The 72,089-nt window shown below is 31.6% G+C and overlaps 5 protein-coding genes, 1 non-coding gene and 2 pseudogenes across 8 annotated transcripts; 2 read left to right on the forward strand and 6 right to left on the reverse strand.

Moving 5' to 3' along the window:
• Positions 1 to 4,859: 4,859 nt before the first annotated feature.
• Positions 4,860 to 7,371, reverse strand: LOC146901243 (putative hexokinase-like 2 protein; annotated as a pseudogene). Its single transcript, XR_015023287.1, has 8 exons — positions 7,233 to 7,371; positions 6,883 to 7,033; positions 6,669 to 6,785; positions 6,373 to 6,447; positions 6,136 to 6,285; positions 5,817 to 5,915; positions 5,603 to 5,733; positions 4,860 to 5,213 (listed from the first exon to the last, which is right to left on the reverse strand). The product of XR_015023287.1 is annotated as a putative hexokinase-like 2 protein (transcript).
• A 10,307-nt stretch (positions 7,372 to 17,678) lies between these two features.
• LOC146901244 (transcription factor bHLH19-like) lies at positions 17,679 to 20,198 on the reverse strand. Its single transcript, XM_085737360.1, has 5 exons — positions 20,109 to 20,198; positions 19,960 to 20,028; positions 19,244 to 19,771; positions 18,575 to 18,937; positions 17,679 to 18,200 (listed from the first exon to the last, which is right to left on the reverse strand). Exons 2-5 carry the CDS (start codon positions 19,996 to 19,998, stop codon positions 18,126 to 18,128), a joined length of 1,005 nt encoding a protein of 334 aa, XP_085593486.1. The 5' UTR covers positions 19,999 to 20,028; positions 20,109 to 20,198; the 3' UTR covers positions 17,679 to 18,125.
• Positions 20,199 to 25,592: 5,394 nt separating this feature from the next.
• On the forward strand, positions 25,593 to 27,395 carry LOC146901245 (uncharacterized; annotated as a pseudogene).
• Positions 27,396 to 34,030: 6,635 nt separating this feature from the next.
• LOC146901246 (uncharacterized) lies at positions 34,031 to 39,284 on the forward strand. 2 transcript variants are annotated; one of them, XM_085737358.1, is made up of 7 exons: positions 34,031 to 34,789; positions 34,881 to 34,934; positions 36,899 to 37,263; positions 37,346 to 37,496; positions 37,615 to 37,890; positions 37,978 to 38,085; positions 38,669 to 39,284. In XM_085737358.1, the coding sequence occupies exons 3-7, from the start codon at positions 36,899 to 36,901 to the stop codon at positions 39,044 to 39,046; spliced, it is 1,278 nt and encodes a 425-aa protein (XP_085593484.1). In that variant the 5' UTR covers positions 34,031 to 34,789; positions 34,881 to 34,934; the 3' UTR covers positions 39,047 to 39,284. The 2 variants fall into 2 exon arrangements, with proteins under 2 accessions (XP_085593484.1, XP_085593483.1); XM_085737357.1 differs by having other exon boundaries at positions 34,881 to 34,929.
• Positions 39,285 to 39,889: 605 nt separating this feature from the next.
• On the reverse strand, positions 39,890 to 42,065 carry LOC146901247 (transcription factor bHLH19-like). The gene is made up of 5 exons (XM_085737359.1): positions 41,815 to 42,065; positions 41,609 to 41,679; positions 40,953 to 41,483; positions 40,413 to 40,775; positions 39,890 to 40,308 (listed from the first exon to the last, which is right to left on the reverse strand). Exons 2-5 carry the CDS (start codon positions 41,645 to 41,647, stop codon positions 40,234 to 40,236), a joined length of 1,008 nt encoding a protein of 335 aa, XP_085593485.1. The 5' UTR covers positions 41,648 to 41,679; positions 41,815 to 42,065; the 3' UTR covers positions 39,890 to 40,233.
• A 9,962-nt stretch (positions 42,066 to 52,027) lies between these two features.
• LOC146901248 (transcription factor bHLH18-like) lies at positions 52,028 to 54,919 on the reverse strand. Its single transcript, XM_085731796.1, has 5 exons — positions 54,752 to 54,919; positions 54,580 to 54,662; positions 53,988 to 54,404; positions 53,199 to 53,594; positions 52,028 to 52,359 (listed from the first exon to the last, which is right to left on the reverse strand). Exons 2-5 carry the CDS (start codon positions 54,622 to 54,624, stop codon positions 52,285 to 52,287), a joined length of 933 nt encoding a protein of 310 aa, XP_085587922.1. The 5' UTR covers positions 54,625 to 54,662; positions 54,752 to 54,919; the 3' UTR covers positions 52,028 to 52,284.
• A 6,929-nt stretch (positions 54,920 to 61,848) lies between these two features.
• Positions 61,849 to 64,715, reverse strand: LOC146901249 (transcription factor bHLH25-like). Its single transcript, XM_085731797.1, has 4 exons — positions 64,565 to 64,715; positions 63,863 to 64,474; positions 63,202 to 63,582; positions 61,849 to 62,253 (listed from the first exon to the last, which is right to left on the reverse strand). The coding sequence occupies exons 1-4, from the start codon at positions 64,628 to 64,630 to the stop codon at positions 62,164 to 62,166; spliced, it is 1,149 nt and encodes a 382-aa protein (XP_085587923.1). The 5' UTR covers positions 64,631 to 64,715; the 3' UTR covers positions 61,849 to 62,163.
• Positions 64,716 to 68,905: 4,190 nt separating this feature from the next.
• LOC146901250 (small nucleolar RNA R71) lies at positions 68,906 to 69,012 on the reverse strand. Its single transcript, XR_015024416.1, has one exon. It is a non-coding gene; the product is annotated as a small nucleolar RNA R71 (small nucleolar RNA).
• Between the last annotated feature and the right edge of the window lie 3,077 nt (positions 69,013 to 72,089).

The raw sequence follows: 72,089 nt of genomic DNA on the forward strand, positions 1-72,089 counted from the left end.
AATGTAATCGAGCAGGTGAACTGCGCTGTTTTATCCTGCAGGTGACACGGTTGTTAATCTACCTTACATAAACTCAGGTAGTGCTGCAAAACGTCTCAAAAAGAATAGTCTGGTCGGGACTCAACCCGATAATATATTCGGTGGTGATTTCTTTTTTTAAAAAAGTACTTTTCTAATTGTGAAAACAATAGTTACTTTGCTCTCTAAAGTGAGTTTGTTCACGAGGACATATTTTGGGAGGAAAAAAAACGTTTGGTATTATAATCCACTTAAGATGAGGTACGATAAACTCCCTCCCCTCTCTTGCCATATACAATGCGCCTAAAAAATGTGATGTTCATACACTATTGCTTCACGATCCTCAATACTAGTAATGTTAAACACATGCCCTCCTTTGATTATGATTCCTAATGACTAGGTTAAAAGCCAATAATGCAGGAACAACGTGTTCTTGTGACATCAAAACATTCTGAACATCCACAGAAAATAGAAAACAAATATATACATAAACTTATTTTAATTAATTGATTTCAATTTTAAGTAGTAGGGTACCAAATTTGTGCGCACTATGAACTTGTCCAACTCAAGAATCAAACAAGGATCTTAATTGACGAGGACGGTACTTAACCATGTAGGTTGATCCCCACATTGATTAACTAGGAATAGTGATTTAGCATAAAGCCTCGTAATCATTCACAAAGTCATGTGCAATAGTTTCTATCAAGGGGAAGCTTTTTGATTTTTTCCATTAAAGTTAAATTTTGTCATTAGAGGAGTGGTGGCCTAAACTCATGAATCCAAAATATATGCATCAATTCAATGGTGGTCACTTCAGGTTCCTACTAGTAAATTACTAGTGCTACTTTATCGTAAGAGGTTAAGTTTTCCCTTATGATCCCTTTTCATTAACCACTCAAAGCCTCATAATCATGATCTTGTATATTAACCTTGTTGTGATGTTAGAAACTGCTAATTAATCACATTTCACGTGGTCCGTGATCGTATGACTTAAAACAAACAATATTTGTGGGGTATATATAGTCTATCTAGTAGCTAGGGAGCAAATTTTAGGGGTAGCAAGTAGATATAAAGGAGTGAAAATATAAATTTGAAAATATAGCGGTGTTAGATTTTTTGACGGAGAATTTTTACTTTCAATACAGTTCTCTCTAGGTTGAGTGGCTAGTCTTTGCAGTTATACGTATAGGTTATCCAAATCACAACAAAAAAGATAAAATGGTTTAGCTCTTAGTGAAATGAGTAGTATCTTAGTTACCACATCTTTACATACACACACACACACACTCTCAAGAATGAGTTTAATTTATACGTAATAGAGTAGAATGTGATATGACATTATTCAAACTCGTTTTATCTAAATCCGCTTAAGAATAAACCCTCTTGACGCTTGTTAGTTGTTACAAAATTATTTAAGACCAAAGACAATTTCGTGAAAATTAATTTTGTTATAGAGTATGTGTGACTATTAGTTTTTTTTTTTTTTGGACCAAATTGTGTTAAGTGATTGTGAATTGGAAGAATCTACTCAACATCTTTAATTTCATTGCTCTAATTTCGATGGTTGGTGAGGAAACATTTTCTCTTGGTTGGTTGTTAGTATTGTTTAACGTTCCTTTAGGTCATGCTATAATTTTTGTGGATTAAGTTTTCATCCAAGGGACGAACAGGAAAACTAAATAATATAATTTGGTTGCCTTGAATTTGAGTCATATACAAAATACTCACTTTTTTGTCGAGAAGAGTTCAATGCTCATCATATATTGGAAAATGTTAAAATATCATCTTAAGACCTAGCTTAAGGCAAAGGGAAAATGTTTTAACTATGATTTGAATGAGTGGTGCAAGCAACCCCGTGTGTGTATGTTTAGGGATGTAGCGTGATGTCTTTTTTATTGTGGTGGTGTTGTTTTTGTTCCGTTGGTGTGTATTGCTCGGACGATTTGTTTTGTTTGTGTTTTCTCTTTGTATTCTTGGATTGTTGGCAAGCCTTTGCGTTTTGAAATATTTTATTAATATATGAATTTTTTTTTCTTTCTAAAAATTTAACTTGTTCCATGAAAATAAAAGGTTTACTAAAAAATAAATCTAAATTTAGTTCAAGGATAGTGAGAATAATCACGTTCAATATATAATGAAAGTAGTCTATATTTGTTTAAATTTTATATCACCAAAGACAACTTTTTTGTTACTTCCAAGAATACATATTGTATGAGTCATGTTAACTTATGTCCTTAAAATACATGTTAAAGATTCCATACATGCTAAATATTTATTATAAAATATTAATGTTCAATCTCCGAAAGAATAAATTAGAACGATTTACAATTTTTCTATTGGATTGGTTCAGTTTTGAACACCTCTAGATAAGATACAATTATATTTTGATATTTAATATAGTATTTAGAGAGTGTGAGTTTTTATGACACACAAAACAGACACGTTAATTACACTGACAATTTTTTTTTTAAGAAATATGAAAAATGCAAAGGGGACTTACATAGAGGGACAAGGGGGAGTAATTGCCGTAAAAAAAATACTCCATCCATTTCAAAATGAGTGTCGTTTTAGGTGTTTACGCACATATTAAGAAATGCAATGATTAAAAGAAAGAGAATGATTATTTTACCAAATTATCCTTATTAACTATTGATTAGTTTTAAAAGTAATACTTTGAAAGTAGTGTGCAGAGTATTAATTGGAGGGAACAATTGGAAAGAAAAAGTTATTATTGCATTGGAAACTGAAAGTGACATTCATTTTGAAACAATTTTTTTTGGCTAAAGCGACACTCATTTTGAAACGGAGGGAGTATGAAATTATTTAACACAAGACAAAATTAATGTTTTTATGACTTTAATGATGATTAAATTCTTTTTTATTCGCTAGCCGTAAAACATCTCCAATGGGGGGTCCTTACTTAACAAGGACCACTCTCCGTTAAGGATCCTCCATTGGAGGAAAAAAAATGAGTCCCCGTTAATGAACAAACAATTATATAAGGATCCTCTCTCTCCTGGGTAACTAACGGGTCTCACGTTTAAAAAAGTAATAAAATGTGTACTACTTGGTCTCATTTGCATAAAGGAGTAATAAAATGTGTACTATTTGGTCCCACTTGTAAAAAGGAGTAATAGATAAATCGTTTTTGTTTAATGATATAAAAATAGTGGGACATATTTAAGTACTTTTCATTGGAGTCCTTATTAGTGTATTACCATTGGAGTCATTGAGTCCTTAATAGGTACTTTTATTAAAAAATTATAAATAAATGATGTGTCACGTGAGATCTATTTAAGGAGTCCTTGTTAGGAAACTGTCATTGTGGATGATCTAATAGCATTGAGATTTCACTAAGAACAAGAAAAACTATGAAACAAAATTCATGAGCCCGAAGCTCTTTTCCCCGAAAACACGTTGTCCCATTTATAGGAAAATTTAAAATGTCTCGAATGGTGTTCTTTTTGTCTGCTTTCACCTCTTGGAACCTCAAACTGTCCCTAATTCTTTCATAAAAAAACTTCATTGATCTCTCCTCCCGCAATGCCTTCCTTTTTGTAAGCATTCCCTCCATTCTTGCTAGTACGAGTAAATGATCCATTTGTAAACAAGATGAGTTATCCATTTTCTCTCAATTTAGAATATATTTTTTTTATTTTTTATGTTAAGACAATCAATAAATTGTGTTTTGATAATTATTTCTCTTTTTCCTCCATAACACCCTTAATCATACATTTACAAAAAATCCTTAATCATGTCCACAAAAAATCGATTCAATTGATAAAGAATTAAAATCAATCAAATAAGTGATAAGTGGTTCGACCTCTAACTCTTGCATATGAAGACAATTTAGTTTGAATGGAAGAACTCATCTTCTATGTCAAACAAATCTACCGCTAAATAATGTGTCCAACGAGTTTTCAGATAGAGATTAGTTAGTATTAAACAGCTATGAAAACTTCATATCTATAACATTATAACGAAAAAAAATCCTTAGGTAATTCAAAAAATACCAATGGTAATATTGACAAAGTAATAACTAAGTTTCATCGAATATTCAAGACAAGTAAATATAAACAATTACGAGTTGTTTTCAATATCGTATTCATTACATTTTCCCTATTTCCCCGTAATTTGTCAGATTTTCTTATATTTAACTCCACAAAACATTTGCCAGTATTTTTTGCTTAGATAGGAGGGAGTCCAATATATTCTTGGAGTTGTGTGACCAAATCATGAAAAAACACTTACCAGTTAGTAGTATTACTCTATTTTAGGGGTGTAAGAAAAAAACTAGTATCCCATGAATCCGAAGTTTTAATCCAAATAGGATAAATGTCAACTAAACAAATGTGAACCCCTATATACTGGTTTGTGTATCGTTATAATCTCTTCCGTTACTATTATAGGCAAAAAATTATTCTTTAGATTTAATGGAAAACAAACATACTGATGTGGTGGTAGTTCGTCCAGGGGATTTGGTTCCTCTAACTTTCATTTCTCTACCTTTGTCTCTATCATCTCTTGATTTGATTTCTCTCACTTCTTTTCCCTCCATTAAAAAACTAATACTTCATCCGTTTTAAAATGAGTGTCGTTTTAGGTGTTTACACACATATTAAGAAATGCAATGATTACAAGAAAGAGAATGGTTATTTTACCAAATTATCCTTATTAACTATTGGTTAGTTTTGAAAGTAATACTTTGGAAGTAATGTGCAGAGTATTAATTGGAAGGTATAATTGAAAAGAAAATGTTATTATTGCATTGAAAACTGAAAACGACATTCATTTTGAAACAAATTTTTTTGGCTAAAACGACACTCATTTTGAATGTTTATTAAATAAAATACGTATGAAGATACATTATCACTTCTTATATAGCCAAAGGATGGTTGGAACGTTGCAAGGAATGATTTGAACGTTGTAGAGTATATTCCTTGAAATAAGAGTCATTGCATTGACTGTACTATTTTTGTGAGCAATTCTTCAATTGCTTGTCTTGTTGTTGCAGAAATTGGCTCCATGAACTTGTACTATAGGTGAAATTATGGTGCATAACTCGTTCTATTGTATCTTGTGTACTACTTCCTCCGGTCTCATATATTCTTACCCCGAAGACCTCGTTGAGTTTCTCAGCTACTACTTCACGATCTTCTGATGTATCTTGATGCATAGCAGCCATATTTGGAGATCTAAATTAATTAAGTGACAAAGCTATTAGATTATTTGAATTATGCATTTCCTATGTGAAATATAATTAATTAATTTGTTTGTTTGTCCAAAGTATCTCCGAAAGTTAGAGATTAATCCTTGGAAGATCCATTTACGGTGTTGATCTCCTCAAATAGGTGCTCTTCCATTTGCATTGGTTGTTAGACATCGATCCAATGACTTTATCCAAAGTCACGATGAAACATTTTAAAAAAAATTATTTTGACTGGCACATAAGCACCACTAATAACTTAAGAAAATGATTGTAATTGATCTTAACCACGTGTGTGTCGTGTCAGTGTTGGACATTGATCACAAACTTAACCTAAAATCTCCATGCTACTTAGGTAAAAACTGTTGCTTCATGTACCTTAGTGAGTATGGAGTCATCAATTTTGGAGGCACGGTGCCTCAAAATAGGGCTGTTTCTTGTGGCATCTTCAGCAAAACGCGTCTCACAATTTCTCCTAAATACATCCCTGAAATCAACTTTACAAAAAACTAAGAGAAAAAGGAAAAAAGTTTCAGGATCAATTCAAGATATCAAGGAAAATTATCAATTGTGATTATAGTATGTAATATACTCCACTTCCAGGATTTGAGTTTTCAGCATCAAAACTAGTGTCAAATGATGTTAGAGGAAGATGAGGGGAATTGAAATTTCCCCACTCCATGCTAATTACCTGTAACATTATATCAGGAAATTTAAGATTTTATATAAATAGTGAGAGCATCAAAGATAGTCAAGGACAAATTATTCCGAAGAAATTAAGTTCGAATTCTGATTGAAACAATTATAATTAAACTTTACTCACCTCCCGAATTCCATACGAGTCTCGTTTTTTTATATATGTTTTCTTTTGCCGGTAAAAAAACAACGTAAAAGCTATGGCAGTCACTAACCAGTTCATTTGAATTGGGAGATTGCGCAAGATCACTTTCTTGTGCTGGTTCTACATAAGCAGCATTTGTGCTCATACCAAGAGTTATTGTAGCCACGTTGTCCCTGTTGTAGTATCTTCCTCCAGCCAAACCTCCAATGGTGTCATCAACCTATTGAGTATTAATGTTTTGAGTCCTCTGTAGTTTGAGACATGGAATGAGCACAAAACTAATCAGTCAAGCATGAGAGCCTTTAACTAGTGCAAAAACACGCATTTTCGTTCCATGATTCTTCAATGCTTGATTTAGGTTTTTCACCAATCCTTTTCGAACCTGGTTACAAAAACTAATATAATGTAAAAGTCGTGCATTCAATCCCTTTCAATTCAAAAGTTTGTTTTTTCTTTCACTAAATACATGTTGATATTGTGTGAATCTTTTAAATAAACACGTATGTGTGTGCATTAAAATTAAAGACAAAAAATTACAAGCCACTAACTCAACTGGGTCGTTGGTGTTTTTTTTGTTGAAATGTAGTGCTTGTAAAAGGCTACTGGATATGATGATAGGGTGAAGCCCAATTTCTCCTTGGTGGGTGCAGCTCCCTCATCATTATCAGGATGAGTTAAAACATACTTTGCTATCTCTGTAGCGACAAAATCGATTACCTCCTTACAAACAAAAAAAATGTTTCCGTTAAGCAAAACTATTTCGGAAATGTGACAGTTATTAAGGGCGTGTTTGGATTTCGGAAATGGACAGTTATACCTGAGACGTACCAGCCAAGACGACATCAGGGATAGAAATCTCTTCCCTTTGTAAACCAGATATAGGCTTGCTCTTTCCTCCTAACCTTGCACGCAACATCAACAAGTTCGTTCCATGCAAATTCACTCCATAAAAAAGACCATCCTCTTCTCTAAAACAAGTGCCAATACACATTACTTCATTATCTATAATTAATTAACTAGGCCAAACAAATTTAAAGCTTAAAAAAATATGAATTGAAGAATTTGTATAGACAGATGTTATAAAATAATTTTACATATGCATCTAATGACATGTCGGCATCTTATTTTTGTTACCCATATATGCAAATTAAACTCAATTTCAATTACCCGTTTGGAAGGGATGTAACACCGAAAATGATCATATTAAAATAATGAACTTAACCAAAAAGATGGAAAACCTAAATTCGATTTCTGAAACAACTTTTTGTTAGACTTGTGAACCTGAGATGGTTTGTACAAAAAGAAAATAAAATAATACATCACAATAGTTTTAGGACAAAACTTATATGTAGTTCTTTAGGTATTTTTTTTGTTGTTTCACTTACTAAAAGATCTTTTTTTTTTTTTATCCATTCTTCAGTTAGCTTGGCCTGATTGGTTTGGTTGCATACAGATGCGCACGCGCGCGCACACACATACACACTATATTTGTAATTTGAAAAAAAAGCAAACTGTCTCAACCAACTACACATCTAACGACTAAGTGCATAGAAACACCACAATTAATGCAAAGACAAACAATATAAAGAGAGTACATAGTAGAGGAACAACCCATCAAGAATTTATTTACCTAATCTGGTTCGTCACCGACCTACATTTGAGGGAGAGAACATCACTCCAATACACTACCAAAGAATCTTTACAAAGAGATACACAAAATTAACTTCAACAAGCTCTTTAATACCTTTTTCTCACTCTTTTCCCTTGGTTCGAAGAGTTACAAGGAGACCAAAAAATTTAGCTCACAATGTTCTCTAAGAGCATCCTCTAAATTTCTCTCATTTACCCTTTTACAGTCACTCAATGATTTTCACTCTCAAGATATTTCCCATGTGTTTTCCACCATAAACTCTGATATTAATTGTTGAGAAAAACGGCATAGAGAAAATAAAGAAACACAATTATATAAATTTCATTATATGATTTGATAATTCAGTTGATTTGCCACCTCTAAAATTTCTCAAAGAGCTTCATTATCATTTATCACGATAAATTCATAATTATAGTAAAATAGTCTTCCTCAAATCCAATAACATAAAAACCTTTTATCATTTGTCAATAGAATATGATATGTTACTTATAAAAAATCACACAAGACCAAATTTGATGTCCCAAACATGAAACTTTCGTGATGAAAACCATATTATATTATGAAAGTTAAATACAAATTTAAGCTAGCTTCAATATGAAACACAAAAAAGTATCCACAAATGCTAGACTCTGGGAAGGAGTAGAAATTATGTGTTTTACTTTTCCTTCTACGTTCTATGTTTTATTTCTCAATTTTACGCTTTGGCTGACGAAATGATGGAGGTGTGAAAATTAAAGCGCTGGGGCTGGGGATGTAAAAATGAAATGATGCTGAATTGTAAAGAAAAGGCTGAAGTTATTTAATATGTTTGGGCCATAATCTTTCTGAATTTTGCTATAAATACCCTCTATAAAACAATGCTTGCCATATACACCCCCTGCCTATAAATTTTTTTGGCCCTAGGCTCCCACACTCTCGGTCTATGGCTAGGGCTGACCCTACATTTAAAATATAAAATGGTGTGCTCCACATAAATTTCGAAAAATAAAAAAAGTAAGTATTAAAAAGAGTGTTAAAAGAGAATGTTGATACCACTATTCAAATTGTGATGTTTGTTTCCTTTATAGTAGTCAATTTGGCTACACTGCCAAAAAAAAAAGTCAATTTGGCTAAGCTATCTATCCTCATTTTTCCTTCTTTATGTACGTTTGATTGAAGCTGCTTTTTAGCTAACGGCAAGAGTCAATATTATTCATGTGCGCATTTGATAAAGACATTAGCAGAATTAACATAGTTTACTACTTCACAAAACAAAAAAAGAATTAACATGGTTTACAGAAAGTTGACGGGCGTTAGACATGAACTCACATGTCAAATTTGTGGTGCTAAAAAGTGACACCTTTTATAAAAAAAAAATCTGCAGTGGTTGATATAATTAAGCATTTTCTTAATTGATTCCCTAATACTAGTAAATTAGTAATACAAAATTTGTTTTTCTTCCGGTTTGTTCTCCAAGAACACCTTAAAGTCTTAAACCTCTGAAGTCAACACGTCCATAATCCTACAGTTCACTATATACTATCAAGTAAGCATCATACTGTTTACTGTATTGCGTAGGAAAAAAGTAAAAGAATGGCAAACACAATAGATATAAAAGAGAAAATAATTTTGAAGTTGATGCAAATAATTGCCTTCATTCTAGAAACAAATTGATATAAAATAAATAAATATTTGCCTCAATTCTTGTTTCTAGAAACAAATTTTATCACACATGATCATTGGAATATACTTTTCACATCGCGCTTTTACACACGTTAATTTGCCAATACTTATATACTCACAGTCACAATCATACTCACATCACATATGTATATCATACATTAAAAAGTCAAATATTATAGGGGAATTAGTCACTTTAGTCCCTGAATGGGGAACGATTCGTCAATTTAGTCCCTGAATGCAGATAATATGCAAAACAGTCCCTGCATGGTCAATTTCAGGGACTAAAGTGACTAACGAAGTCTACATTTAGGGACTAAATTGACTAACGGAGTCTGCATTCAGGGACTAAATTGACTAACAAAGTCTACATTCAGGGACTATTTTGCAATTTATCTGCATTCAGGGACTAAATTGACGAATCGTTCCCCATTCAGGGACTAAAGTGACTAATTCCCCAATATTATACTTACATCTATGTGAAGCAAAAACTATAATTTTCATAAAGACTTTGTAAGATAAAACAAAAATATATGAAGACAGATGCCTAGAATACGTTTGTGTTCGAATGGTATACAAGTTTTGCCTTTTTGCGTTTTTGCATGAAGTCTAAGTAGGTTTAGACATCGATGTCAATCAAAAAAAGGTTTAGACATTGATGCGCAAATCATTCTAGCATTTTGACATATAACTTTGTATTTTCTGCATGTTCATTGAATCATTTCATACAGGGCAATCTTATTGGAAGCACACAGTCCAACAAAAGTATACACATCTTAATCAAATTGCAACATTAATTAATCATGTTGTTGATGATTAGTTCTTTAACTCATGTTCATAGCATTTTGAAAACTTTAGATAACGAAACATACTCTCTCCGTCTCACAATATTAGTCGTTTAAGGTTTGTGCACGATTATTAAGAAAATGATTAATTGTGTTGATTTCAATGGTAAAATTAGTTACATTTACTAAAACACCCTTATTAATTATAGTTAGTGGAGTAGTTAAGTTAGATGAAATTCAATAAATAAAGGTATAATAGTGGAAAAAAATAATAAATGCTGCATTGGTATTGTAAAGTGACAATTATTTTGAGAAAACGAAAAAATGCTAAAGCGACAATAATTGTGAGACGGAGGGCGTATTATTTTATAGTTTTTTTTTAAGGTTTTAATTTACTGCACTTTTTTTTTTGGTTACCAATTTACTGCACTTTTGATTCTTTCTTTAAAATCAAAAGTTTTTTTTTTTTTTTTTTATGTTTAAATTCAAAAGTTTCTTTAAAATCAAAAGTTTTATTTTTTATCCTTTATGTTTAAATTTGTTGCAATTTTGATCTCAACTGATGTCTTTGCCATGAAAAGTACGAGTTTTGACAACAAAAGAGGCGAATTTTAGTATCAAAAGTGATATTTAGTCTTTAGATTCAAATTGAGGTATTAAAATTCCATTTTTGACGTCACAATGCACAATTTTTGGGTCCAAAAACACAGGTCGTGGCCAAAATTGTATCAAATGTGAAAGTAGAGGGATAAAAAAAATTGATTTTAAAAAAGGGACTAATTTTGTGAGATTTAATAAAATAACCGACCAAAAGTGCAATTAAATCTAATTTATAAAATACAACAACAACTCCTTCAAAAAAAAAAATACAACAACAACAATAACAACCAATCCTTATCCCCACTAAATAGGATCGACAACATGTATCAAATTATGTCATGATGTTCTATCATAAATTATATTTGGATCCACCTCATTAATTAATCTCTAATTTTTTTTAATAGCTTCTCTTAGGGCTGGACAAATAACCGAGAACCGCTGCCATCCGCCCGAACCAGTACAAAGAAAACCGAAAAAACGGATTGATGCGGTTAGATCGGGTGAACGGGTCAGTGAAACGGTCTTCTGTGGTTATAGCTGGTCGAGTCCGATTGACCAAATCGAATCCACGGCAACCCGAAACCCGACCGAGCAAAGTGTAGGAGCTAAGGTGCAGCACTGTGATGGTGAAAAGGTATACGTAGTAACACCATCAGAGAAGAAGATGCTTGCTTATCTATTTTTTCTCAAGGATTGATGACATGAAAGCATAGGAGCCATTTGATTTGATGCACGCGGATTCATTATTTGAATGGCTTGGATTTAATGTTTTGTGTTTCTTTAATAATCATGTGACTTGCACATGATATGATATTTAATTAAACCTTTTTATATTTATTTTTTCACTTGCGTTTAAACTAAATCTAATAAAACATAAAACAATAAAAAAAAATTGTTTCATTTTTCTAACATGAACTTCTTTTATCCTTTAAAAAGAATTGTTTCTTTTAGGTGTGTTTGAGAAAATCAAGTAAAGTCCCAGTGAGAGGGTTAAAGAACCAAGGCCGCCGCTCCACTCAAGGAAACTAGTAGGAGGATCTTCCTCCATGCTCCACAAAATGGAATATCTTTCATTTTTCTAACATGAACTTCTTCTACATCTTTTTTTTCTTCTTCTTATTTCTCTGAGTTATCGCAACCTTTGAACATCTTGACAATGGTGGCCATGTCTCCCCATCTTAACTGTGACAATTTTTTGTGTTTTACTGAGTTTCTGCAAAAATAAAAACTGTGCCAACCGCCCGATCCAACCCACAAACCGACTCACCCGCCGTCCGACCAAACCGTTCAAGCTAACGGACGAGAGTGGGTGTTGGATTATCACCCGCGGTTTCTATCGGATCGAGCTTTTCCGGCCGATTCCGACCGAACCCGTCCGATTGTCCACCCCTGGGCTTCTCTTATAGCTTTTTTAAGTCTTTCTTTAATCTCTCTTGATCTTACATCTACAAATCTTATATCCACATGCCAAAATTACCTATGCCTAATTTCAACCATCTTTTTTTACTATATATAGATACTACCATAACTCTCTCTGATGCTATTATTCTTAATCATATTCCGTCCGGTCTTATTACACATCTAATCTAACATAACAATTTATGAAATACAATAATAAAATAAAAAAAACTTATTCTAATATATATACTGAAGGGTTAAATATATTTTTGGTCCCTATAAATATACAAACTTTTCGTTTTAGTCCCTCTAAAATTTTCCTTCAACTTTTAGTTCCTATAAAATTTTCCATCTTCACTTTTGGTCCCTCTTTTAAAGTAAACTCATATGTAGAATTCATATTTTTGAATAAAATTTTGCAGAAAAATTCATAATATTATAAGAATCTCTCCTAAAAAAAATTAGAATTTTTTAACAAAACATGAATTTAATATGAATTTTTATATTTTTGAAGGTTAAAAATTCATATTTAATTTATGTTTTGTTAAAAAATTCTAATTTTTTTGAGGAATTTTTTTTACAATATTCTACACATTTATGCACAATTTCATTAAAAAATACAAAAATTAACTTAAAAATAGGGACAAAAAGTAGTGATTGAAAATTTTATAGGGACTAAAAGTTGAAGGAAAATTATAAAGGGACTAAAACGAAAAGTTGATATATTTATAGGGACTAAAAACATATTTAACCCTATACTGAATAATAGCCACGTTGTTGTTGGAAACTTGGGGTATAAATTCATGTAATTATAAAAATAAAAATATACCAATGCACTTAAAATATGTAAAAAAAAAAAAAAAAGTTTAAAAAAGTCAAGCATTGTTGTCTGTTTTCTTCAATTTGCAATTACTCAAAAAGAGCATCGAGGAAAGTTCTTAAGAAAACAGTATTAACAAGTGCTAATGAAAAAAAATATTCATATTGATTTGGAGAGATGTATAACTCAAATATACATATTGACAATACAACCCCTCAAAAAATATATTGACAATACAAACGAAAGTTAGTTGAGTATGAATACTCTTCATTTTTCAAATGTTTAAAAATAATTTTTTTTATTGATGTAGGTTTCAAATTCCATTGTATCAATACGTGGACCATGTGGTAGTTAGTACTGGTGAAATTTTCACACTCGCAGTGTTTCTGTTTCAGTTTCAAAATTGATGGGCAAGTCTTTAGGATAATGCTAGTGGGAAAAGGAGAATGGGTCTTTTTGATCAAGCGGAAAAAGAAAAAAGAGAGAAAGGGACCAATAAATCAAAATCAATATGATGCTGATGCTTTTGTCTTTCCTGTAAGTCTGGAATAACATAAAAATTATGCTTTTTACCCAACAATTATTGCTCGCTCCCAACTGAACTTCCAAAAATATCTCTGTGTGAGTTAACTCACGCAAGTGTTAATTCCAGTGTAAGTTAATTTACGCAGCGCATGTTAAGATACACATATTTTAACACTTACGTTACTTAACTAGCGCAGGGTATTTTCGGTATTTTAGTTGGACGCGGGCAAAATATGTTGGGTAAAGAGCAGTATTCTAACATAAGATCACCAACCATATATGGGCCCCTTATGTCAAAGGTATGATCAAGTCCACAAGGGGCTTTGCCCTCTGTTCGAAGACTATTACTTTTCCCACCCTATTTATTTCCTCGCGCGCCCTATTTTTTTCTTTCAAAAATGCCTTGAAATTTTTGGATTTCATAATTCGAACTGGTGTTTTCCTTTGTTATAGGGTGAAAAAATGAGTTACAGATATTTTCGGATAATGTAATCCTAAAATCTCAAAAAATAGGGCGCGTTACATGATTTTTTTTCGGATTACATAATCCGAACACCCCATAAAAACCCTTTTTTATTGGAAAAACAGTTCAGATTATAAAATCCGAACTGTATCAGCACAAATTCTAAACATGTTTGTAACATGGATAGTCATTTTATGGACAATATTAATCTTCCTAACTCTCATCCTTCTGTTTTGGGTCATTGTTACCTGTTCTTAGTCAAAAATCGGGTTTTCAGGCTACTTGATCGGATTGCTCCGAAACTTCCCCAGAAAATCAAAAAAAAAAAAAATTCAAGGATCATGACTCCCTTAAAAGAAACTTCTTACGGGACTCCGCCCCTCAAAATCTAAAATTCCATCGTTTAGACCCATTTTTAATTTTTCATATTATCAGAAAAAATCCGAAAAAAATTGCATTAGTTTTATTTGATTTTTAGCATTTTTTTGGTGGTATTTTTATGATTTTATTTGACAGGTTTTTAACATTTTTTTACTTAGTTTTTTGTTATTTTTAAAAGCAGAACTCAAAACTACTGAAATGTGAGAGTCTGATGGCTGATTATACATAAGCATTGTCCGGATTTTAGAATCCGAATTAGTGAAACATGAAATCAGATTATGAAATCCGAATTGCACAGGGCATTTTTGAAAAATTTACGGGGTGCGTGAGAATGCAATAAGGTAGGAAAAGTAATAGTCCTGTTTCAAATGAATATTGATCAAAAACAGTGATCTTATTGGACCGAGATGGTAGACCGAACTGAAGCAAATTCTGTTGAGTTTGAATGTTGAGAGGTGTACTTGGAAGCACTCTAAAACTTAAATCATTAAGAGAGCAAAGTGTGGGAGGTTTAGATAGAAAGAATATGTACCTTGTGTTGCTATCACATGATGTTTTCATAGGCGTCGAGGATGAGCTGTTGGAGGATAATGGAGGAACCTTTATGGATGGCGCCCTTCAATGTCATGATCCGGTAGTTGTTGGTAGGCGTTTCAGCTCGTTGAGATGTTACAGATTGCAGGCTTCTTGGATCAAGTGGATCGCTTCAGAGAGTTAGTACATTTCAGAAGTGGGCCTAAAGGTCGCGAAGGATCGAACCTTGTGCTAGCTCGGAACAAGTATGGTGCTACCAACACCTACTATTGAGCAAAATTTATATTTTTCTGACCATTTTAAAAATGAATTTCTCATAAAGTTGTTGTACCTATATGTATTTTATGCAACAAAAGAACGAATATTAAAAATATGTTAAAGTGAATTTAGTTAGTACTTTTCTAAGGATGGGAGTCAATTTGAGAACTTGAACAATTTGAGACTCAAATATAGTGCCACCAAAAGAACACTTAGGTTTTGTTAGGGAGATTGGAGAGGAGGGCTTTAGAGGGTGTGAAAGATATAAAAAAGTAGAGAAATTTTTCACATTTTATAAAAGAGCAATTTTTTAGAGAATGATAAACTAATGCTTGTGATTAATTTTTTTTTTAAATTTTAAAAATATTATAACAACAAAGATTTAATTTGAAAATTTCATATAAACCCGCAGAATCCCCAAAACCCTCCCCCAATACAATTTTTGAGTTCCCTCAAATGATGACTATTTTGTATAAGGATAAGATTTGGTTGTTGTTGATAGAACATTATGATGTAATTTAATCCATGTAGTCAATCCTACTTATAAGGATAAGACTTAATTGGTTGCAATTGTTGGCAATATAAGTATATGATATAATTTGTTTTTGGTCGAGTAGTCAAGTGACCAGAAATTCACCTCTTAAAGATGAGTAAGTGGAGTATCTGGTGTTCGAACCCCGACTCTTGCATATTACAATGTACTGTTTCTATCAATTGAGCTAAACTCACGGGGACGATATTTGATATAAAGTTATTAAGCGTTGACACACTATCCAATTATTATACTTCCTCCGTCCCAAATTATAAATTGCTTTGAGAAAAAAATTGTCATAAATTATATGTCGTTTCACAATATCAATGAAACGTGAATGCTACTTTTCCTATTATACTCTTAACTTTTTTTTTGAACAAATCAAAATGATATTAATAACAACCTTCGATGTTTCCCCCCGCACAAGGTGTGCTAAAAAGAGGAACACCGACAATATTTACAGAGTCTAAAGGTATTCACGAAGAGCAACAACCAAAAACAAAAAATTACAGACGTAATCCCATACAAAGAAAGGGACTTTTCCACCAGTCATGGTAGCTATAAATGAACATCTGTTTGGCTTTCAACCATAAAAAAGAATTTAACTTTACTTTTTCTAACAAAAGAAGAGATGAAGAGACTATCTGTTGGAATACCCTGTTGTTTCTTTCCTTCCAGATAACCCAAACAGTTGCAAACCAAATAATGTTTAAGTATAAATGAATAAAACGAGGCATGCCCGCCATCTTAGTAAACTGAGTAAAATGATGTCGAAGCTCACCTGCAGGCACCGAATAAATACCTAACCAGTTCCAAACCTGATACCAAAGATCTTTCGAAATATTGCACTGAAGGAAAAGGTGTTGAGCTGTTTCGATTTCACCACACCCTCCCATACAAGACGTGTCATTTGAGGCCAAAACTCTACGATGCAACAAGTTATCTTTCGTAGGAATTTTGTTTTGAAGCAAACGTCAAACCAACACGGACACCTTTGTAGGAATTGTCTTATGCCAAACGTCTTCAACAAGAGTCCTATCTAACATGATACCATTATTAGTTATAAATCGATAAGACTCCCGCACCGTATAGCCATGAACAGGATCCAAAAGCCACCGCCATGAGTCTTGAACACCATCCTGCAACACAAAGTTATTTAATAAAAGAGAACACTCCCTCACACTCTCTTCTTCCCATGCAAACAACCGACGCCGCCACACCTACGCCTCTCCATCAATCCCCCAACCGCGCCTCCCCATAAGCTCCACCGTAACATCCTTCTCCATGGCTATACTCTTAACTATTTATAATTCTTCCTTCTTTCAATTCATTAATTTATTTTTCCATACCATTTATTAAGAACAATTTTGTAAATCAACTCATAATATATATCTTTTTCTCATATAAAATTAATAAAATTTCTTAATACATGTGAACCGCTCGAAACGTCATTTAATTTGAGACGGAGGGAGTACCATTGTATTTTTGTAGACACCGATGTTAGAGAGTGAGAGAGAAATAAAAGAAGTTAATAAATAATTAGAATAATATAAAAATGATTTTAAGCATGTGTGTTTAGCAGTATAATATTAACTTTGCTCTGAATGGAAAAAATATATACGTGTATACTAGTAATACTAAAAATAGTCGTATGATCCAATGACAATATCCAGAGTTAGGATTAGGATTAGGGGGTTTACTATATTAAATTGCAATAGGTATATAATAATCTCATGATCCAATGGCAATTAATCACCAATTCTAGTCAACTACTCCAATACAAAATGGATTTATTGTTAAATACAGCATTTCAGATCGTTTATGATTATGTAGAAGCTATTTAGTCATTTATATATTTATTCAAAAATATTAGATTAGAAGCACAGCGTTGATCTCATTCATTGTGAATTAAATAAACGTGAATCATAAGTAGTTGAAGATATGCATCCACACGAGTATCCCATACTATATTTGGTAGAACATGTTGTCATTTATTCACAACTCACAAACAATAATCATAAGAATTTTTATATATAGAATGGATCCACCACAAAACGACAAAAGAAACAATATAAAAATAAATACATAACATATTGTCATTCAATCTCCACAACGTGAAAGAGGGATGAAACAGATCTATCTGAATAGTCAAATCCTCTAAAAAAATCCCTCTTGTGTGAAGAAAAAGAAAAGAGATATGCCTAGTTCTAAAAAAATGCCATTGTGCAAAAATTAAGGAAAACACGTTGGCATTATCATATGTTGAACTCTGCACTCAGATATATACCTCAGTAATCCAAATGATGGAAAAAAAAAAAAGGAAAAAGAAATGACTGTGATATTAAAACTAAAAAGCCATAATAAACTAAGGTCATTACTATAGACTATAGTCATGACTCATTAGCATGCACATGCATCAACAAATTTTGATGACTTGAAATGGTTGCTTTAAGATCAAATGAGCTGCCTCAAAACCTGACTTATGCTCCTTACGAGATCCTTTATTGTCAAGCAATATTCTTTATTCATCTGCAAGAAAAAATTAAATTAACCATGAAAATTAAATAAAATCTGTCACTAATTTTTCCGAGATAAAATATAGAGGCTTAATTGCATGTTTGATTTCTTATGTTTTTTTTAACGAGCCAAATAGAATATATCAACATGAACAAAGAATTCTACTCGGCACAAGAAAAACTAGGCTAGAACATAAAATGGTCTCTTATGATCATTTTAATTAGGTTTTAAGTTGGTCTTTAAGTTTTAAAAATTTTAAGTTGGTCCAAAACATTACTCACTTTGAAACAAGTTGGACCAACTAGAAACTTAAAATAAACATCAAGAACGAACCAAACATGCAATTAAGACAAGTATAAACTCATGTCTATTTGAATAAATTTTACCTGAGTAACAATGGTTATATCAAGATAGTTATTTCCAAATGGCAAAATAGAAGTGCTCTGAACAGTGAGGCGAAGCTTTTCTAATTCGTTGAGTATTGCGGTCGCAGATCGGCCACAATATCTGTCGCAATGGATTCTGATGAGCATGTCTTTTCCAGAAACCCTTGCTTCAATTTTTGGGAGTGATTGGTCTGAATTTTTGTCGCAAGAGGAGCTTTCATCTTCGTCGAAGAGAATAGATCTCTTCACAAAAACTGCTGATTCGACTTTTTTATCGGCTACTTGTTCCTCCAATGTCTTCACTCTTTCCTGTAGTTGCTTCATATGTTTTATAGCATCTTCCAAAACAGTTGCCTTGTCCATCTGCAGGCAAAGTAAACATTGATTAATATTAAATAATATTTGTATACTTGATAGACCTCAATTGCAACTATACTAACTTAATTTGCATGTAATTTCTCTCAATATTAAAGAACACATGTTTATATCCCCGTGAGCTTAGGTCAGTTGGGAGGCATATTGCATGTTATATGCAGGGGCGGGGATTGAACCCCTAACACTCCACTTCTCCACAATCAAATTGTGTGAGATTTAGCCACTAGGCTACTTGACAAAAAAAAAAAAGATCGCATATTTATGTGCATGAGATTTCATTATAATATATAGTACCTTTTTGAGTCCAGGAAGAAGAGATGAAAGAGCAATGAATCTCTGGTTAAGCTTTTCCCTTCGTTTTCTTTCGGCAATAACATGATCTTGAGCCTGAATAGGGTTTCTATTTATTGCAGCAACCTTGTTCTCTCGTTTATAATAATCACCTTGAGATATCACACTTCCAAAATTCAAGTTTTCTCCATACCCAATCTCGGTTTTAGGCTTCTTCACCCTTGTATCCATGTTGGGTTCAAAAGAAATGATCTTGGAAGATGAAGATGAAGATGAAGAAGACTTGAGTCTTAGTTTTGTTGGTGTAGGTGAAGCAACAGATTGATCAGGACTACTTTCAATGGGGAAAGAATTGTTCTGTGTGCTTTCGGAATGGATTCGCTTGCTGCTGTTGTTGTTATGAGAAGAATAAGTACTCTCTTGTGGGGATGCTGAGAAAGACTTGAAGTATGCCATATCATCAAACTCGAATGCATATGAGTCCATTGGGTATTCATGATCATTAAACAAAGTAGTGTCCTCCATTAATCCCTGTTAATTCAAAGAAATATAGTAAAGGTAGAAAAATTTAGAATATTTCTATGGATATTTTTATGACATGCGAGTTTTGCAAAATCAGAGTGACACTACGATTTTGTTGAAGCGTTTATATCAAAATTACGATAGTGATTCTGTTTATCTCACTGCAAATCCAAACATACATTATGTTGTGTACTTACAAATTCAGGCATGTAGTTGGTGGACGAAATTTGAATCATCTTTCAGCTTGAATTCTTTGTATGCACAAACTGAAAATTAAGTCAAAATATTAGGCCAAATAATGAATGAAATGCAAAGTCTAAACTATTGGATATATGAGAAGGGTTACCTTAGTTGAAAAAAAGTAGATAGATGAAGAACGAGAAGAGATGAAGTGTCGTTGTTTGTTTGTGAAGAAATATTTCCAACCTGTTTTTATAGAGAGAGCAAGTAGAATACACGTTTAATACCCGGTTCTGTATTATGCACGTGTGAATATGATTTCCCATTTTCTAGGGTATGTTTTGAATGTAACGGCTTCCGTCTTTACTAACCCCGTTTGGTCAAATTGTGGCTACATTCTATCAACTACTACTCGTTTCACTTATTACACCGTTTTGAAATGTGTACACCTCTTAGAATATTTTTTAGGGAAATGTTAACTTATGCCCTCAAGGCACAAGTTAATGATTCAAATATAGAAATAATATATTGGAATATGTGCATTGCATTTAATTTTTAACTTTTTAATCCATTAAATGCAAAAAAATTTAGAGAATATTTCTTCTTTTGACTTTCTTAACATGTGCACTAAGGGCACAAGTTAACACTACCCTATATTTTAAAGGCCAAAGTACTTAAGAGAAATTCTTATTTTTACACCCAGCCAATTAAAATCAAACATCTCATTAAAATAATAAAAATAATTAATATCATAATTTTTTCTCATTATTTTTAATATTTCTCTCTCCTTTTTCCACTTTCTTTAACTAACAAAAACCACCCACCACCATTTATTGTTTCCATTTCCTTAATTAAAATCACATTTTTTTTAAAGTTAATAACATGTGTCATATTTTTATTGGTTGGGTGTAAGAATAATCTCTTAGATAAAAGTAAGAATATCTCATAAATTTATTAGATTATCGTAAGACATGCCAGAAATAGATTTACACAGTAACAACTAACAAGAATGTTAACCAAAATTAAACCACCTCCTCTTACACCTTGATTCACCATGTTTGTAGAAGACTAACTTATTCTGCTTGACCCAACTTCCATCGATAGTCCATGATAATTAATATTTGGTATTTTGGTATTCCTTATTGTTAGATTTTTTATTTATGTCTATTGTTAAAGTTTATTTTTTTAATATTTTTTTATATAAAATTGTTTTGGGGTTTGTCCAAAATTGCCTAGTTCACTTGCCCTTGCATGGACCCATCCCATAAACGACAAGCCTGTGGAACACCATTGTCACGTCCTTCGTGTCATTATGTTAGAAGTCTGGATCACGATAGAGTCATAAACTATTGGAATATGCATATATCATCTTTTGGTGATTTTGACGTAACACAATTCAAATACACATTTCATGTGTTTTTTATTTTATTATTTATAGTTTATTAAAAAAAGGTGTTTTTTTTTTTTATAGTCAAAAGAATTTTATTTAAGGGAGTGCAAGCGATATTCCAAAACCATTTCAATAACGCTACTGTTACAATAACACATTTCAGGAGCAATTCTTGTGCAACTACAAATATATATTTGGTTTAAACCCACATACAGTAAATAAGTAAAATGGAAAAAAAAAATCAATTTATTATTATTATTAAAAATATTGGTTAATGTGTATTGTTGTGTGCGCGCCTAAATGATTTGGATTTATGTTTATGACTATCTAAGAATTTCCCCACAATCCAGGTGTGATTGTCTATCAAGACCGAATATAAATTAATTCTACTTTTTATTTTATTTTTAATTATTTCAAACAAAATCAAAAAGTTAATTCTACAATTTACTTTTTGTGAGCCTTCTGACAAAGGAAGCCTTGTTCCTCTATCATTAAACATACTTTAGTAGTAGTATTAGAATGAGCGACTTTCTTTGAACATTTTAATTTATAAAAAAAATAAAAAAATCATGTAAAATTTATTAAATAGATCATACATGTAGTAACAGTGGTATTGGATCGAGTATTTCTATTAGAAATCTGCTATTTCCCCAGCACAAAACACTCGCGCCCTGCAGCCATGCCCAAAATGCCCTTGCGCTAGTTAACTAGCACAAATGTAAAATAATGCGCAAGTTAAGTTAAGTGGCGTGAGTTAAGTGGCGCACAGTGACTAATTTTTTTTTTTACTATTTTCACTTAAATTATTTACTATATTCTAAATTATTTGTTCACTTTATTCTAAATTATTTATTTGCTATATTCTAATTTATTTATGCACTTAAAATAAATTCGAAATTAGAAAATAAATTCGATTTTATTTATTCAATATTTATTTATTCAATACATAATCATAAACATAAAATAAATGCAAATATAAATACAAATAAAAAACAAAATTAATAAATATAACTCTCGTTTTATTAACATCATTCAAACATTACAATAATCAATACATATATTTTATTTGAATTCACTAATCTACTTATTATTCCTTTTACCCTATTGGGGTAAAAAATTATTTTTACCCTCTTCGGTATATAGCAATAACTAGTGCTCAGTCCTGTTGGGGAAAAAGACATCAAGATCCCTTGAGGTAAATTTAAATTTGGTTCCTTTTATACCCCCATGATGATTCTTTTTACCCACGGTAAAAAGATTTTGGGAGTTAAAGGAAGCAAACCTAATTTTACCTCAAGGGATGATGTCTTTTCCCCAACTCGACTGACCACTATTTCCCCCAAGAGCCACTACTATATACCTAAAGGGGTATAAAGAGCCTAGAGACTATAGAAGCAAAAAAGAAGAAGAGAAAGAGGGTGAGAGAGTGGGAGGAGATAATGTGAGGAAAAGATGAAGTTTGTAAGGGTATTTATAGGTAAAAATGATAACCTAGTTTGTATCTACCATAAATATGGTAAAAAAAATGTGTAAAAGTGGTTAAAAACGTGTTAATTGAATGTTGAAAATCTGACCAAAGTGAAAAAACATTTGTTCTTCAGTTTTGACCATCGGCAAACATGCGTGAGTTAACTCGCGCAAAGGCTCAGTGGTGCGTGACTTAAGTCACACAAAGATTATAAGGTGCGTGAGTTAAGTCACGCAGCGTGACTTAACTCACACAATGGTATATTTGAAAAACATTCTGGGCGCGAGCAAAATGTGTTGGGGGAAGAACATAATTCTTTCTATTAAATAGATGATCCATGTAAAATTTTGCACAAATCTATAACGATTTGATATGTTTTTTAGATTTTTTTTTGTTGCTATTAAACTAATGGTCAACACATTCTCAAATAAACACATACATGGGGAGGGGGAATATGAGGGATTGGGTTTGAACCCATAATTCTATATAAAATGACCTCACAATCAAACCACTAGGCTGTAACAATGAGTACTTTATTAAGATTCATTAAAATTAACAAATTTCGATAAAAGTACAATTGACCTAATCCTGATAACATATCAAATAATTTAAATTTTAGTAAAACTTTACATTGATGATCTATATGATATAAACTTTTAATCAAAAGGTGGAATATATATATATATATATATATATATATATATATATATATATATATATATGGGATTTGCTAGAACACACCCACTAGTTTTTATGTGGGAGTGTTTTAGCAAGTTACACCTTAAGGTGTATTTAACTACTTTTTAGTTATAACTTGCTAAAACACACCTTCTGAAAAATAAGTGGGTGTATCCTACCAAATGCCTATAGGAGTTGCTAACATACACCCACTTATTTTTTAGAAGGTGTGTTTTAGCAACATTCACCTTAAGGTGTATTTAACAACTTTTTAGTTATATTTTTGCTAAAACACACCTTAATAAAATCTAGTGGGTGTATCCTAGCAAATTCCTATATGTATATGTATATATATATATATAAGGAATGATCAAATTACATTGATCTAATGTTACATCACTCAATATCATTTTATTCGGCTCGATACATATTTTTTAAATTTGACAGTTAGATTGTAAGTTTATATCACATAGGTCATCTATGTAAAATTTGACATAAATCTAAAATTATTTGATGTGTTATTAAGACCCATCAGGATCGAAGATTTATGTTTTTTATTGAACACCGCTCTCATCTTGATATGTATCAATAACTTATCAAATGATTTTATATTTTTGTATAATTTTACATGGTTGATCGATATGATATAAGCTTACAACTCGATGGTAAAATTTGAAAAACATGTATATAGTAAAATGATATTGAACAGTGTAACACTACGTTAGTGTAATGTTTTTTTGCTCAAAGAGGCTTGCGACAAGGAGGCCGTTAGCTCCTTTTCTCTTCTTAATTGTTCAGTGGAAGGCTTAGCACGTTTAATAAGGAATTTTGCAAATTTGGGGATGTTTTCTAGTTTCTAAGTGCATGATATTTTGAGTTACCATATGCTTCAATTCGCGGATAATATAATTTTATCATGCAAAACTTGGAAGCTAGTGCTGGATTTGTTGGAGAAGAGGCTTGCTACTTGGAAGGGAAAATACGTATCGATTGAAGGGAGGGTAGTGCTCATCGATTATATTTTGACGAGTCTGCCTCTGTATTTTGACGAAGCTGGGAGGGCTTGGTTGAAGCATATGGAGCTTAACTAATACTAGGGCAACCTGGTATCCTTTACTATTATACATACATGTATGGTGATATTTCTGGAAGCATAGCTTTGATTTCTAATTCTAGTGGTCGGTAGTGGCTCTATTATAAAGGACATTTGCTTATGAAAAAATGTCCTTTAAAATCTCAATAATTATTAGAGGACTAAAAAGTCATATGGTCGTCAATTTTGCTAAGCTATATCTATCCCCATTTTTCTTTCTTTATTTGAAGCTGTTTTTTGACTCACAGCAAGAACCAATATTATTCATGTCCATATTTGACAAAGACATTTACAGAATTAATGGTTTACAGAAAGTTTTTAGACATATAAGCCCACATGTCAAATTTGTGGTGCTGAAAAGTAACACTTTTTATACAAAAAAGTCTAAGCAGTGATTGATATAGTTTGGCTGCTCATGAACAAATTCAGGAGACATAATTAAACATTTTCTTAATTGATTCCCTAATAGTATAAATTAGTAATGCAAAGTATACATTTGACCTTGTTGATTGTCAAGAGCACCTAAAGTCTTAAACCTCTCAAGTCAACACGTCATAATCCCTACACTTCTACAGTTCACTGTATATCAAGTAAGCATCATACTGTTTATTGTTTTGAGTAGGAAAAATGTAAAAGAATGGCGAACACAATATATACGAGAGAAATTTGAGATTGATATATCGCCTCACTCTAGAAACAAATTGATATAAATAATTGTCTTAATTCTTTTTTCTAGAAACAAATTTTTTATCACACCATCATTGGAGTACTCTTCACATCGCTTTTACCGCACATTAATTTGCCAATACATTATACTGACAGTCACACTCATACTCACATCACATATATTAAAAAGTCAAATATTATACTTACAAATGTGAAACGAAAACTAATTTTGATAAAGACTTTCTAAGACAAAACAAAATTATGTGAAGCAAAATTATATGAAAACTAATTTTTCAGGCCCTAGTTACCAAAAAAAATATCCAATGTGCCCTAGTTTGAAAAAAAAATGTCCAATATGCCCTACTTTGCCATTTTCCCTTACATAGTTCCTTCTGAGATGGCACCATGTATCCTTTAGGATAGCTCCATCTCAGATGGAGCCATCCTACCTCCTTTTTTTTTTTTTTTCGATTTTAAATTTTTTTTGGCTTATTATTTAATATTTCCTTTAGGGTAGCTCCATCTCAGTTGGCACCATCCTACTAGCTTCTTTTAATTCTTTTTGTTTAACTTTTTTGCTGAAAATTTATTAAATTAATTTATTAAATAGAAATAATATAAAATAACTTAATAATATAGATTGATACATTAAAAAAAATTAAAACAACATAATTATATAAAATGATAAATATTACAATGAAAAGTACTACTGACGTGCAAGATTAAAATTAGGGCAATTTGTGCGATAATGACCCTCGCCTCAAAGATATCTATGGGAATTGGGAACAATCTTATACCGATCTTCCACAGTGGTTGCAGGTAATGCAAGACACTCTTCCAGGAACTATCGTACAATTAGAGACACTTCCTGTATATACAGAAGGTACTCAAACTGTGGTAGATGGAAAGAGGATGTTCCATCGTCTCTTTTGGGCTTTTCATCCATCCATCGAAGGTTTTAAATTTTGCAAACCAATTGTCCAAGTTGATGGAACTTGGTTATACGGCAAGTACAAAGGGACGTTTTTATTGGCTGTTGCGCAAGATGGGAACAACCATATCTTTCCCATTGCTTATGCACTCGTTGAAGGCGAGACAAAGGAGGCTTGGAGTTTCTTTTTAAGAAATCTCAGAACGCATATTACTCCATAAGATGGACTTTGTTTGATTTCGGATAGACACGAATCAATAAAAAGCGCTGTTAACGATCCGTAAAATGGTTGGCAAGGGACATTCCACGTGTACTGTCTTCGACACATTGCACAAAACTTTACGAGAGCGATCAAGGATAGGGAGCTTACGAAAAAGCTTTTTAATATGGGTAACAATTTCATTTCTCATTCATATTACTATAATTGCCGCATAATATTTTCCAAATATATCTGACATGAATTTTCCTTATGCAGGATATGCAATAAACATTCCATCATTCAACTATTACCGCAGAGTAATTCGAGAGGAAAGCCAGCAAGCTGCAAATTGGTTTGACGATCTACCAAAAGAGAAGTGGGCTCAAGCGTATGATGCAGGTCGAAGATGGGGCCACATGACATCAAACCTTATTGAGTCAATGAACAATATATATAAGGGTATTCGCAACATGCCAATTTCAGCTATGGTCAAAGCAACCTACTATAGGACAGCGGCGCTGTTTGCATTAAGAGGACATGAAGCAGGAGCAACAATAGGTTCTGGTGCGCAATTTGCAGAAAAGTGCATGGATTTGATTAAGGAAGAGGTGAGTAAGTCAACCACTCACGAAGTCACCCATTTTGATCGAATGGGATACACCTTCTCTGTTCGTGAAACTATCGATCATAAGGAAGGAATGACAAAGGGAGAATACAAGGTCGACCTACAAGCAAGGTGGTGTGACTGTGGAAAATTCCAAGCTCTACATATGCCATGTTCACATGTCATAGGTGCATGTTCGAGCTTCAGTCATGACTATTCTTCCTATATAGATCCAGTTTTCCGAAATGAGAGAGTATACGCTGTTTACAACAGAAGTTTCCACCCTGTTCACCACCAGAGTTATTGGCCCCCGTATGTGGAATTTGTACTTTGCCCGAATTTATCTACGCGAAGACCGAAAAAGGGTCGTCCAAATACCACTCGCATTAGGACCGAAATGGATGAAGTTTCCAAGAAAATGTAAATTGTGTCGAGGCGAGGGTCATTATCGCACAAATTGCCCTAATTTTAATCTTGCACGTCAGTAGTACTTTTCATTGTAATATTTATCATTTTATATAATTATGTTGTTTTAATTTTTTTTAATGTATCAATCTATATTATTAAGTTATTTTATATTATTTCTATTTAATAAATTAATTTAATAAATAGAAAAGCAAAAAAATTAAACAAAAAGAATTAAAAGAAGCTAGTAGGATGGTGCCAACTGAGATGGAGCTACCCTAAAGGAGATATTAAATAATAAGGCAAAAAAAAATTTAAAATCGAAAAAAAAAGGAGGTAGGATGGCTCCATCTGAGATGGAGCTATCCTAAAGGATACATGGTGTCATCTCAGATGGAGCTATGTAAGGGAAAATGGCAAAGTAGGGCATATTGGACATTTTTTTTCAAACTAGGGCACATTGGATATTTTTTTTGGTAACTAGGGCCTGCAAAAAAAAAATTCACAAGTTGAACCTTTTGAGTTTTTGCATAAAGTCTAATTTATGTGCCAAATAGTCAATTAGGTTTAGACATCCATGTCAACCAAAAAAAGCTTTAGACATTTGATGTGCGAATCATTCTAGCATTTTGACATATGATTTTTTTTTTTGAAAGATGACATATAACTTCTTTTTTTCTACATTTCATTTCATCGAGGGCAATTTATTGAAAGCATGGTCAATCACTAAGACTTTGTTTGCGAGTTTGGAGGAGAAGGGAGGGGAAGGCTTGGGAAAAAAGGAATGAGCAAGTGGAAGAAATAGAGGAAAATGGGAGGGGAGGGTTTTGGGGGGTTAACATTTCTTCATAATACTAAACTCTCCTCATTTGTGGGAACTTAAAAATTGTATTGGAGGAGGGTTTTGGGGGGTTTTGGAGGGTTTATATGAATTCTTCAAATTTAATCTATGTTGTTATAATATTTTAAAAATTAAAAATATAGTAATAATATGCATTAATTTATCAATCTCTAAAAACCTTCCCTTTTAAAAAATTTGAAAGATTTCTCCATTTTCCCTCATATTTTCCACCCCTCAAAGCCTTCCCTTCCCCTCCCCTTCAAACTCGCAAACAAAGCCTAAAAGTACGCACATTTCATTTCAATAAAAATTTGAACATTAGCTAATCATGTTGTTGAAGGTTAGCTCTCTCCAGGGGTGTTCAAATCCAAACTGATTCAAATTAAAATAACAAACCGGTCTAAGAAAATCGAAAACCGCAAAAAACCAAATATTTTTTGATGCGTTTGGATGTTGTTTTGTAAAAACCGCTATGATCGGATCATATTTCAGATCACTTTCTCAAAACCAAACCAAACCGAACCGCAAAAGTAAATATTAATATTTATTTATTCTTTTATTAGTATTATATATTGCATTGTTATGTTGCTTGTTGGTTTTTAATCTTATATATTGCACTAACTTAATCTATATTATTATTACTTCATATGTTTAAAATATAATCGATAATTTTATACTGTAATTTTAATTTTTTTAATATATTTTGTATCAAACTTATTATTTTACCGTGTTTATGTAATATTAATAAAAAAAGGGAAATATATTCCTCACCAAAAATTAAATAAGAAAAATATATTTTGCATTTTGGATATCCAAAAACCGATCCAAATTAAACCGCATATATTTGGATCAGATCAGTTCGGATTTTTTTAGAATAGTCATCCAAACCGAACCAAACCGCATGTGATTTTTATTTTGAATCGGATGATATTTTGTCTCAAAAATGATCCAATCCGCACCAGAACCACCCTTAGTTCTCTCAACCATACTTAACTCATGTTCATCATATGGTATTTTCTAGCTTACCTTTGAAGATTTTTTTTATAATTTACCCATCAACCAGTCAAAATTAGCCAAAAAAGGAGTCAACTCTTGTGAGTTTGATAAAATATAGGAGACAAAAAGTAGAATTAAACTTAATTTATAAAATACTAGCGGAAAGACGGGCACTATCGTGCCCATCTGTCCGCTCTTTCTACTGCACTAACGCATGTGATTATTTTATTATGTTTGTTTGTATAATTTTGATTAAATTTTTAAATATTAATGGAAATTATTGATATATTGATTTATAAACAAAATATTGTCAAGTTATATAACAATTATTTATGAACTCAACATATTTTAGTTTGTCTGCATATAAAATAAAGAAAAAATAATGATCATTTATTGTTTATTCTAATAGTAATTAGTAACATCATAACATAAATCTGTAAATGACATCTTATGTAAAAGAAACAATGTTATGATTGCGATAAAAGAATTATCTTTAAAAACTACATTTTTCGTAAAGTCTCCATCTTCTCCTTCTATTTTCCCTTCATTAATGAGAACTTTTGTTGAATTTTGAGAAACTCTCTCGATAAAGCTACATATAATTGACCATGACTGAAAACATGTCGTGGAAGATAGATTCCAACATTGGGAATGGTCTGTCCTTTAACATTAATTTTTGCTCACATTTGTTACTAATATTTTTTTAGAGGATTTAAAGTCCAATATTTAACATAATATTTTGCTCACATTTGTTACTAATATTTTTTTCCAGAGGATTTAAAGTTCAATCTTTAACATTATTTTTTGCTCATGTTTGTTACTAATATTTCTTTGAGTATTTAAACTTTAAAATTCAATCTTTAACATTAGTTTTTTCTCACGTTTGTTATTTATCTTTTTTTAGAGGATTTAAAGTCCAATCTTTAACATTATTTTTTGCTCACGTTTGTTACTAATCTTTTTTTAGAGGATTTAAAGTTCAATCTTTAACAATATTTTTTGCTCACGTTTGTTACTAATTTTTTTTGGAGGATTTATAGTCCAATCCTCATCGGCTATTATTTTTGTTTAAAAAAAATTAAAAAAACTCATAGACTCGTGTGAAATAAAGCAGGAAAAAACATAAACTTTGGATTTTTTTTTCATAAGTGATTATTGTTCAACTTTGATTTTCTCAAATTCTGATTCATTCATTCTTCTAACAAAAGAAAAGTAAAAACAAAGTTTGAATTGTAATGTTGGCGGAAAGTAAATTGCTCGAAGGATAAAACAGAAAGATATTCAATTCATGAAATGGACCTTAAAGATATTCCATTCAATGGTGCTTTAGAAGTATTAATCAAGTTTGTGAGCATTGGAACTTTCTAATTTTTTAGAGGTGATGAGATGTGATCAGAGGATACTATGATGAATTCTAGGTCGATTTGAATTCACGAGAAGAGACATAAAAAATGCAAATATAATTTTTAAACTTTTTGTGAGTTTGATCTGTTGTTAACGGTGGTAAAAGAAAGTTAACGGTGACGATTAGTGACATTGATTATTAATCCACGTGTTATTTTATAATTGACTATTTGTATTTAAAATTAGGGGTATTTTTGGAAAGAAAATTCCAACCCAAAAGTGTGCTGAAAGGGATAGTTTTCTTTATATATAGTATAGATATAGATAACAATGAAATAAAAAAAAAAAACTTATAGTAATATATACTTAATAATAACCACGTTGTAGTTGGGGGTATAATTCATTTTTTTTAAGGAAAAAATAACTGCACTTAAAATATGCACTTAAATATGTCAAAAATAGGTTAAAAAGTCAAGCATTATTGTCTATTTTCTTCAATTTGCAATCACTCACAAAGAGTGTTGAGGAAAGTTCTTATGAAAACAGCATCAATTAACAAGTGTTAATGGAAAAATATTCATATAGATTTGGAGGGATATGTACATGTCAAATCTATATATATTTCTCAAATGTTTATAAATAATATAATTTTTTTTAATGATGGAGGTTCAAATTTCATTGTATCAATACAGTGAGCATAAAGTAGTTAGTCGTAGCAGTGTAATTTTCACACTTGCAGTCTTTCTGTTTCAGTTTCAAAATTGATGGGCAAGTCTTTGGGATAAAGCTAAGTGGGAAAAGGAGAATATGATGCTTTTGTCTTTCTTGTAAGTCTGGAATAACATAAGATCACCGGCCATATATGGGTCTGCTAAGTCAAGGGTATGTTGAAGTCCACAAGGGGCTTTGCAATTTATTTTCAAATTAATGGGATTATTGAGGAATAGGGGAATGTCTAGGACATATGTACTTTTTAACATACACTTTTTTATTGAATAAAATTTATGAAGATCTTTCTATTTGAGAATAAATTCCATATAAAGTGACATATGAAATCTACATGAATATTTTACTCTACGAATGAGAAAATTTTAAAAATGAGTGTTATTAGCACTTCTTTAAAATAAATAATCGGATAAATGATTAATATGCCCTTGGTACGTAGGAAAACCATAAATAAAATGGATAAGTCGCCCACAATTGAAATTGGGGTAACAAAAACATAAATCAAGTGGAGAAATTTGGAAAAATAATAAAGCATGACATTTTTTATTGTGTGAATTTTATTTTGATTAGAGTGGTGTGTCATGAATGAATGAAACGTAATGTAAAATAGTGTGTGAACATTGGTCATGAGTAGAGGATCTAAGTGAAACTTTTGAAATTTAATGGATTAATTTGAGAATTTTATCAAACTAAAAGGATCAAAAATGGTATTTGGCCTAAATATATTGGTCATGAGCAAGAGAACAAGTTATTATAAATATATTGTGTGTGTATCTCTGTGGACAAAACATTTCTCAGTAAAAATAGTTTGACCTACAAATTTTTATTTTCTCGTCTCACATGAGAAGAAAACCAAGAGAGAGTTTTAACATGTCACATTTCTCCAATTAGCTTTGTCCTCTATTTTGTCCTTCAATTAGATTTAACTTGTCACCATTATTTCTTCTCACTTTCTTCTAAACTGAATGATTAATCAAATTTACTTTATTTTTCATATCTTTCTCACTTCTCATTTTTTTTTCCCCAACCAAATACACCCTTCATACAACACACATGTTTCTCTTGACGAAGTTATAAATTATAAGGCGAGAGTGTAAAGCAACTCGTAATTTTTTACACGAGGGGCAAACTTATTTCATATAATTAATAATAGCAGAAACAACGCAATCTAGTATAGACAAATCCATTCATGTTTGTGTGGGGGTTAGTGCCTGCACTAACATTTCAAACTTGTTCAAATATGTATTATGTAACATAACACTTGCTTATAATTGTTATGCTCTTTGATGTGTTGCTTTTCAAAAAAGGTAATAAGAAGTGTCTAGTAGAACCAATGTCATGAGTGAACGGTTTGTAATTTCTAAATATGTGAGGTGTTTTTATAAATTTTTATAGTCTTTATATATATCAAAATTACAAAAGCAAACGTAATTGTGTTTTCTATAGATATTTTTGTCTTCAAATGTGTATTTAGTTAGTAAATTTGGCCCTCAAATATGTTTTTCCCAGTATATTTGGTCTATAAAATTATAAAATCTCTAAATATGAAACCAAAATAAGTAAAATCTGCAACCGGCTTATTATAAAAATTGACAACATCATTAACATCTAACTCAAAAACAACATCATTGAATCTCAATTCAGTTTCGCACTTGATAACTGATCATTCGGTTTCTAAAAAAATTGACAACAACTTTAACATCTAACTCAAATTTGATCTATGTCCGGACGAGAGTGAGATATCTCCAATTCATTATCAAAGAGTTTCTTACAAAAGATATACAAGGGTAACAAAAAATTTGCTTTCGACAATAAACCCTAACTTCTACCTTTTTCCTGGATCTCTTCCCGTGGCTAACAAACTCAATGATTTATCTCCAAGTTGCTTTGAAGTGTTTCCCAACCCCAAAATTTCGCTAAAAACTCTCAACTTTTAACCATAAAAGTTCAATCTTTTGCAACCCTAGAATTCCAACTTTTTCCACCTCTTGTTAAGTGAAACAACCGCTTTGTTTGTGTTGCATTCAAGAAATAGTCTTGCAACTCATATGCCTTCCCAAGCAAAAAAACCGCCTTATGTTTATGTTATTTTGAGAAACAAGTATCGTCTTCAACTTTCTTGAGAAACAAGAAAAAATCCCAACAAGATTTTGAGTTGCACACAACAACTATTGATATTTGAAAAATTCTAAAATTACGGGATATAATTGAGCCACTAATTTTAACTGCAGATGGTATGTTTGAAGTGTTCTTCATTGTTGCAAATCAAATTTCTCAGGCTAAACGTAGTATGTGGTGCACTAATATGTGGAGCATTTGAAAGAGTCTTAATCTCAAATTTGAATTGATGTTGATGAGGTTGTCCACTAAAGTAATACTAATAATATATAATCTCATCATCGAATGACCATATCTAGAGTTAGGATTAGGATTAGGAGGTCCCCTATATCAAATTGCAATAGGTATATAATAATCTCATGATCCAATGACAATTAATCACCAAATTCAGTCAACTTCTCCTAAAAAAAAATTGATTTAATGTTAAAATACAGCATTTCTGATCGTTTATGAGATTATGTAGAAGCTACTTAATAATTTATATACTATTTATCTACAAAAGTATTAGAAGCATAGAGTTGATCTCATTCATTGTGAATTAATTAAACGTGAATCATAAGTAGTTGAAGATATGCATCCACACGAGTATCCAATACTATATTTGGTAGATCAAGTTGTCATTTAGTCGCCACTACTAGAAAAACGCAAATTAGAGAGGGATTTTAGAGAGGGACAAAATTCCGTAACTAATTGTGACGGATTTAGGGACGGATTTCGGTATTAAACACAAAAAGTTGAATTGCCAATTATTAGTGAGGGAATGGTTTAAACATCCCTTACAAAAAATACCTGACAAAATATCCGTCACTAAATCCCTCACAAATTTGATGAGTTAAACGTTAGTCACGGATTTCGAGATGGAAATAATCCTTCTCTGATGATTCCCTCACTAAAACCATCACTAATATCAATTATATGGTTGGTGAGGAAATTAATCCCTCACAAATAATTTATTGATATTAGCGCCAGAACTGAATCATCCCCCCTAATTATTTCACGTTTTGGCTTTCCCTCCTCTATACCAAAACATTCCCCTTTTTTTTCACAAACCCTAAAACCAAATTTTCCCCCAAATTTTTCCTCTAAACTCATAACTCCTTCCTCAAAGAGCTTATGAACTCCAAAATGCACTCCAAACAGCTTCCAATCGATTCTCAAATCCTCAAATCCTCAATTCCTTCCTCTACACTGATTCTTCCTCAAATCCTCAAATCAAACCTAAATCTACACTGATACTTCACCAAATCGAACCTCAAATCGAATTTTGGTCCCAAAATCAAACCTCAAATCGATTCTCAGTCCCAAAATCGAACCTTACTCTGAAAATCAAATCTCCTACCTGCTTCCAAAATCGTTCCCTCAAATCTGACCTTCTCTCAAAACTCACGGTAATCTCTTTGTAAATATCAGAGTTTATTTATTTATTTATTTATTTTATATTTTATCGTAATCTGATTTGGGTTTTGTGGGGTTTTACAGTGAACTCACTCACATTTCTGAATCCAAAAGTGAAGTTGCTCTGAAACAGGTAAGGTAAATCGAAGCCCTTCCTTATTTTGTTTGTTATTAATTTTTAATTTTTAATTTTGTAGTTTGAATGATTGTTGTTGAAGACTGAGATTATTTATCTTTTGATTTTGTTCAATATTGGTTGTACAAGACACTACCAGGTTCATAAATTTTTATTTTTAATGCTTTACAAAAGATAAAGTTAAATTCAACTCTGTCTATAGCTTTAGAAGGTTGCTGTAGCAGTCCAGTTTCCCAACTTATTGACTGTGAGGGTACATTAACTTATTTTCCAATTTTATAAGAAAACTTGTGGAGTTAAATCCACATTATGGATCTGTTTTGATCTGTTTTGTCCACTATTGAATAAGAAACTTATTTTCCATTCCTTTTTTTGATATGTTTTGTCCACTATTGAATAAGAAACTTTTGTCTCATGAAAGGGGTTTGCAAAGTTTGAAACTTTATTCTTCTATTATTCTGCAGAGTTTTAGAAATAAGTGGATTTTGTCCTTGAGAATTATGGGACTTTGTTGCATATATAGTCATGATGCCTTATAAATGTGTCTCATTTTTCACTCATAATTAGATAGAATGTCTTTTACAAACGATGACACAATGGTTACTTTCATAGTTCATGTGATGATAGGCTGTTGTCACAAAGTATAAGAAAAAAGAGAGTATTTTTAGCATCATGGTTTTTAGCACTTACTAATTTTTCATATTGATTGATTAAAAGATAATGAACACATATTGACCATTTTGCATTGATTGAATTTGATGTAGAACACGTTGTATGTTTGTGAGTTTATATATGCTAAATGTGTAGCAACTGCAAAATGTGTTGTTGTTGTCGTTAGTTTTTGCTGCTATATATAGGGGCTGCTGTTTTTTCTGTTGGTGTAGGGGTCGGGGATTGTTCTCGGACATTTTGGGATTGTTCAGCTATAATTTGGTAAATCTAGCTATTGGTTTGAGAGAAGATCTTCAAACAGTCCTCAATCTCCTTCTCTATTTCATTTTTCTGATACTTATTTGTTTGTTTTGCATGCTTCCTAGCTCCAAAGAAATGGTTTTTTTGCCTTAATCTTCCAACATTTTGGTAGAGCATATGTTGCCTTTATAATTTCATGTGCTGCACAATTCTTAATTTGTCTCCTTCTATTTGCACAAGCTAGCTACATGCAGTGATAAAGTTATGCATGAGCTTTTTCTAATTATACCCTGGAGCATCTTGCTGTTGTGATTTTGTATCGTGGTGTGAATATAATGGGGGTGCTGCTGTATATCTGTGCAATCCAACATTGAAATGCAACATTGTTATTGTCATGTTTAATTTGTTTTTCCAGATTGGTATAACACATCTTGATGATTCACTAATCCGGATTTGTTGTGTTCGGCTTATTGTCATGGAAAATGTGTGATGGCTCCTCCTTGAAAGATTAAAGTTAATTGTTTTTTTATTGTGTCAAGTGTGTAGTGGTGTTGTATTATGAGTGAGAAATCTCAGGCTGGTGTGTTTTGGCCAATTGGTAAAGCTCCATTTGAGTTGTTATTCACTAAAGACATTTTATGTTTTTTCTTAGTCCAACTTTCAAGCAAATGTTAGTGTGCGATCTTTTCTTCCTTTTTATTATTATTAATTTTATTTTATTTTTACTAAAAGTGAATAAAAATTTACATTTAGACCATTGTTTAGAAAGTCTATCCTAGACAAACCTTTTAATTTAAACACACCTATTTGTTTGATTCATTTTGACATACAATTAATATTATCTTAACATGTTGAAATATATCTTCCAAAGTCTGTGTTTCTCTACGATCAATCATACGTTGCAATTTTAAGAGTTAATTCAAGAGTTAAACACACCGGTAAATGTTGATTTGTGCTTCTATTATTTTGATCTGCCATCCGCGTTATATGTTTTTTAGATGTGTCCAGATTTTTATGTGTTAATCAAATATATGTTTTTTATATGTATATATAGATGGCAGGAAATGATACTCTGGCGGGTGGAGGAAGAGGTACTGGTAGAGGTATCAGTAGAGGTAGAGGGGTTAGGGGTACCACACTTTCATCTGGGAGAGGTATGGCTGCCACTACTCCATCACACTCAATTGTTGGGCAAGCAACAAATCCTTCCACTTCTCATACAACAACAAATACACAAGTTCCCCACTCTACTCCTAGCCCTCCCATTTCTCAATCAACAAGCTTGCCACAAATTCCATCATCTAATGCATCTGCTGCTGATCCACATGTATCATCAAATGATATGGATTCATCTCCAAACATTGGGAGTGAGGACCCTCTTGATGAGCGTATTTGGATTCGTCCAGGACCTGAGAGCACGTATGCTTTTATTACTTTTTGTCCTTTAATTTTAAATATATCATACTCGTATCTTACAATTTCTTCAATATTGTTTTAATAGGTTTGACCCTCCTATTGCGCCTACACGTGCAATAACAAAAATTATGAAGCAAAAGTTTGATGGATGTTGGACAACATATGGAGAACTAAAGGCTGAAGAAAAAAAAAAAGGGAGACATAGTGTGATTGCAATGTGGTTTAGAGAGTTTAATGTATGAAAGTATTCATGAATATTTACGTATCTTACTAGTTATATTTATTTTTTTTCATGTAGATTATTCTCAATATATTGCTTTATTCTATTATTAACCTATATTTTTTATATTGTAGAGGAAGTTTAAGTGGCTACCTGAACTTGATGGAGAGATTAAGAAGTCATTTGACCATAAAGCCTCTCAGTTATACTCAAGTGCAATGTATAGGGTCAGAAAAGGGGAGGATGATGGTGATTGGATTCCAGTTGAAATGCGTAAGAAATTGGATGCAAAATGGAGTGAGGATGAATGGAAAAGCAAGGCACAAACTAATAGCAAAAACAGAAAATCTTCTGATGCTCCACTCCACACTGGAGGATCGATTCCAACATTTGAGATTTCTAAGAGAATAGTAAGTAATTGAATTAGAGTTTAATTGTATTTGTTAGGTTAAGCATTTTAATTTCAATTAACATTGATTGATCCGTTTTGTTTTTAGAAAACATCTCCAGAAGTTACTCCAACATCTTGGGAAATATTTGAATACACACACAAATTGAAAGGTGATCCAAGCAAGTGGGTTTCCGCAAAAGCAAAAGATATTGCTGTAAGTGTATGCTATTTTTAATTGTTTTAATAGTTCTGCACTGAAATAATTGTTCACTGATGCTAGTTGTTGGGAACTAGTTATACACTGATGCTATTTTTATGGAGGTTCTACACTGATGCTAATTGTTAAGCACATATGTAGCAGTCTGTAAGTGTATGTTTTAGAAGCAGATTGAGAAAAATAATTAATTGTCTTGACAAAAAGATATATCATAATGTTAGTTTGTTTGATGCTTCTGGAAACTGATATAGGCAAGCAGTGAACACATTATAAGTTTTTAGCACGCTGTCCTCTTCCTGCATGTTACATAATGCACAAACAATAGTGCAATCAACTCCCTTATCCCGCAACCTTTTACGTGTCGGAAGGCAATTCCTACAAATACGCCATAACAGATTTTTGACTCTAGGTGGAACCTTGAGTTTCCAAATCAAATCCCACGTGCCTTCTACTTACTTGGAATTATTCATGTATTCAATATATTTTTTTTTTTAAAAAAAGTTGTTTATGTTGACTGAATGAAGTATGAAATTATTACTTGTTAATAAAATATTATTATTTTGATATTATTATTTTGCAGGATGAGTTTGAAAAAAGGATTATTGAGAGGGATTCACATGAGGAGGCACTAGGGGATGATGTTTCTACACATGAAAGTGACAACATTATCTTCTTACATGTTGTTGGAGGAGTAAATAAGAAGGGTCGTATATATGGTTTGGGCCCGGAAGCAGGGAAATATAAGTCGTCTAGATCTTCCAGATCTGACGGCATCTTACAATCTGAATTTGAACAAATGAGGGCTGAAAATGCATCACTTAAAGAGAAATTGAAGGCTCATGAGGAGTTGATTCGTGCATCGCAGGAAGATTCACGTTTTCTTAGGGAGCAAATGACTAAATTGATGGAAATGGTTTCTCAAGGTCATCTACATCCACCTCCACCTCCATCTACTTGATATATAATATGTATAATATATGGTTATTTTGATAGCTTGGTTGCAAACTTAGCTAATGTGCTACTTCTAGTACCATTAAAAATGTTTTAAGCGTTTCTTATGAAACTTATTTTGAGAGTTTCCTTGTGACTCTTCATGTATTTTGAGAGATGGAACAATGGTTGTAAACTTATTGACATTTTCCTTATGACTTTTATGGTGATGAATGTCTGTGATGGGTATGAAGACAATTTATCAAGTGTTTTTTATTGTATATTTATAATTACCAACATGTTCAATATGGTTTAATATAGTAAATGCAGTTAAAATATGAATATAATTAATTAATGAAATCTGGTAGGAAATTGAACATTACATCAGTGATGTAAATTTCTGTTTCAATTAGTGAGGGAATTCAGGTTCATCACAATTAATGTTATATGCCTTCACAATTTGAGAGGGAAAACCAATCCGTCATTAATTACTTACGGAAATATTGGTAAAAATTGATGGAATAGTCCCTCACTATTAGAGAGGGAACAAGAATCCCTCACTAATTACTGACGGATTTGTCCTTGGTTTAACACATTTCTGGTTCATATTTAGTGACGGATTTATATGATTAGGGACGGATTGTATCCGTGTCAATTAGGGACGGAAACCAAAATCCCTCACAAAAATTTAGCAAGGCCAATATTCTTAAGGGATTACCGGTCGTCACTAAATCCCTCACTAAATTCGTTAGTGAGGGAATTATGGTAGTTTAGTGACGGATTGCTACCCTCTCTAAAATTGATTTTTCTAGTAGTGATAATCATAAGTTTTATATAGAAATGGATCCATCACAAAACGACAAAAGAAACATTATAAAAATAAATACAATCAACATTGTTATTCAATCTCCACAACGTGAAAGAGGGACGAAACAGATCTATCTGAATAGTCAAATTGTCTAAAAAAAATCCCTCGTGTGTGAAAAAAAAAAGAGATGCAGAGTTCTAAAAAAATGCCATTGTGCAAAAAACAAGAAAACACCTTGGCATTATTATCATATGTTGAACTCTGCACTCAAATATATACCTCAATAATCCAAATGATGGACCAAAAAAAAAAATGGAAAAAGAAATCACTATGATATTAAAACTAAGGTCATTACTATAGATTATAGTCATCACATATGTTGATGCCTTGAAACTGGTTGTTTTGGATCAAATATGCTGCCTCAAAACCTGACTTATGCTTCTTACGAGATCCTTTATTGTTAAGCAATATTCCTTATTCATCTGCAAGAAAAAAAATTAAATTTTCGACGAATATTAGAGAAGAAAATAAAAAAAATCCGTCACTAATTCAGCTCAATTATGTTTGAAATATGAATAAATTTTACCTGAGCAACAATGGTTATATCAAGATAGTTATTTCCAAATGGTAAAATAGAACTACTTTGAACAGTGAGATGATGCTTTTCCAATAAGTTGAGTATTGCGGCCGCAGATCGGCCGCAATGTTTATCACCGTGGATTCTGATGAGCATGTCTTTTCCAGAAACTCTTGCTTCGATTTTTGGGAGTGATTTGTCTGAGTTGTCGTCGCAAGAAGAACTGCCATCATCGTCGAAGAGAATAGATCTCTTCACAAAGACTGCTGATTCGACCTTTTTATCGGCTACTTGTTCCTCTAATGTCTTCACTCGTTCCTTTAGTTGCTTCATATGTTTAATAGCATCTTCCAAAATAGTTGCCTTGTCCATCTGCATGCAAAGTGAACATTGGTTAATATTACTTGATAGAGGATATCATCGTTTTGAATTGCGGTCTGCATTAACCTAATTAGTATGTAAATTTTCTCAATATTAAAGATTGCAATTTGCAACACAACTACCCACATTCAAATGCATAATATTTATACAATATATGTTATATAGTACCTTTTTCAGTCCAGGAAGAATGGAGGAAAGAGCAATGAATCTCTGGCTAAGCTTTTCCCTTCGTCTTCTTTCGGCCATAACATGATCTTGAGCCTGAATAGGGTTTCTATTTACAACAGCAACCTTGTTCTCTCGTTTATAATAATCACCTTGAGATATCACACTTCCAAAATTCAAGTTTTCTCCGTACCCGATCTCGGTTTTAGGCTTCTTAACCTTTGCATCCATGTTGTAAAATTGTTGAGAAGAATTATCAAATGAAATGATTTTGGGAGAAGCCTTGAGTACTTTAGTTGGCGGTGTTGCTGAGACAACAGATTGATCTGGACTACTTTCAATGGGGAAAGAACTGTTCTGTGGGCTTTCAGAATGGATTCGCTTGTTGTTGATGTTGTTGGTATGAGAGGAATAAGTACTCTCTTGTGGGGATGCTGAGAAAGACTTCAAGTATGCCATATCATCAAACTGAAATGCAGATGAATCCATAGGGTACTCATAATCATTAAACAAAGTAGTGTCCTCCATTAATCCCTGTTAATTCAAAGAAAAAGAGTAAGGTAAAAGAATTTTGAATTTGTCAAAATTACTCTAGTTCATCGTGATTCTATCAATCTCGTAAACAATCTAAATATGCACTTAGTGTGTTGTGTACTTACGAATTCAGGCATGTACTTGGTAGACGAAATTTGAATCATTTTTCAGGTTTGAATTCCTTGTATGGGAAAAACTGAAAAATTAAGAAGTAAAAACAATTAGGCCAATTAAACCAAACTCTTTAATTTTGATTTCCAAAAATTGGAAAAAAGATTAAGCAGCCTATAAAATGCAAAGTCTAAACTATTGGATATATGAGGAGGGTTACCTTAGTTGAAGAAAAGTAGATTAGATGAAGAAAGAGAAGAGATGAAGTGTTGTTGTTTGTGTGAAGAAATTTGGCAACATGTTTTTATAGAGAGAGCTTGAAGAATACACGTTTAATACCCGGTTCTGTATTAAGCACGTGTCACGTGTGAATATGATTTCCCATTTTCTAGGGTATGTTTTGAATGTGACGGCTTCCGTCTTCACTAACACCGTTTGGTCAAATTTTGGCTACATTCTTTCAAGTCTCAACTACTTGTTTCATGATCAGGTGAATGGTGTTTTACAACTCAATAAATGATGACAAGAGGCTTCGTGGAAATTAGTAACCCCAAAAAAAAGATGTGTGAAACTTTATACACACTCCATCCATTATTTCTTTACATTTTTTTTATTTAAAAAACTTATGTGATTTGGATCTTAGAAGCTTAATAGGGCAATAAATAGTTATTAAGAAAATATTTATATTTATTAAAATGAACGAAATTGTCACATAGACAACGATATTTGAAAAAATTTCCTCAACAAAAAAAAAACGAGATCTTAATCAATGTTCTTACAAGATATGGATGGACATAGCCACTTATCGATTAGAAAACCCTTACATGGACGGTAGGATTGGAACAATGTGTTGATCTTTATTGATTGGACTAATCTTAGTTTGTTATTCCCTCCATTTCTAATTGAGTCATTTTAGGTTTTTTTGTTTTATATAGATTGAGAAAATTAGTAAATACTTGAATTTTTTTTCTAGATTATCTTTATAATATATCGGAATGTTTTGTCAAAAAAATAATAATCAGATTATGAATATTTTGTAAAAAAAAACAAAATATTAAAAGTTATTATTATTGTAGTTCTTGTGTATTTTTTATTTATTAGAATAGGGATATTGCATAATATATACAGGGTCAGGGCTTCGAAACCCCGGACACTCCACTTGTTTTAAGATGTGAATTTCTAACCACTAGACTATTTGACAAAAATATATATAATGATGCCTTGAGAGTTATACATTATAATTTGTTAAAGGGAAATTTGAAAGAAAATTAATTATGAATTGAAAAAATAAAATATACTCAATATTGTTTTTCTTCTAAAGTGACACTCGGTATGAAATGAAAAAGGGTAGTTGAAAAAGTGATGTAAGTGGACTTAATTTTTAACTACGTATATTGACTTTTCAACTATTATTTTTCCTTATATTTCATTTTGGAGGGAGTATCCTTTTAATGTAAAATTCCACGCAAATAATCTATAGTTGTGTTTGCTTCCACTTTGAAAGGATGCCAAACGCACGTCCAAGATGAAGCTCCAATTCCCAGCTTCTTTATTTTCACATTGAAACATCTTTGGGACACAATATTTTTCCCGCAACCGCTATTCCAAACATATACTATATAACATGAAATTTCAATCAAACAATGAAGTTTAAAAATGGAAATGCTAATAAGTGTCTCTGGGTATTCTTTAAGTGTCTAAAACGGTAAATTTTAATAGAAATTTGTGTACTTAATGTATTGAAAATTGAAATATTTAGATTTTTTAATGAATAATTTCTTAATTTAGAATCCATAAAAAATTTCCATGGGACACTCTTTCCGTGGGAATTTTCCGTAAATTCCGTCCCAAAACCGTCCGAAATTCTGTTCAAAAATGACTCTTTTTAGTAGTAGGTGTACCTTTATTCAAATTTTACATTGATATAATTATGTTTCATACATATTTTGTTTAAACGGCTTATATGCATTTTTGTTCCCCCCCAATTTTCAAATCGATTTTTTGCTCCCCTTATTTTACTTTTTTTTTTTTTAGTTTTAGTCCCACCATCTCCTTTATTGTCATTTTTTATGATGTGGTTTTATTAATTTACGACGTGGAACACTTATTAGGCTACATCTTTATATAATACAAAAGGATACTTCTATGAGCATAAGTACACGTGGCGCCTCATTTTACTTATAGCATTTAATGTTCGTCAAACAAATTTTTTGCAATGCATAAGACCTTTGATTAGACCTTTGATCAAGATAGTTGCGTTAATTATGTATTATGTATTATGTAAATATTTGATTAAAAAATGGTATCAAATATAGAGTGTTGTTTTATGTACATGTGCATTTTGCCTTAACAATATGTATTATATACATTTTAATCCAACCGTATTTTATGTTTATGGAGGAATCCAACCGTATTGTATACGTACGATATTATTATATACGTTCATTCCAGACTAAAGTTTTTTTTTCTTTTCCACTCTAATTTCGACTCTAATTGACCGATCAATTTTACATATTAGTTACCGATATTTGTTGTGATTACTCGGAGATAACTTAATTATTGTGTACTTTTTTTTTGAAGGAATTAATTATTGTATACTCTTTCTGAAATTTTTTTAATCTTCGGAAATAAGATTTATCTTAAATAGGATCAACGTTATGTACATCGTATCAAAACAGAGTACCACTTTTATATATCATCGTATCAAACTAATTTTTTAAGTCTCCGAAAAAAATGTCGTCCGTATACACTGTTTTTTATCAGAAAAAAATAGCAATTGGCAATACCATTTTTTTTGGCAATTACTCTGTTTGGACTCCAATGTTTTTATTTTTGCCATATTGGTTTTTTTGTTTCCGTTTTTTTTATGATATCATGCTATTGCCGTAATCAATACATAATTAATTTGCTTTACAAATATGGTAACTTCTTTATATATATATATATATATATATATATATATATATATATATATATAGGGATAGGATCAAATGACACCATGGTGTCAAAATTAGTTTGACACCAAATCTCATCCATTCATTACATTTAATCCAAAGGTTAAAAACTATCCATAATATAATTCTCCTACACCAATTTCTCTCTTTATCACCTAATTAAAAAAATCTTTATCATAAATTCATTATCAATCATTTCCATTTTCCCTCATTTTTACCACTTATTATTCTTGCTTAGGGTTAAAAAAAAAAAATCATACTTACGGTTTGATTGGGTCAGTCATCAGCCATCACCACCGATAATTAAATAAATTTTATTAAAAAAGTCACACATTTAATCAAAACACTAAAATGATTATTTTTCTTTCACCGTTGTTGCTATCTGCCTCTCAAAAAATTGCTGCTAATTAGATTGTTTTACCACTCGTCATGTTTAAGCTTAACTACCTCTCAACAACGGTATGCTTCAATGTTTTCTGTAAAAAAATTAAATTAAAACGTAAAAAGACGAAATGATGGTTGCTACGAACAGTAAAAAGACGAAATGCTGAGTTTATGTATTCCGTTGATTTCCACACATAATGGACAAATTAGTTTTTTATTTTTTAAAAACTGCACATGTTATTTTTTTTTTTTTGGTACAAAAACTGCACATGTTATATTCTTCCTTTTCGTGTCACTCATAACAATGCTCAATAAAAAAATAAGTAATAAAAAATGACAGAAAAAAAAAGAATGATTGATAATGAATTTATGACCATAAATGTTTTCCATTTTTTCTTAAATAGATGATAGAGGAAGAAATTGGTTTAGGAGAATTATATTAGGGATAGTTTTTAACCTTTGGATTAAATGTAATGAATGGATGAGATTTGGTGTCAAACTAATTTTGACACCATGGTGTCATTTGATCCTATCCCATATATATATATATATATATATATATATATATATATATGGTAACTTCTTTACCATTTCATCACCGATTTTTCTACACCATATGGTGTTGCCCACTCAAAGCAATAATGATTTGGTCAAATGATCAGTGTTGCCGCACTCAAGGAGTTTTTTTTCTTATTTAGAAATAGTTGATTGATATCATGTAGTAGTAGAGTGTATAGAAGGAAATAGTTGATTAATGGTTAATTTGCAATCAAGTGCTACAATAATCTCTATTATAAACATTTCCCCTATTTTATTTTGATAGTACACATGGCAACTTTATAATGATATGTGCATTTAATGTTTTCTTTCATCTACACGCCGACATGTTTTTTTTAGGGAATATACACACCAAAATGTCAAGTGCTAAAATTCGGATGAATATTTATTGTACCAGGATTGCAACTGAAAATTTTGGAAAACACAAAGGGTAATGATTTTCTTGATTTTTTTTTTATAACAATTGTGACCTTATTGTGACTAATCAATTAAAAATTCTATTGACAATTATAATCAACTTTTTTTTTTTGAGCAAATTAAAAATTAAAAATTATAATCAACTTAAAAAATTACTGTTTTGTTTTTTGAAAATTTTAGTATTTATAAAATTGTTTCTACATTGTTTAAAATTTTAGTGTTTGAGTTTATAATTTTACGCCACGATATTTGATAGTGACAATTATTTTTTTTAAGGAATGTTTATTTGCCTTAACTACTAAGGATGCATTGAAAAAAAAACAATAACTTATTTAAAAATCATTGATATGTCTTATTTGCCTTGACTTCAGTGGAAATGATATGCCTCAATTCGTACAATTCTATGCCTCAATTCGTGAAAAATAAATTAGCACAATTGTACGGATTCATAAACAGAAAAAACAAAAAGATTAGCACAGTTCATTGTTCTTTTTAAGAAAGAAAGTTAGAATTCAATGTTATGCTTGATCATGCAAGTTGACTAAAGAGCTTATAATGAAAATAGAATAAATGGAATGTTTTATTCAAATTGTTACCTATTTTGAAAACATGCTAATAATGACAATAAATAAAAATTAATTGTATTAACTTTGTAGGGATGTAATTCATCTATAAAATAAAAGATCTAATTCCTTTTCACTTCATTCTGAAATTCATTCTCAAATTTCAATATTTTTCCCAAAACATTTCTTTAGGTTTATTGAAACGTTTTCTTTATTTTAAATTTTAAATTCTTTTTCATGGAATCAATTTCTCAATATCCCTCTTTTTGTTGTTCAACTTTGGTTTGTTCATATATTTACACAATTTTCTATTTTCAAATTTAATTATAACACATCAGTTGCTTTTTTTATGGAAAAAAAAGATGTTCATCTATTTTGGTGGTGAAGCTTATCATATTTACTATTTGTCAATTCATTCATTTGTGTTGTACTCTTTTTTTAGTCTATTTATGTTGTACATTTTTTAAACAAATTTGACCATGGACATGAATTGACCTCCTTTTGCCAATTCGTGTCCAAAAAAATTCTCAATAAAAAAATACCGGAACATATTTGAAAAACAAAATTTCAATTTAAAATTAAATGTCCGGACATATAGACTTGCCACTAAAAGATTGTGATGAAAATATAATTGCTACTTTTTTTTATTTATTTTTGTAAAAATTATTAGGTACCTTGAAGTTTTGTTTGATATTGTGTTTTTGTATATAAAATGGATATTGTGTACAAAGTTACTTTCCAAAGATTAAAGTTGAATTATATCACTAAATTTTTGGAATTTAATGGTATTTTTCAATATAATTTAAGAAAACAAAATTAATAGAATATAGCATTTGGCTTGCTTAAAAAATATAGCATCAAACGAGTAAATTCCTTTTTCTTAAATTTTAGTTTTTTGGATGTCATTGGTTTTTTTTTTATTGTTTTACGGTTTATTAAACATTTGGCTTGCTTCAAATCAAAAGTACACGTGACATCTTCACATTCTCCATCTCATTTAATGCTTATTTATCATCCAATTAAATTGAATCATGACTCATTTATTTTTTATTAGCCAATCACTTTTCAACCGTGATAATGAATAAAATCTTATGTCTTTCATTTGTAAATAGTATTTAGGACAGTTTTCAAATTAAAAATAGCAAATTATAGATATTTTAAACATCTTTTCTAACAAGTTTTTTTAAGCTAAAAATTTAATAAGAAAAAATGAAAAATAAAAAAACTAAAGGACATTAACTTAACCCAATATTCTGTCCAAAAAAGAAAAAAAAAACTTAACCTAATAAACAATTATGAACATAAACCGGATTAAAAAAAATTGGCAACACAATATTTTCCATTAATTTCTATGATTTTCTTTGTCCCAATTATCTTTACTGTCATCTTAAATTTCATTTGAAAATATTCTAAGTATTCATTGCTTTCTAATTTTTTTTCCAGAAATATTCAAATATAGAAAGAATCTTATTTTAAAAAGATTGACACTTTTTTTCGACATGGTCATGTTGATGAAGTTTGGTAAAACTTTGGTTTTAGAAAATGGGCATCCAAACTTCATTGTTATAATCTTCAATTAGTAGGTGAATTGACTGACTCAACCCATACCTAATAATGAATAGTCGATTGTATTTGGTTTTTTAGACATTGCTAGGATAATGATCTTAATTGATTTGATCTTTATATATGTTCTTTTTTTCTTAAATTTGTCATATTCTACATTTTTTTTATACAAGAATGTTATGTTCGACATAATATTGATCCTTATATAACAATATATTATTCTTGGAGTTATTTTGGAATAAAGATATAAATCAATGATTCGGATTCCATTTTCATAAAACACTATCGTTAATTATTGTCAAAGAAATCAATATATCATGTTCCATTTCCGTCGTTTTTGAATATGAATCAACCATTAATGTAAAAAAATTAATCAATCAATGTATTTGACTTCTCTTGCTTGGAGTGGAAATTTTATATCATCAAATTATAAAATGTATAATTAAATTAAAGGAAGGATTAAATGACAATAAAAATTCATGAATGAATTTATATGAAAAATAACCGTTCAAATAAGGCTTAACAAAAAGATTCAAATAAGAATATGTAGATTTTACAATGATTAAAGAGACAAATATGTCTTGATAATAATAAAAAATGTATAATTACTTCAATGAAAATAATAAGTAAAAAAAGGACAATTATATGAAAATATAAAAGGTTTTTTTTTCCTTAACAACTAATTGGGTCTCAGCTTTTACATTAACCCATAAATGTAAATTTTACAATATCATATTTCTAATCAATTATCATTATCAATTATTTATATCAATTATTTAATAGAAACGTAGAAGTCACAATTGACACATTAACATATATCCTTTAAGTGTGAGACTTTATACATCTGTGATCTGTTGACAGTCAAATAAGTTTAAAAGGAGGCACAACATGGTTAAAAAGATGGATTGATGGTGTTTTCACGGAGGAAAGTTTATGTTCCTATCTTTTAAGAAATGAGAAAAAAAATTAAGAAAGAAAAAGAATAAGAATACGAGAAAGAAATTTGAACAATAAAGAAAATGGTAGAAGAAAAAAAAGTAGCGTGTTTTGTCCATAAAAATATTGGAAATAGAGTAAGTTACTGATAATTTTATGGGTTAGTTAAAAGAGTTGGAGATTTAAGAGTAAATAAACTCTGTTAAAAAATAGACTCGGTTAAAAAAGGGCACATCATTTTAAAATGTCTTATAATCACGTACTTTTTTTAAGGGAATAATCACGTACTTTTTCTACTCATCATAACACATATGTATTTTTCCATTAAGTAATTCAACCAAAGACCAAAATGTGAAGGTAATTTATATGCTATTGGTTGGATAAAAGAAACGTGCAAGCAAACGACATCCAATAACTTATATTTGATATAAAAAATTGAGCAAATTAAAATTCAAAAACTAAAAGAACATTTCATCATAATGTTCGGAGTTTTGAGGGAGCCTACAATGGATTGGACCATCACATTGGACTAAGAGAAACCCTACAAGTGAGATTGAGATCACATCTTTGCCTAAAATCTTGAGACATTATGTATATTTTTCATCTCGCTTATATGTTACTCAGTATATACTATTGCAGCTGATGTAGAAGTTTAACCCACACATGACACATAAACATCCCTCCCTTAAATGCGAGACTTCATATGTTTGTGTTATGGTGAGATAGCCACATAAGTTCAGAGGCACAACATGGTAAAAAAACATCGGTTGGCGGCGATTTCAAAGAGGGTTGTTTGTTTCATTCTTTCACAATAAGAGATAAAGTAAAGTAGCAAAGGAAAGAAGATGGCAAATGAATTTAAACTTGAGAGAAATTATAAGAGAAAAAAATAAGGAGTGTTTTTATCCGTAAGAGTCATTAAAAAAATGCCACTTAATTTAAAATAGGTAATTACGCTACTAAAAAATTAGACTCATAAAAAAATGTCACTTAATTTAAAATATCTAATAAACATGTATTTTGTCAACACATCATAACACATCTACATTTTTCCATTGTAAGATCCCACAAAATATCAAAAATGAAGGAATTTGAAATAATAGAGAGGTTGAATAAAGTTTTTTGCATGGAAGCGAACGACATTCAAAACAAATTTTTTAGATAAAGAAATCAAACAGATAAACCCAAAAACTAACAAAACAAATCATTATTATGTTCAAACTTCCATGGGAGCCTACATCGCTTTGTATTATCACATTAGACTAAGAGAAGTCACACAAGTGATATTCACATCACATCTTCTTTCAAAGTCTTAAGGCTTTATGTATATGAGTAATCTCACTTATATGTTGCTCGCATTTACAATGTGGAATTTTAACTCACACTTGACACATTAACATCTCTCCATTAAGTGTCTGGAATTCCGTGTCCATGATCCACTACCAAGAATCACTCCCGCTACTCCACAATATTGAACCGGGATGTGATACCACCATTGGAATTTCTAGAGGAGCCTACACTGGTGTAGATCGACAATTTGGAGAAAGAACAACCACGCAAGTGAAAATGATACCACCATATCTTCATCCAAAACTTCAAGGCTTACAAATAAGATTTTTGTTAATTGACACTTGATACATCGCAACATTCTCTCCCTCAAATATGACGAAAATCTAGCCCGTGCTTGGCACGGGTGTCCATACTAGTTGAATATATATATACGATGACAAAAATATGTATAATAAATGTGTTATGTTATAGATGAATATGAAACATCATAAAAAAAAATCCTGAAATGGGATGAGAGACCAAAATTTTGAAAGAAAAAAAAGTTAAATAGAGGGAAAAAAATTGATTTTTAAAGTAAGAAGACCAAAACTTCATTTTTTTAAAAAAAATAACTGCAGAACAACAAATACATTTAAGCCAAATAAAAAATACCGAGTTTGAAATTTAGACTATCGAATTTTGATCAACTATCACATATATGCTGATTATTTAAATGCGTCAAATTATGATGAGAGACAATCCTTCTTTAAGGTTGTATGTTAACAAGACCCATTAAAAAAAATACACACACACAAATAAGGTTGTATGTTAACAAGACCCATTAAAAACAATACACACACAAATGAGACTAAATCATTAATTCCTTTAGAGATTAAATCATTTAGAGATTAAATCATTGAATAAACTAAAATAAAAATCAATAAAATTTAGTTTATTTTGGATAAAATTCTAAAATATATTAATTCCTTACACGATCCGTCTCGTATTAGGTGTCATCTTTCCTATTTTTTCTTGTCTCAAATAGTTTTTTGGACAATTTTATAATACCAATACAACAATTTTTTTCACTAACATACATTTATATATTGAATTTCAATCATCTATAACTACTCCACTAAATATAATTAATAAGAGTGTTTTAGTAAAATCAACATTATTAATCATTTTATTAATAACCATGTAAAATTCAAATGAGACTGAGACGGATGGAGTATTTTCTGAATTTTGATTGTATAGCCTTGTGCAATTAGTCACATTAAGTCACAGTAGAGCATTAAAAAAGGAAACTCATTTTTTGGTACTTAATGGATCTCGTATGTACACATCTCTCATTAATAATTTTTAATAGTAGCATCTAATAAACACTCAGTTTCTGAAACCCAACAATTCACACGAATTTCTTAAACATGATTCATGAATCATTTATCAATAATTTTGTAACATTTCATTTCAATATTTTAATTTATAAAAGGAGTGAAACTCACATAGAGGGAGGATACTTATTTGAGACGCTCTTTTCTTCACAATGAAAATACCTATTATATACCAATATTTATGGAGTTAGGATCTTCCATTGTAGATGGTTTTACTACATCCATATTTTGTATCATCTCCGTCTCACAATAAGTGTTCTCTTTCCTAAAAAAAAACTTCTCAAATTATTTGTCCATTTTAGAAAATCAATACAACAATTATTACTTTTTTCCACTAACATACTCTTATTCAATCATTTCAATCATCTATGACTACTCCACCGACCATAAGGATATTTTAACAAATGATACACATTTTACCATTAAAATCAATATCACTAATCATTTCTTTAACAACCATATAAAACTCAAATAGGACACATATTATAAGATATAGAGGAAGTAATAAAATATGCGGCTATAAATGCGCATTGATCGGCTCGCCCTCAAGGTATGAACTGGTCCAAACAAGTTTACTGCGTGTACATGATTTCCTATTCCCACGTCGCAACTTATCACTGAATTCATGATCTCATCTTACACACACAACAATCTAATTCAATTGCACCAGTCCAACTCTCAGTTTTTTTGCCAGTTTCTGGATGCTCATGTTCAATTCATTCTCCATCTGCCAAACACCATAAAGACACAATTACGTCAATTCTGAGTCCATAGTGATGACATATTACTCTCTTATAAAAAAATATACACAACAAATGATGAGACATTGCTCTCCTTACCACCATTACCATTACCCAAAGCATTAATACATCGATCGATCGTATATGAGTCCTCTAACTTTTGTGATGTTCAAATCCATTTTTTAATATGAAATTACTACTCACACTTAACAATCTCTCCTTCAAGTGTGAGTCCATTCACTCATCTAAGTATATGATTTCCTTGCAAACTAAAACTTTTTCATTCACATTCATTTGCAACACCGTTAATACAACATCAACGAGACACACCAATTGACCACAACACATTGTTAAAAAAATGGTATACTATTGACCATGATACCATTATTGGATCCTTACGAAAAACTAAAAACACCGAGTAATATTACATTGAACTTTAAGCAACCAAGTCAATTTGACACTACATTTTAACAAAAACACTCTTAAGACATTATGTTGGTCAGCTGTTTTTAATTAGCATGCAAGGTTCCACCAGAAATTGATTTCCATCTCTCACGATTTTTTGTATTCCTAGTCAACACATCAATAAAAATTGCATTAAGATTGGACAGTAAAAAAATATTTTCGTAAAATCCAAAATATTAAGTTTAAAATTTGAATCGTTCAATTTTGATCAAACAACCACAAATACGCAAACATCATGAATGGATGCAATCCAACAGGAGGGAATCCATATCCCTCTCCTGCTAAACACATTTTATGACATTTTTATTTATCGAAAGTAGTATCATTATCATAACCATATAGTCCTTAATTAAAAATGTACCTGAGCAATGATGGTTATGGCCAAAGCAGTGGAACCAAATGAAAAGGAACTGGCATTGATAACCAAGAGACCAAGTTTCTCTATTTCTCTATATACATTCCCCATCACTGCCTTATCTTTCTCACAGAGGATCCTAATCAGCACATTCTTCCCCGACAAACTAGCTTTAACTTCAGGTAGTGACAGATTTGTTTTTGATGTTTCATCAGAGTTTCCATTACATGAATTTGAGGAAGTGTCCGAAACATTGACATCCGCAGACAGTTCAGACAATTTCTTCACAACCGTAACCGGTTCTACACTTTTGCTTTTGCTTTGCTCCTCCAACAGTTTTACTTGTTCCTTAAGCTCCTTCACATACTTTATAGCATCACCCAACACTGAGGCCTTGTCCATCTACAAACATATGGAGTACATTATTAGTATAGTTTAATTTTGTTACGCCGTCAATAAATCGCAATCAATCACATGTGTCAATGTGATTGTAGTTTAATTTTGATACGCCAAATCACAATCAATCATGTGTGTCAACGTGATTTTAGAAGTAATCACGAGAATAAAGTCAAATGTTTCTGATGATAAGATTAAAAGTCAAACTTTTTTAATTATCGAACGATTATGATTGATCCGATTGACGCACAATCTAAAAAATCTTTACATTATGAATGAATATAAATTAAATCTTAAAGAAAAAAAAACTTAGTAATCAAATTGTATATGAATTGAATCATATTAGCATACCCACAAAAATATAGTTCGAGTCAAATGTGTATAAATTGAAAAATGAACCTTTTTGAGGTTTGGAATAAGGGCTGAAAGAGCTATGAACTGTTGGCTAATCTTTTCTCTCCTTATTCTCTCAGCAATTATATGATCCGGTGTGTGATGAGTTGTAGATTTGGAAAGTGAACCGTTCTTCTTGTTGCTCTCCTGATTTTTTACACGTCTTGGTCCATTCTTTGAGTTCACAACTTTGGTTTTTGACCTCAAGGTTGGTACAACCTTCATTGGCGGTGGATTCTCGTTTTCAAACGAAAGAACAAATGGAGCTGTTTTTTGTGAGAGATGTTCTGTTTTGACATAGCTTGAACTGCAAGTAGTAGTAGTTTTGAGTAATTTTGAAGGCCTTTCTAAGTTACTCTCTAAACTACCAACAATTTCCGCGTTTATGCTTGATTGGTTGATGAAACTGTAATCATTTGGTTCCTGGAAAAATATAAGGAAAGTTGAACAAAGGAGTTTGCTAATTCACAAAAACTATATAAATTTTAGATTCATTGTATGTGATTTATAATAAAGAAATACCACAAACATCATCAATTGAACGAATCTAAAATATAAGTTAATTCGAAGACAAACTTATTGTGTAATATGATATTACCATATCACACAACCAATTAGTCCATGATTCCTCCATTGAAGTCATATGCTTGTTATTTGCAAGCAAGCCAAGAATCAATTATGCTGAAAGAAATGAAAAATTGGTGATATGATTTGATATTAAGAAAATACTATACGATTGATACATTCTAAGAGAAAATGAAATTTATTACCTCCCCTGGCTCTAGCTGAATAGCACAATCTAGTCTAGTCTAGAAAAGAATAAGTTATTTCGTTTGCCTTCATTCATATAAACAGCACCCACATTAGGAATTTATGACAAGTTTTTTCGGCATATTTTTGGATGTGAGGACAGATGGATTTGGAAATGAGTGAGGGATCATACTATCACGTCACGTGTTACTCAATTTAGGGTCTGTTTGGTAAGGCCACCAAAAGAGCTTATAGCTTATAAGCTCATTTGACAAAAAAAACTCTGTTTGGTAACTTTTTTTACAATGAGCTTATAGCTTATTTCACGAATTTCAACGAGCTTATAAGCTATTTTTCAGAAGCTACTCCAAGTAGCGTTTGAGCTTATAGCTTATAGCTTTTTGTTTTTTCTTCCATTATTACCCTTGTTATTTTAATTAAAACCCAACTTTACCCTTTATATATTAAAACACATTTATTACGTTTCAATGCTTTGCCTCTATATTTTTTTCCCTGCGTTTCCAGTTCTTATGTATATTACGTCTTCATTTTAACATCAAATTTTCATTAAAATAACTGAAATGGAATATTACGTTCTTATGTATATTATGTATATTACGTTCTTATGTATATTATCTATATTGCGTTTTCAGTTTTTCTTGTAGTAACAATTTTCATTTTAACATCAAATTTTATACTTTATTTTTTTAAAGAAACTTTATACTTGAATTTTTTTGTAAAGTATAAAAACTGAATTGGAATAAATGTTATATGAATTAATAATGTCCTTTTATGTAATTTTACATTTATCAGCTAGTTCAACCGCTATTTTTACCAAACACTTTAATTAGCTTATCAGCTATAAGCTATCAGCTAGCTTATCAGCTAAAAGCTATCAGCTAGCTTATCAGCTAGCTTATAAGCTATCCGCTATTTTTACCAAACAGAGCCTTAGTATTTGAGAAAGTTTGCTAATATAACAATTTTAACTTTAGTTCTATGATGGTAGTGAGTAACTAGGGAATGTGTCATGGCATTATCGAAGATTCTATTTATGATACTACCTCCGTCCCTAATTATAAGACCCTTTTGAGAAATTTTTTTGTCCCTTTTTATAAGACCCCTTTGCTATTTCCAACTACATTAATTATTTCTTTACATACATGCCCCTATTTATTATACATCTTTTTCTTCAATTAACAATAAATAACATGTTGAAAACATAAACAACTCTCTCTCTTAAAGGATAAAATTGTAAAAACAATAGTAATTACAAACATATTTAATACAAATATCCACTATCTTAATTCCCGTTATTTTTTCAAAAGGGTCCTATAATTAGGGACGGAGGTAGTACAATTTTACGAAAAAAAACTAATCCCTCCATTTCAAAATGAGTGTCGCTTTAGTCAATTGCATACAGATTAAGTAATGAAATAAAGTAGTCAAATGTCATAGCAATATTACCAAAGTATCCTAATCAACTATTGATTTGTTTTTCATTAAAGAAAAAATAATACTTTGAAAGTAGTGTAACATAGTATTAATTGAAGGGTACAATTGAAAAGAAAATGTTATTATTGCATTGAAAACCGAAAGTGACATTCATTTTGAAACGGAGGGAGTATCATTCTTTTATAAAAAAAAATAAAAAATTTGATTGTTTGATTCAAACATAGGAAATGCTAACTGGTGCCCCCGGGGCAATGGTTAAGGATATGAAAAAGGAAATTATATAGTAATTAATGCATTTAAATTGTGTAATTAATTTATAATAAAGTCAAAAACAGTTTCCTTTTATGGTAATAATTTCCTATTATGGTATACCATACATTTCCAATATTATGATTTGTCGTTGCTTAGAAAAATTGGGTTATGATATAATAACGATAGATATAGTTTCCATGAACATAACGCGGTTAATAAAGATATTGCAATATATAGAGGTCGAAGTTTTAACTATTGTGATATAATAATTCAAATTAGTGGCTAAGAATGTTGTTTAGAAGTTGAGTTAGTTAAGAGTTTTGCATTAGTGAACTAAGATTCGCATTTCCAAAACAATAAAATCTGTATAGCTTCATATCTACATTCTTCTTCTAACTTCACCTCATCTCAGATGCCTACAAATTCCTTGGACTAAGATTCTCCCTCTTCTTTCTGTATACTCTTCCTAATTCCTATGTCTCTTGAAACACATTCCTTTATATATATATATATATATATATATATATATATATATATATATATATATATATGGGTTTTGCTAGAAGACACATTTTATGAAGGTGTCTTTCAGCAAGTTATTCTATGAGCATTTGCTAAAAGACACCAACTAATTTTTATGAAGGTGTCTTTTAGCAAAGTTATAACTAAAAAGTGGAAATCACGCCTTGAGGTGTGGGTTGCTAAAAGACACCTTTATGGGTGGCTTCTAGCAAAACCTTATATATATATATATATATATATATATATATATATATATATATATATATATATATATATATATATATATATATATATATATATATATATATATATATGAGAAGGGATCCATTGACTCCAAGAGTAACTCTTTAGAGTTACTCCAAATCTTGGCCCTTCATTTTAATATCAATCAATGGATATGATTAATAATAATAATTGTTATAGTGAGGGTTACTTTATACTTTTCTCCTATTTTTCTCAAGCCGACTGAAAAACACAACCATTGATACAAACCTGCCGGTGTTTCAAAAATTGTTATAGGCATGTCTTCTTATTATGGAAAACAAGAATTAATATCTAACGATAGCAACTGGTGTTTATGTTTTCAATATAAGAAGATGCTGAAGCCTTTTTTTTCCTCATATCTTGTGCTATCCGCCATTATACAAAAGTTGCAATCAAGATTGTGCGTCAATTAAACCCTAATTTAATTTTTGGGAATGAAAAAAAAAAACCAGAGAGAAGAAACATAAGCATTGTCCAAGGTTGTAAAGAGAACAAAATTGAATTTCAAAAACTGTAAATCGAAAGTGTTGAGGGAGAAAGAGTGTACAAAGACGTTAGAAGAATTGGTTTCCACAAGAATAGAGATGAAGGACCACACTAATAATAAATCATAGCCATCAATTACTATTAAAATGAAGGGACATGATTTGGAGTAACTCTAAAGAGTTACTCTTGGAGTCAATGGATCCCTCCTCTATATATATATATATATATATATATATATATATATATATATATATATATCTATATATATATATATATATATATATATATATATATGGCTGCTAACTTACACCCACCTAAAAACACTAAGGTGCAAGTTAATAAACAACTTTAATTTATTTACCTTTATGCTATTCATATGAATTATAGACATTGTTTATAACTTTTGTATGACATAATTTTATCTCAAACGAATATTTATAACTCAATATTGTTACCCTCTAAAAAAACTCAAAATATTGTTACCAATAGTAAGTCTGAGAAATAAATAAAAGACTTTATTCATTGTTACGGCTATGCCCGATTTTGAAGGAGTGCAAACAACTCTACTGAGCTGGGTCTTTAAAATTTTGGAGCCCAAATATTTTTTTTAATATATATTGCATGTAAATTGTTAATATATACAAATAAAGTGGTATGTATTTCATATCCATAGACGTGGCTCACCGGTTCCAGCTTGGGTTTCTATATCTTTTTTTTCTTCTTTAATTATTCTTTTTAGTGCGGATTTGAGGCTCAGATGTCTTTCCACTCTTTTTTCTTCCAATTCATCCAAACTCTCCTCAACATATTGGATTCTATATTTACAAATAAAAATACAATATAACTTTTTTTTCTTCTTATTAAAAAATTATATTTTATTTTATTAGGGGTCTATTTTTATTTAAGAGTCAGACCTCCATTTTCATAAGAACGGCCCTGGTTATGGTCATTTACATTTAAGAATATTAATAAAATTATTTTAGAGTGTCCACCTAATTGTATTTACAATATTTGACTAATATAATTAGAACACATATTTGAGTCAAAAAAATTTGAAAACACTATATCAAAAGAGGGTGTTTGAGTAGAATAATATAAAGGTCAAATACTATTTGCGGTCTTTTAAGTTATATGATTATAACAAGTTAGTCCTTGAAGATATTTTTGTTACAAATTGTTCCTTTAAGTCATAGAATATTTGCACCATTATCTTAATTTCATCAAAGTCAATCAAAAAGTGTTTATGTGAATGTTTAATGTTAAGCTGGTTTGTCCAAATTCAATGCTCTCAAAACTAGAGCTCATAAGTGTGTTATTCGGTCTTAATTGAAAACAAAATTGACTGATTACTTGATTTATAATATTGCTGATCTAATATTTATATGTAAAATTAGGCTTGAAATTCAATAACAATAAGAAGAAAATGTCTATAAGTGATCATGTTTGACGTCATAAACACGTTTGGACCTACCATCTTAATGTTAAATGGTCTATAAGCACTTTTTAAACGATGTTGACTGAAAAGATGTATGACAGTGTAAATATTCTATGACTTAAAGGACCAATTAGTAACAAAAAATAACTTAAAGAACCAGTTGGTAACAAAAAAAACCTAAAGGATTAATCTGTTATAAACATATAACTTAAAGAATCACGGAAGGTATTTAGCCTAATATAAATATCTAAATATTCTCATCATCAATATTATTATTATTATCATTATTTATATCTAATCTTCTATATTTTTTTTCTAACTAACTAACTACGTGAAAGAAATTCACTCTATAAGATAAACAAGTGGAGAATTTATTGCAATGTTAATACCAAATGAGAGTCTTATCTTCTATATTCTAATCATGTTCTTTTTAGCTTATTTTAGCGTTCCACAAATCGAATGTTAATTCGTAAACTCGAACGAGTTGACATTCTTAGGTGTGGAAATCGTGTTAACTCGGAGGTTAAATCATCTTTCCTTTAAATCGGAACGCGTGGAAGGTTCTAGCAAGTTAACACGGCGTAAAATAAACTCACGGAAAATCGTTAGAGTTTCCTAATCTGGCGAGTTCACCTTTTAAAAAAAATCAATTTTTTTGGTTTTGGGCCTGTTTTTATTCAAATCCTATGACAATTGCTTTTCACACATTCATTGTTTCCAAGAAACACATGAAAATGACCAAAAACACTCCAGCGATAGTTAACTACCACTAGCTTAGGGTGTTTTTGCTCATTTTCATGTGTTTCTAGGAAACAATTGATGTGAAAACAACAATACTCAAATCCTATTCCCTTCATCAAGCCCACTTGTCCAAATTTGCCTTTATGGCTTTCCAAACATAAGAAACGTTAATACCTTTGTACAAAGAGATTCTTTTCTTCTCAAACGAAACACACAACACCTCTTTGTTTATGACCAAACGAAACCCTAAGTTTCTGATTTCGAGTTCCGACACCGATTAGGGTTGTGACGTCGGTGTTGTGGTTAGCGGTGACATCTTTTCATATTTTTGGATAGTTTTATTAATAAGTTTAAAAACTTGTGAAACTTTTTTTTTTTGGATGGTTATTTTGATGGTTTAGAGACGTATGAAACTTATGATTTTGCGAGTTAATTTTGTATTTTGATGTTAAGTTGAACGTAACATTTTATTATGGTGGTTGTGTATACTTTGTCTTTATAATTAAGTTATATTTTGAATTATTGACTAATTTACAATATTATATTAACTTACATATGTCATGTATATAATAAATTTTATATAATTTTAATTTTACGTAAACTTATACGAGTTTAAAGGAGTTGAGGTAACTTTTGAGTTGTAAAGTGTTGCTTTATTTTGTAGCAAAGATTATAAAAAAAAAAAAAAATCATGAATCATTAGTGAATAGTTGGTGGATCTCTTTTGACTTGAATTCAAATGTAAACAGAAAACATAATCTTTTTTATTTTGAGGGAAGAAAACATAATCTTATACTACCTCCGTCCCGGTTTAATTGACCTACTTTGATTTTTCACACAGATTAAAAAAAATGTATAAATAAAGGGGAAAGTGGAATATATTGTATTGAGAATGATAAAAGTAGTATTATTTAGTGTTATATTGTATTGGAAATGATGAAAGTTGTATTGAAAATTGAAATGAGTCAGTTATTTTGGGACATTTTTTTTTAGAAAATGGGTCAGTTATTCTGGGACGGAGGGAGTATAAAGTTTCTAAAATCCTCTTGTAACTACTACGATGTGTTGAATTTTCAGGAACCGAAAGATGGGTCATGAATCATGTGTCATTATTTTATTTTTTTTAAGAGGCAATCGAGCTGGGATTTTCACATCCGCGTAAAATCATTCTCTGGAATAGTTTTTCATTTGAGGATGCCACGTGAGAGCACGTGATTCGTATTTCTATTTTATGACACAACAACGTACTACTTCTTAAAAATAATGTGTTTCCCTCCTATATCAAAACGGACGGAGTATTAATGTGTTTCCCTTAAAAAAAACGGTAATGTGTTTGACATTATTAACCATCGATTAGTACAAGTAGTAAAGGATGTGAGCTCTTTAAATATGTGATGAAGATTTCAGTTCATGCCTCATGCGTATAGAAAAAATTCAGTTGAGAGAGGAGAACCTACATTGTGTGTCCCAAAGGATGGAGATTCGTTTCCGCTAAACGGCGATGAAAACTTCGTATCAATATTATAGTAAAAAAAACCATTATTACAAATAAAAAGTTGGAGATATTCAATAGAGATTCATGCATGTAGTAAAGACGCAAAAAAAATTCGGAAAAAAATAAAATACCTAATGGTGGTCGGATTTTCTATCTATTTGTGTTTATCTCCCTCTAAATGATATCCTCCATTTATTTTGAAAAATGAAGAGATCCTTCTCCACTATTTTAACGAGTTAGGATCCTCTTCATTTCTAAAAATAAACGGAAAATTTAATTTAGAAAGAGATGAACGCAAAAAGTAGAAATTGGATCTTACCACTAATGAATTCCACCACCATGTATTATTTTATAAATGTTCTAAAAAATTTGTCTTTTTTTTCTTCTTCAAGTAGACTAGTGACTAGAATTCATTTTTTAAGATGAATAAGTAAAATGTTCGGGGTTCGAACTTCAACCTCTGCATATAACAAAGATCTTAACCCAATATTAACTCATAATATCTGTTACAAGTTGAAACTCCTATTAATTAGTCCATGTGAAATGAACATATTCCTACGATCTCAACTAGAGTGACAATATCATACAAAATCGACCTCAATATATATTAAACATATCTTCTAGGGATCGAACACTGTGCTCATGAGCAGATTATCACATGCTATTTATAGAAAGGGTTTGCATTCTCAGGATCTACATCGTAGCTGCAGATTCATATTAAATGTGATTAACAGCTTCTGTGATTTTTATGTCAAATGGCAGCAACAACATAAGTGCCTTGTTCATTCATGCTTTGATGACATAAACTTCAATGCTGCCATGCGTAGGTTCTTGACAAGTTCCTTTATGCTCAAGTTGTACCCTTCACCCATCTACAAAAGTATAACAATAGTATTTTAATACAATTAAACAACTCGTGGGCAAATAAGACAAAAATAATAATAAAAAAAAAAAGATACTCCTAAACAAAATTCCTAAAAAGAAACAGATAGAAAACAGCCTAGAATAAAATACGCCCTCCCTTTCATGAATACGTGTAATAATTTTTTAAAAGTATCGTCAATAATTGTTGGCTGTTATAATTAATTGGAAGTGATGATGTATTGCAACATAAATTTAATATCCTGATATAAAAAAAAGTAGTGTTAACTTGTGCCCTTAGGGCACATGTTAAAAAACCCAAAAGAAGAAGTATTCCTTAAAATTTTGTGCATTTAATTGAATAAAAAGTTAAAAATTAAATACATTGCACACACTCCAATAAATTATTTCTACACTCGAATAATTAACTTGTGCCTTAAGGGCACAAGTTAACATTTCCAAAAAAAAAAAACAACACAAGTTTAATAGTAAAATTAAAATAAATTGACTAACACTACAATAGAAAAATAAAACAACACTTATTCTAATTTTTTAGACTAAAACAACATTGATTTTGAAAGCGAGGGTCATCTGAGTGACACATTTGGCCCCTAGACAAAAAATGTAATAATGATAATAATAATTAATGAAATGCTAACCGGGGCATTGATTAATGATATTAAAAAGAAAATTATATAGTAATTATTGCATTGAAAACTGTGTAATTAATTCATAAATAAGTTAACGAAGTTTCTTTTTATGGTAATAAATTCCTTTTTTTATGCTTAACAAGTTTCTCGGAGTACCGGTTAGCATGACCCTAATAATAATTAATAATAATTAGTGCCTCAAACAAAATAATAATACTTAAAAATAGTGAAAAAATGTTTAGTGGCATTCTCTTTTAAACAATGAATATTTAGTGGCAATTATTAAGGTAGGTAGAGATTGTCCTTTACCTGAGCAATGATAGTAATGTCAATGGAATCCCCAAAGGGTAAGACACTGCTATTCACAGCAAACAATTGTAAGCTTTGAATCTCAGCCATGACTTTCACCAGAATCCCCTTGTGCTTCTGGCAGTGAATCCGAATCAGCATCTCTTTCCCTGACACTTTTGCTTGCACTTGAAAGGATGAATCAGTAGCACCTTCAATACTCTCATCATATGATGAGCTATCATCATCATCATCATCATCAATGATACTATGGTCTGGTTTCTTCAGAACAACCACGGACTCTACCTTTGTTTTCTTGTTTTGTTCTTCCAAAACTTCCAAACGCTCTTTAAGCTCTTTCACGTATGTGATAGACTCAGCTAATACAGAAGCCTTGTCCATCTACCAAATTTTATAACAGTATTTGATCAGAAGATGTTAACAATTCATGATGAAAATAAAAATACAATGATTTGAGTGCTATTTAGCTAGTGGGGTAATCAAAATTGATTTATTGTCTTAACACAGACACCAAGACACAACATCGACAGTAACATGTCAATATTACTAATTATTCGTAAAATTGACATTATTGTATGTAATAATGTGTATTAGTGTCGTGTTGGACACTGATTCGTGACAAACATGAGACACGCCTTCAAACATAAGTGTGAAGTGTTACCTTTTTCAGGTTAGGAACAAGAGCTGCAAGAGCAATGAAGCTTTGGCTAAGTTTCTCTCTTCGCTTTCTTTCAGCCATGATATGGTCATCGGCGTTGGCTCGAGACCTTTTGGTTTGAGATGTTTTTGTTGCAAAGTTTTGAGTTTTGGATAACCCTTTAGGATTTTGAGTTGAGACATGAATGTTTCTCATTTGGGGTGGAAACACTGACACTGTTTTGTTCTGTTTTGACTTTGAGTTTAAGGCAGGAGTGAGTCCACAAAACTGGGGGGTGTTGGTAGGAGGAGAATTTGGGAGGTTGTCAAAAGACAAAATCTGAGAGTGCAAAGATGAGTTAGATGATGATGGAGAAAGTTTTGGTGAAATGGTTTCAATGATGTTGTTGTCACTAACAATTGTTTTCAGCTCCATGGTTGGTCTCTCAATTTCAAAACCAAAGTCAAAAGAGTCAAAAGTTGTTTCATCAGTGAATGAGTTGGTGATAGTTGTGGAATTGGACTCTGAACTCAAACATTGTTGTTGGGTTTGTTCTTGTGGAAGAAACTCTTCCTCATTAGCATCAAGGAAGTTTAGGTTGCATTCTTCAGGAAACAAATTATACTCATCCATTTCCTGCAACAACAAAAAAAAATTAAAATTTAAAATGATAAAGAATTTACTTATATAATCAATAATATGTTAATTTGCCTTTAATTTTCTTACCAAATCAGAAAGCCATTTGCTGGTTTCTTCTGATACGTTCATTGGTGTGTTGTTGATTTCTTCCATTATGACACTTGTGTAATGAAGTGTTGTTCCTTCAAACAGGGAAGAGTGAGAAAATTCTCTGTTTTGTACTTTCAAGCTTTGTGCTGAATTGGAGTCTCCATTATTTGATCTTTTTATAGGACAATAGTTCTATAGTTTTCTTTATTTTTTAATTCCTCCACCTTCCCTAGCAAGTAGCAACGGTCCACACAGACCATAAGCATCAAAGAATTATTTAAATTTACATTTACAAAAGAAAAACACGTGCGGTCAATCAAGCATACATTGCAATATTATTTTATATATTTTGGTGAATAAATTGATGAAAGTTTTAGAGTTTAGTCATGGATCACTAGATACAAATTATAGCATATCATTAATAACAAAGAAAGAACAAGAAATTGTGTACCTTTAAATTAGGTTGATGAATGATAACCGTAGACAACGCCGAAAGATTATGAGAGGGGTAACTACCCTCATTCCGTCTAGCTCTAGGTTTTCACCAATATTCAGAATAATTAACCGTCTAATGGGATGACGTTTAAATAGCTAAACGGCTGAGGGCAGGGACCTCTCATTGGGCTTATCTAAATGGTCCAACCCATCACGGTCCATTTAGTTACAAAAGCCCAATCACTCAAATTCATCATATAATTAGTGCTTAACACAATAGACCATAATTTATATTATGACACCGACTTATAATAATTGATTATTGTCAATCCATAATTGATTAATTAAATAATTAATCCAACAATCTCCCACTTGGATGACAATACTCAATTACTGAAAGGATAAAAAATTCACTTGTCATAAAGAATTTAAAATTTAAAATTACATGTATGGTCAAAGCACTAATCATTCAAAAGAGAAGTAAGCTTTAATGCTGCAGAAATTGAATCCGATAGGGAAAACAAATCATACAGATCAAAGACTCACTTTTCTAACAAATGATGAATCTATAGCGACACGTTTGAATTAAAAAGAATATGTCACTAAAGAATAGCCCAAGCATTTTAAAAATGCTATAACAAACTCCCACTAACCCAAAATAACATAGACTTGATCAAATCATTATGAGTTACAATACTCATATACATAAGTCTGTGGTTAGTGGTTCTGCCAATGAGTTTTCAATATTACAGAAGTCTTATATCCACATAGTTACACGAATAGTAATTACTTATAGGGATAGCCTATTAAGAGTGTAATTACATATAGTCAAAATCAATAAATGTTCTACGACATTCAATTAATCCAAGTTTTACAAAAAATGTGACTATGAAAATCCATAATAGCAAAATAGGAAATTCAATAATCCCCAAATTGGATTAACATAGACACTTAGTTTAAAGAAAAAAAAAGTGGATTAATGTGGCCACTAGAATGTCAATAACAAAAGAACATTTATGATTATCTCAAATTATAAGTACCACAAGAACACAATATCATACTCGATAGGAGTATTGATATTATCCATTGTACTTACTATTTATGACCTAAAAAAATGTGGAATGTTGGTAAAACAGAAGCACAATATATATTTGCATGCTACGAGGTTATTGTGCATATTCCAACAAAATTGACTTAAGCATCCAATTATGATGCTCATTGAGATCGATAGAATTTTAACATATATCTCAATATAATAGAATGAGACTAAAGTTTAAAGTCTCTTAAGCTATGCCATATTTTATAGTGTGCACAAGAGTATATGGCGATAACAACAATAATATTGTGTACACATTTCTCTTGATCTCACATATATATATAAACAGGAGTGAGATTTCTCATTTGAGCTCATAATATATAATATTGTGTACACACTCCCACTGATCCCACATATATATAAACAAGAGTAAGTGGGATTCTCATTAGTGATCACTGATACAAAATATTATAATAATGTAATATTCAACAGTTCTTGATCTCACATATATATATATAAACAGGAGTGAGATTTCTCATTTGAGCTCATAATATATAATATTGTGTACACACTCCCACTGATCCCACATATATATAAACAAGAGTAAGTGGGATTCTCATTAGTGATCACTGATACAAAATATTATAATAATGTAATATTCAACAGTGGGATACTCAATTACTAGTGCAAGATTATCAACATAAGTGGTTATATAATTTTAGCCAATAGAGTTTCATGAACTCAACCACATATTTTGCACATGAGCATAGCAGAATTATTAACACAAGTGGTAACTCAAGAATAATATGAAACCCCCATAAATACATATTTTATCAATGGCAGATATTATCAAGAATTGGGTTTCGTAGTTAACCACATATTCTGCATTTAGAAGTAAGGAGAACGTAAATTTTCATTTAAGAATTTTATAACACAAGATCTCCTTTTCACAATTAAAATTCCACAGAATTTTGATGACACCTTGTCATTACGTAATTTTATATGTATTTTCATCACAAAAAGGAGTTCACAGAAGACTTATGCAGCAAAAAGAGCAGAAAAACTGAAGGAAACGCAAAGAAATAAAACGTGTCACGATTTGGTATAAACGTGACACGATTTGGGAAGCACAAGAAGCCTTGTTTCGACATTAGGAAAACGTGTCACGATTGGTAAAACGTGACACGATTTGGTGAAACCCTAATTCAGTTTCTTGCTCCAGAAGGTAAAAACGTGTCACGATTCACTTAAAACGTGACACGATTTGGGCGATATTCTGTGCCTATTTATGCTGAAGTCTATTCCAAAAACAAGGGTTACGAATTCTAGAGAGCCAAGTGCGATTTTACAACTACAAGGAGGACCAGGAGGACGATTTCTTCATCTTCCAACCACTTTGTGTATGTTTTATTACCTCTAATGATTATGTTATTTGTAAACATTATTATGAGTAGCTAAATCCATTAGAGGTTAGGTCTGAGATGATTCGTTGTAACCCTAATTGAGATATTATGTTGTGAAACTCTATTTATTGTGAATGATATTCTAGTCTTTATTCAATTCAATTGTTCTTAATGCTTTTTATATCCTGATCAAATATAAATATGATTTTGTGAGAATGAATGACTACTGACCATAGCTTTCTACTTAGACCTATTGAATTGTTCTAATAAACATGGTTAGTCTAGGAATGGATAATCGTTTATTAGTGATGTTAGGTTAACGTGCTTTAAACCTTCAAAGATTATTAGACCACCTAAGGGATTAGGGGCTGTAGTTTAAGGAGAGGGTCCTAACTCAAGGGATTGATTAGGACTATTTTGTTAACTATCGTGGGATTAGAAGATCATTCATACGAATAGGTGCAACATAACAATTAGGGGAACATAGATGATTCGAAAGACCTAAACTCATCTCTCTCTTATTCTTGAAAACCAATTTATTTTTAGCAATTATTTTTTATGAAATCAAACCAATCTACTGCCTAGTGGCAAATCAAAATAACCTTTATACATCCTAAAATACAACGTAGTTGAATTATTGAGATTAAAAACAGTCCTCGTGGGAACGATATTTTTACTACTTCGATAGTATTTGGTGCACTTGCCAAACTTCTATCAAGTTTTTGGCGCCGTTGCCGGGGACTGTTGAATTATTTCAACAAGGCAATTACGTTATAGTTTAGGGTTTTTGCAATTTAATTTTCTGTTTTTAATTTTTATTTTTCTGTTTTCATATTCACTTGATTACTTTGCGTTGTGCAGTGCTACTAAGGTATTTTGCTGTTTATGCGAGGTAAACAGAGCTCTGACGACCTAGAGTACGATCCGGAGATTGAAAGAACTGCTAGAGCACTTCGGAAAGCTGTCCGATCGCAAAGGTTAGCTCAATCCGTTCCACCGGGTGTTCGAGAACAAGTACCGGAGCAACTCTCAAGTGAATCTGAAACAATCTCTTCTCCTAAATCTGCAACTATGGAAGGAGAAGGAGTTGTACCACCAAGACCTAAGCTTGGAGACTACGGGTTAGCCACTCATCGCGGTCAACTGACCCACACTTTTCAACCAGCTAACCCCGTAGCGTTCGACATCAAGACAACTGTCCTCAATGGTTTGAGGGACAAGCAATTCGATGGGACTGAAGCTATGAGTCCTCATGAACACTTGAGCCGTTTTGCTGAAACCTGTGAGTTTTGTGTGCAACCAGCCACCGTGACTGAAGCACAAAAGAAGCTAAGGCTGTTTCCTTTCACCTTGACGGGAAGAGCAAAAGATTGGTTGCTAACAATTCCAAACGGGACTGTCCAAACATGGGAAGAGTTAGAGCTGAAGTTCTTGGAGAAATACTTCCCTATGTCTAAGTATTGGGACAAGAAGATGGAGATCTCTAACTTCAAGCAAGGAGAAGGTGAATCATTGTACGATGCTTGGGAGCGATTCAATTTGCTTCTCAAGAGATGCCCTAATCATGAGTTCACCGAGAAGCAATACCTCCAAATCTTCACTGAGGGGGTAACACCAAACACTCGAATGTTCTTAGATGCTTCCGCGGGAGGTAGTCTCAAAAGTAAAACTGATCATGAAGTTCAAGCTCTAATTGAAAACATGGCTGGCAATGAGTATCGTGATCAAGCTAAAAAGAAAGAAAGAGGAGTGTTTGGGGTGAGTGAACAAACTGCTATCCTTGCTAACCAAGCAGCTATGAACAAACAAATCGAAGCTCTAACTAAGGAGTTTCAAGGCTTCACTTTGGCTCATAAGCAACAACAAGTGGCTGCAATCAAATGTGACTTATGTGGTGAAGAACATCCAAACGGTGAATGTGTTCCGGAAGGATCAAGTGAAGAAGCTAACTTCATGGGAGGTTATCAAAGGCAGAATCAATACTACAATTCAGGCATTAATAAGCATCCAAATCTAAGCTACTCAAATAACAATGCTTTAAATTCTCAAATGCTTACTCCTCCTCAACAACAACAAAGGAAGCCATCAGCTCTTGAAGAAACTATGATGAATTTCATGAAGATGACTCAAGGCAACTTTGAAGAGATGAAGAAGAGTCAAGAAGCTGAAAGAAAGAACAATGAAGCTTCTAGGAAGATGCTTGAAACTCAACTGGGGCAATTAGCTAAGCAGTTGGCTGAACAAAACAAAGGCGGATTCTCAGGTAACACTAAAGATAACCCTAAGAATGAGTCTTGCAATGCTATTGAACTGAGGAGCAAAAAGGTTTTGACACCTTTAGTTCCAAAAGCTCCAAAGAAGGTTGATGAAGTAGTTGAGGTGGAGGAGAATGATGTAGTTGAAAAGAATGATGAGGGTGTAGTTGAAAAAGAAAATGATCATGGAGTAGTTGAAAACGAAAGGAAGAAAAAAATAGAGGGAGAAAAAAGTGAGAGATTAATTGATGAAGATTCAATCTTGAGGAAGTCGAAGAGTCAAATTTTGAAAGATGGAGACAAACCACAGGTTATTCCATCATATGTGAAGCTTCCATACCCTCACCTTTCGAAGAAGAAAGAAAAGGATGAAGGCCAATTCAAGAAGTTCATGCAACTTTTCTCACAACTTCAGGTGAATATTCCTTTCGGTGAAGCCCTTGATCAAATGCCGTTGTATGCTAAGTTCATGAAAGACTTGTTGACTAAACGAAGGAAGCCTAAGGATGATGAGAACATAGCACTTTCTGAGAATTGTAGTGCTATTCTTCAAAAGAAGTTGCCACCTAAGCTGAAGGATCCTGGTGCTTTTACTATCCCTTGTTCAATTGGACCGGTAGACATTGGAAGAGCTTTATGTGACTTGGGAGCAAGTATAAATCTGATGCCACTTTCAATGATGAAGAAGCTTAAGTGTGGGGAACCAAAACCAACAAGAATGACCATTACTTTAGCTGATCGGTCAATCTCTTATCCTGTCGGTATATTTGAAGATGTGCTAGTCAAGGTTAATGACTTGGTGTTCCCAGCAGATTTTGTGGTCCTAGATATGGCTGAAGATGAAGACATGCCACTCATTCTAGGAAGACCTTTCCTTGCAACTGGTCGTGCTTTGATTGATGTTGAACGTGGAGAGCTAATGTTGAGATTCCATAAGGAGCAGGTAGTCTTCAATATCTTTGAGGCAATGAAACACCAAGATGAGAATCCCAAGTGTTACCGGATTGATGTTGTGGAAGAAACTGTTGAAGATAAAACACTTGAATCTCAATCTATTCAATCTACGGAGGTGGAAAGTGTGGAATCTATAGATAGACAAGAAGTGATTGAAGATTTTGGAAAGATAGAGGGTGTTAAGCAACTGGAAGTAAGCAAAGAACAGATGCACCAACAATCATCAGGAGACATCCGTGACAACAAGTATGGGGGATTGACAACTGGTAAAAATGAAATAAAGACTACTACCACTGGTCCAGGTGGTAAATTGGCTTATAGAAGGATTCCCTATGGGATGCGTAATGGGCCGGCTGCTTTTCGATGGTGTATGCATTCAACTCTCTCTGATACTTTGGAAAGAATTAGGAGGTACTGTGACGAAGGGATGGCAAGAAACAAGCCTGTTGATGAAGCTATAGACATCAAGAAGTCTGGTGCACAAGGAACTTTCAAGGGTAAGGAACAAAAGCTGGAACGGTACCGTGAAGGAGGACTCCAAAACAATGAAGAGGGAGCCACATCAACTAATCCTTAGGGATGGTCATGAGTCAAGCTAGTGACGGTAAAGAAGCGCTTGGTGGGAGGCAACCCACATTTAGATTTCAGGTAGTATTTTTTATTTCCTTTTTATTGCTTTCAAATATTCAAAAATACAAAAAGATTTTTTTGCTGAAACGAACAGAGGAAGAAAATTTGTTGTTTTCCAATACTGTGCAAATCGTGACACGTTTTGGGCCAAACGTGACACGATTTGCCCCCTCTGAAGCTCCTCCCAGAAATTTTTCTAAGTAAAAAAAAGGGTGCCATTCGACATTTCCAGAAAACGTGTCACGATGCTGAAATCGTGACACGAATTTTGGCACCTAAAAATTTTTCTAAGTCTCAAATTGGTGCAATTCGACAATTGGAAATCGTGACACGTTGGCCAAAACGTGACACGATTTCTGGGCAAGAAAATTTTCAAAAAATGAAAAATCGTGACACGTTTAGCCCAAACGTGACACGATTGTAGCAGTTTCAAAAATTTAACCGTTACAAAACAAAATCGTGACACGTTTTTGGCAAAACGTGGCACGATTTTCCCAGCCTATAAATATATCCAACACGATTTTCATTCCATTCACTTCCAAAAGTAGCCAAACTCTGCCAAAATTTTCCCAGAACCCTAACCTACGATTTTCTAACCCTTTTCTACCAAAAATCTTCATCTTTTCATCTTCTAATCACCAAACCATTACCATACACCTTCATCATCACCAACAAACAACCAAACCCATTATCTCCATCTTAACCCTAACCCTAATATCCAGTTTTGTTTCTTCTCTAAATCCTAACCCTAACCATGGTTGAGACCCGCAACAAAGGCAAGTCCCAAGCCACATCCCAACCAGCCAAAA

Source organism: Medicago sativa, chromosome 8 (assembly GCF_051527215.1).
Source record: "Medicago sativa cultivar Bolivia chromosome 8, Bolivia_mono, whole genome shotgun sequence".
In the NCBI taxonomy this organism is placed as follows: Eukaryota; Viridiplantae; Streptophyta; class Magnoliopsida; order Fabales; family Fabaceae; genus Medicago; species Medicago sativa.

Bases quoted from the DNA above. Each gene is read 5' to 3' on its own strand.
- LOC146901244 (XM_085737360.1), bottom strand. From the start codon at position 19,998: ATGATTCAAATTTCGTCCACCAACTACATGCCTGAATTT. The intron at 19,772-19,959 runs GTAAGTACACAA...TTGAATTAACAG, and splicing joins CCAACTACATGCCTGAATTT to GGATTAATGGAGGACACTAC. The intron at 18,201-18,574 runs GTAAAATTTATT...TTTTTCTTGCAG, and splicing joins ATATAACCATTGTTACTCAG to ATGAATAAAGAATATTGCTT.
- LOC146901246 (XM_085737358.1), top strand. From the start codon at position 36,899: ATGGCAGGAAATGATACTCTGGCGGGTGGAGGAAGAGGTACTGGTAGA. The intron at 37,891-37,977 runs GTAAGTAATTGA...TTTTGTTTTTAG, and splicing joins TTGAGATTTCTAAGAGAATA to AAAACATCTCCAGAAGTTAC. The intron at 38,086-38,668 runs GTAAGTGTATGC...ATTATTTTGCAG, and splicing joins CAAAAGCAAAAGATATTGCT to GATGAGTTTGAAAAAAGGAT.
- LOC146901247 (XM_085737359.1), bottom strand. From the start codon at position 41,647: ATGATTCAAATTTCGTCTACCAAGTACATGCCTGAATTC. The intron at 41,484-41,608 runs GTAAGTACACAA...TTGAATTAACAG, and splicing joins CCAAGTACATGCCTGAATTC to GGATTAATGGAGGACACTAC. The intron at 40,309-40,412 runs GTAAAATTTATT...TTTTTCTTGCAG, and splicing joins ATATAACCATTGTTGCTCAG to ATGAATAAGGAATATTGCTT.
- LOC146901248 (XM_085731796.1), bottom strand. From the start codon at position 54,624: ATGACTTCAATGGAGGAATCATGGACTAATTGGTTGTGTGATATG. The intron at 53,595-53,987 runs GTTCATTTTTCA...ATATGTTTGTAG, and splicing joins TTATTCCAAACCTCAAAAAG to ATGGACAAGGCCTCAGTGTT. The intron at 52,360-53,198 runs GTACATTTTTAA...GGTGTTTGGCAG, and splicing joins CCATAACCATCATTGCTCAG to ATGGAGAATGAATTGAACAT.
- LOC146901249 (XM_085731797.1), bottom strand. From the start codon at position 64,630: ATGGAAGAAATCAACAACACACCAATGAACGTATCAGAAGAAACCAGC. The intron at 64,475-64,564 runs GTAAGAAAATTA...TTGTTGTTGCAG, and splicing joins GCAAATGGCTTTCTGATTTG to GAAATGGATGAGTATAATTT. The intron at 63,583-63,862 runs GTAACACTTCAC...AAAATTTGGTAG, and splicing joins TTGTTCCTAACCTGAAAAAG to ATGGACAAGGCTTCTGTATT.